At 38.4% G+C, this 50,670-nt stretch overlaps 1 pseudogene; it reads left to right on the top strand.

Moving 5' to 3' along the window:
- The first annotated feature begins 23,600 nt into the window (after positions 1–23,600).
- LOC103729760 lies at positions 23,601–25,539 on the top strand (annotated as a pseudogene).
- Positions 25,540–50,670: the final 25,131 nt, after the last annotated feature.

Genomic DNA, 50,670 nt, shown 5'->3' with positions numbered 1-50,670 from the left:
AAAACGGGAATGGAATATGTAAGAGATGTGTGACATCATGAAAAGACCAAATCTACGGATCATAGGAATAGAGGAAGAAGAATTTCAGGTTAATGGTGTTGACCAGATCTTAAACAGGTTTGTAGAAGAGAATTCCATGAAATTAAGGAGAGATATCCCCATACAAATACAGGAAGCACATAGAACACCAAATAGACAGGATCAGAAAAGAAACTCCCCAAAACATATCGTAGTGAAAATACTAAATGTACAGAACAAAGAGAGAATACTGAAGGTAGCAAAAGAAAAACAACAAGTCACATACAAAGGAAAGCCCATCAGAATTACAGCTGACTTATCAATGCAAAGTATGAAAGCCAGAAGAGCCTGGATCAAGGTATTTCCAGTTCTACATGACAATAGATGCCAGCCCAGAATACTTACCCAGTGAAAATGTCTTATTATAGTTGAGGGGGAAAGAAAAATCTTCCATGACATGAACAGCCTGAAAGAATACATGTCCACAAAACCAGCCCTTCAAAGAATACTGGAAGTAATACAGAGAGCAGAGAGAGAAACAATTATACCCCAGGAGCAACAAAGGAAAATAAAGGTATAATTGAGGAAACACAAAATTAGAGAACACAAACAGCAATTAAAATGACAGCAACCAATACACATCTTTCAATAATAACTTTAAATATCAATGGAATGAACTCCCCAGCCATAAGACACAGGCTAAGTGAATGGATTAAGAAACAAAATCCACCTCTTTGCTGTCTGCAAGAAACCCATCTCACCTTCAAGGACAGGCCCTACCTTAAGGTAAAAGGATGGAAAAGAATATTCCAAGTAAATAGCATGAAGAAATAAGCAGGGGTGGCAATTCTAAAATAGACTTCAAAGTCTAAAATAGACTTCAAAGTAAAACTAATCAGAAGAAATAAGGAGGGTCGCTTCATTCTAATCAAAGGAACAGTTAACCAAGAAGATATTACAGTCCTTAACATATATGTACCAAGCTCTGGTGCACCCAAATTCATAAAAAGAACACTACAGGACTTACGATACAGATTAACCCCAACTCAGTAACAGTAGGGGACTTCATTACCCCACTGTCTCCATTAGACAGATCAACACTGGACAAAGAATAAACAGACATCTGAATTAAATATCATACATCAAATGGACCTAACAGACATTTTTTGAATATTCCACCCAAGCACCAAAGAATACACTTTCTACTCAGTACCCCATGGAACTTTGTAAAAAATTGACCACATACTGGGCCACAAAACAAACTTCAATAAATACAAAAAATCTGAAATAATTCCATGCATTCTATTGGACCACAATGCACTAAAGCTCAAAATCAACACTGGACAAAGCCCTAGTCACTCACTGCACTAACTTGTGGTGATTGAAAAACACACTCCTTATCTTTCACCTTGCACAAAAGTCAACTTGGAAAATGGATCAAAGGCCTCAATGTGAAACTGGAAACTCTGAAACTATTAGAAGAAAACAATGGCAGTAACTTACAGGATATAGGATTATGAAATGATTTTCTAAATCAGACAGTTACTCAGGAATTAAGGTCAGCAATAAACAAGTGGGACCTCATGAAACTAAAAAGCTTCTGTAGAGCAAAAAACAATAAAAAATGAAGAGAAATCTCAAAGAATGGGAAAAAAATCTTCACAGTGACACATCTTACAGAGGTTTAACATCCAGAATATATAAAGAACTCAGAAAATAAAGAATCGTGAAACCAAATGACACAATTAAAAGATCTAAACAGAGAATTCTCAAAGGAAGAAATAAAGATGGCCAAGAAACATCTCAAAAAATGTTCAACATCATTAGTAATTAGGGAAATGCAAATTAAAACCACCCTAAGGTATCACATTACCCCAATCAGACTGGCTGGCTAAGATCAAGAGAACAAATGATACCAAGTGCTGGAGAGGATATGGAGAAAGGGGAATGCTCATTCACTGCTGGTGGGATTGCAAACTCATGCAACCTCTATGGAAAACAGCATGGAGAACTCTTGAAAAACTGAAAATGAACCTACCATATGACCCGGTTATACCATTCCTTTGCACAAACCCAAAGGACTTAAGGACTCATCCTATTGTAGAGACACTTGTACAACCATGTTTGTTGCTGCTCTTTTCACAATAGCTAAGAGACAGAGGCAACCCAAGTGCCCCTCAACTGATGAGCAGTTAATGAAAATGTGGTACATTTACACAATGCAGTTGTACTCAGCAAAGATGAAATATGAAATAATGAAATTTGTAGGTAAATGGATTGATCTAGAACCTGTTATACTAAGTGAAGTAACACAGACTCAGAAAAACAAATGACATATGTTGTCCCTCATATGTGGGTCCTAGTACCAAATCCTTTTAAATTCAAGGTCCTTTTATTAGATCATGCTATACAGCAGTCCCTTCTGCGTGAAATAACTACCATCATCATGACTTCAGCTGAGCCTGATTGCTAAACATCATCACAATTGGGCTTGTTGATGGTTGTGCTCATTCATTAAAAGAGGGCCAAGCAGGGTCATTGGACCTCATTGGAGTATCCAGCCACTCTTCCCAGACAGCTGTATGTAATTTGACCCTAATTACACATGGCCTCCTGGATTTGGCTAGGGCTAAATATACAATGTGGGGAAGGCTATGAAGAGAAGGCATGGCCCATGCTGGGCAAAGGCTTTCCAGTGTGTATACCCTCAGGTCATACATATACCTCAGCAACCCCTCAGGTATTTTGGTAAATAAACTGAATAAATTCATTGATTCCCCAGTAGAACTTCAATCAAACATTGGCTTGACAATAGAATCTTAAAAGGAAATAAGCAATGCTTAGCGTCCCCAGGAAAAGAAGTTGCTCAACAGATGGAAATTTTATTTGTTAATGCTATTATGTCTCATAATTATTTTTTAAAAAAGAAAATGAGGGTATTATTAAGGAAGAAAGGGGGAAAATGGGGGCACCTAAAGTGGGAAAACCATGATGGAGGGGTGAGACAATGCGAGAGATAAACGATGCCTAGCTAGTTTTGAAAATCAGAGGGAAACATATTATTCCTACAACCTACTGACAAATTATACATAGCAGATCAAGAACTATATGTCTAGGTAAGGTTTATCTGAGAACAATTGGTCTTTTCCCAAGATTTATCTACATGACACACAGTAATTATAAGTACCAGACTGGTGGAACTAACCTTCTTGGATGTTTAACAGACATACTTTGAGGCCTATACTAATTTGGTAAGAGGGACATAAAGGACAGTTTTTGCTCCTTGTCCTCCTAGGTTGACTAGTTCCAGGGGACTATGAGCATCTCTCAAAATGTCCTGTAATGACAGTGGGTAACCTGTCCTCGTGATCAAGGAAGCCAAGGAGACCCCACCAGATGGACTTGAACCAGTGTCCATTCTACAAAGAGGAGTGTCAACACAGAGGAATCATTTCCTCCATGCTTCCAAGCAAAGCCAACCATGGTCGAGTAGGGCCTTTGACTTTTTTTCACATAGGTGGAACTGGTAAAAGAAAGGAGCCAGGGCCTCCTCCCAAGCCCATGTGACCCCTGAGGAACAGATCCTCAAACGACCTTAAGAGTAAAAATAAATCGGTTTATCTGGGCCAACTGTATGGCCTTAAACACCCAAAAGGAAAGTATAACCAAAGATTAAAGGGGCCAATATAATTTCTTAAGAGTCCATATGCATAGCTAAAGGCTACGTAACAAGCAACAATGCCAGATAGGTGATACCTTCTTTTGAGTTGTTGGCCAGGGTGGCCAAAGGGATTCCCAGATAGTAACCCAGCATAGAACTGGGAAATTGAACACAGACCCCAATCTTATCTAGAGGAATATTGACAACTGATTATTGCTAGATGAGGAACAGCTGACCCTCCTTAAACAAAGACCTCTAGATAGGCTGACTAAATTTACCAGAAGGGCAAGTAGTGGGGAATGGCCAGGGGTGCCAACAACACAGCAGACAGTAGCAGGGATATCAGAGTATAAGGGCTCTAGTCGGGGGAGGGAGGCTATGGGAGGGCGCTATCTGGGAAGTGCGTGTATAGTTGAATGAGATGGTTTGGGATGTTCTGTGTGATATACACACACACACACAAAAAAAATCAACAAATTTTTAAAGGATGTATTATGTTTGAGGAGGAGGCATGGAGGTTTGTTTCATGTTGATTGGTAGAGGTTGTGGACAATACCGTTGAAGTCTGCCCTATGACTTTGTAGACATATACAGGTGCCAAGGATCAAAGTGCAACCGATTATGACTGGTAATAGTCAGATACATACAGATTGGAGATGCAAGTGCCAATACCTCAGTATTGGTAGCAGAAACAATGAGTCTGTCTGCAAGGAACAATATATTCTAAAATGAAATGGAGATTTTTTTTAAAGGTTAAAAACTCATCCAATTTTATATCTTACAGGGCTTATACTAAGTTCAATAATGTATAACTATACCAATTCAACTGTGAACCTAGAGACTTGCACCCACTTGTGAAAGAGATGTACTCTTGCTCTGGCCTCTGTTACTGAATATGTTAAAGCTGTAGTGAAAATCTTCTAATCATGTAGTTATTAAAAATTTAAAAAATACACACTGATTAAAAAATAATAATAATTCTTCAAAACATAAAAATTTGCTCATTAATAATTAGTAGATGTGAAAAGCATTATCATTGAAATCTAATTGGTGACTTTATATCCATTCTCAGAAGCCAAGGAGCTCAGAAACTAACCAACTGTGACTAACATATGTTAAAGCTGTAGTGAAAATCTTCTAATCATGTAGTTATTAAAAATTTAAAAAATACACACTGATTAAAAAATAATAATAATTCTTCAAAACATAAAAATTTGCTCATTAATAATTAGTAGATGTGAAAAGCATTATCATTGAAATCTAATTGGTGACTTTATATCCATTCTCAGAAGCCAAGGAGCTCAGAAACTAACCAACTGTGACTAACAATAATCTGATATATAGAGATTAGAAATGCATGTGCAAACGTCTTAATGTCAATTGCATTAAAAATGAAGTTTTCTGTATGAAACTCTGTATTTTAATAATGAAATGGAGATCTTTTTTAAAGTTTAAAACCTCAGTTAATTTTATGTCTTATAGGGTTTATACTGAGTACAATATTGTATAACTGTAATAATTCAACTGTACACCTGAAAATGTATAGCCAATTTTGTAAGAGATGCATCCTAGCTCAGAAACTTGTTATTGAATATGTCAATGCTGATGTAGTGAAATGCTTCTTTGAAGTGTGTGGTTATTGAATAAATAATTTAAAAAAGAAATGAGAATGTAAAAGACATTAAGAAGATATAGGAATGTAGATATTTTCCAAAATAGAAAAATTGAGAAAGCCTAAGCAAGTGATGAAGGTCTGTTTAGGTTTGTTATGATATATAAAAGGTGAGACAAAAATAATATAAACATAATCTTAAAATTTCTATGGTCATAGTTTAGTCAACTAGTTTAAGGAACAATATATAAATCTAGTCGAGGTTTATCTGAGAAGATTTGGTTTTTACCCAAGCCGTATCTACACAGCACATGGTAATTAAAAGGTAGAACTAACCTTATTGGATGTTTAACAGCCATAGTTTGAGGCCTATATTGATGTGCTGACAGGGACTTAAAGGACAGTTTTTAACCCTTTGCCCTCCAAGGTCGACTAAGTTCCAGGGGACTATGGAACATCTCTCAAAATGTCCTGTAACTGTGATGAGTCACCTATCCTCCTGTTCAGGGAGGACATCAAGGCCCCACGAGATGGACTTGAACCAGTGTCCAGTCTACAAAGAGGAGGGTCAACTCAGAGGAAACATCTCATTCATGCTTCCAAGTGAAGCCAGACCTGGTCGAGATGGAACTTTGACTTATCTTTACATAGATGGAACCCGTAAAAGAAAGGAGCCAGGAGCTCCTCCCAAGCCCATGTGACCCCTGAGGAACAGATCCTCAAATGACCTCAAGTATAAAAATAAATAGATTTATTTGGGCCAACTGTATGGTCTTAAACACCCAAAAGGAAAGTGTAACCAAAGAGTAAAGTCATCAGTATATTTCTTTGAGTTCAAAGGATTACATTTCCCAGGCATTAGGCTTAAGTCTGTATAAAAAGTTATTTAGACCATTATTTCTCATTGATGATTTTTTTCCTAACCAGAAAATGCTGCTCAGATTTAAGACTTCAAATCTTGGTCTCCGATACTGTAGTGCCAACCTGTGGCTAAGGGAGACAACCCAGTTTTTGTTCTAAAATGATGGATAAATTTTTTTTCGCCCCCTATCGAGAAGCTTTTGAGAGGGAACTGACATTGATTTTAATCACTCCAACAGCTATCAAAATACCTGAAAGCAAATCCTGAATCCATCACTTCGGAGTTCAGCCTTGGAAGACAAAAGAAAAATGAGGAGGAACCCAATAGAGGGATGCTTTTGGAAGCCCTGTCAAGAAATTCCAATGGACTCTCATTTGAAAATTGCCCTGTTCTGACTTTTTTCTAGTTCCCTGTCTAGAACTTGTAGTGCTAATTACCCTTGCCTTTACTTCTCCTTCACATCTCCTCTTCATGATTCAAGGACTTTTTTCCCGCTTAGAGATAAGAGTTATGCAATTTGGGAGTCTTTTAGATAGACCCACTGAAGGGGCACTCCAATTGCTTCACCCTGGGATCAGTTTGCATCCCTATTCCCTATTGGCAATTTGGGTAACCACCTCAGAGGATGGTATAATAAGAATAGGAGTTAGGAATTCGCTAGGCAGTTAGGGTAAAAAGATCCCCCCCAAAGCAGCCAGTTTCTTGGCTAAAAGTCAAAATGTCCTTGGGCCTCTTAGCAACATACTCTGTTCCAAAGGCCAAAAATGTCCAAAGTATTTGGGAGCTTGTATCTAATCCTTAAAATATTTTAGGATTATCTCTTCAGAGGAGAGAACATTAGAGTAGCCAAAAGACCCATAAAAACAAATAAAGAGGAAGAAAGGGCACATGGTGTTATCAGAAAAAAGTGATAGAGTGATATGGGAGGAGTTGGAGGGGAGGGAGTGGGCATGGATTTGATCATAACACCTTATACGCATGTATGAAATTCTCAGTAAATTATTTGTTTAAAAAAATTCTTACAAGTAGAATTGTTGAACGTTTGAGAAGAGTTAGTTTCCTAATTAAGTCTTTTGACTTTCTTTTAATTTGTTTTGTAGTTGAATAAGAAAGTGAAGATGGAGCCAGGGAGCATGAGAAACTTTCATTCTCTGGAGAACACACAGTGAAATGTGGACTAAAATTCAGAGCTTGCAGAGTTTTCAATAGAACCTAAAGAGAAAGGCTTTTATGACTTAATCTAACAAAGGATTGAAATGCTAGTAAACTATAAGTGTAGACAACAAAAATACAGGTTCCAAGGCCAAAGTTAAAACTTTGAGAAGCAGTGAACTGCTATGGATGCCCATGAGAAAGCTGTAACAATTCTCATTTCTTGACAACAGTAATAATCCTTTTGATATATGTCCAGCTGTCCAAAGCATCCATCCAGATGTGCACTACAACATTTGGCTCACTTGATAAGCTTCTTTCCATTAACTGCATAGTCCCTGCATGTAAATAAACCCCAGAATATTTCAACCATCTGTTGTTTTAGTACCTCTTGGGACTGGGAGCATGGATACCCCTGACATTGTGAGTACAGACAGCTTTATGGTCACATTAATTAGTGGCCATTAGCAATCTCCATTTACCTGTAGGTAAGCATTTCTCCTTGCCTGCAACCCCTCAAACCATGGAACCCCTAAATTATTGCTAGAAAATACTTTAAACACATTGATTTTATTTTCCCATAATAAGTGTCTTAGTGTAGACTTATTTACCCAAATGTGAAATTTAAAATGCAAGTAGTTTATTGGGAAATGGGAGATGGGCAGTTATGGTGGAAATGGCACAGAAAAGGAAAAATGTTCAAGAAAGACGTTTTCTTTAGTCCAGAGGCATTGTGGATAAATAGAAGTTAATTCCCTGGGAAACAGAAATAAACAAAAATACAAGCCTCAGAACCATGTCATCTTGAAATCAGACACTTAGAAACAGATGTACGATGAATTTCTGGGAAACAATGCCCATGACAAGATCAAGGGAGACCTAGCAGGAGTAGAAAGGGAGAATTGGAAGCAAGTCTGGCACAAGGAAAAGAAAGAGGGAAGGAGGACTGAGGAGGAGGAAACGTAGGACATTGCACAGTCCTGGGACAACCCCAGCCAGCAAATAGAGCATCTTCAAGCCACAGCAGCCCATTCGGGAAGGAGGGGTTGGCATACCCAGACATTTCGCAGGGGGCCAGCTGGGCAAAGACTGGCCTTGACTTGAGAATATGCTTTGTTCTTTGAACATGCTGGTCATTCCCTCTCATCTCATTCTGCTGGCTTATCTTATGTTTCAAGATCTCTAAAGTTAGAATTCCCAGGCCATTTATTCTTTTTTTGTGTGTATACTCTAATCCTGAATTTCTTAGGGGTATCATGACTTTAAATACCACTTAAAGTATATATTCATGTATATAAACATAAATTACATATTTTATATCTCTGCTCCAGACTTGGCCCCTAATCTTTATAGTTATACATCCAGTTGTCTATGTGGATATCTAACAGGCATTCCAAGTTGTACAAGTTCAAAATAGAGTCAGAACAAGACTCAAATGGCCACATAGTCCTTATTTATGTTTTTAATTATCTTTCATCCCTGTATGAATATAAGGCCTTTGGAAAGACAAAAAGACAGGAATTTTTCAAAGCTCTCTGTCTTCCAAAATAGCATATACTATTAAATGTATACATGGAGACATTATAAAGGATATTCCTTAGGCCTTGGAACAGGCAGACGCGAGATTGATGACAGATCCTGGGCTACAGCTATAACACAGTTTAGTGTTACGGAAGAGACACATCATAGCTGAATGTCTGACTCTCCTGTGAGTTGAGATAATGGTCACACATAATTTTTATTCAGCGAGGAAGAATAAAAATACTAATGCAAAATTCAGGGGTAGTAAAGAATTTAAAGCTTGAAAAAATCTACTTCCTTAAAAGAGATAATTAGCCTACCATTCTAGCAAAGTCTAATGAGCACAATTAAACCTAACAGCATGAATATACTGTGTTGAATGGTTTGTGTAAGTCATTGTGTTTAATCTTCACAACAACCATAAGGAAATTATGATAACGTGATCCATGATTTATAGCTGAAGAAATGTGGGCTGTAAGAAATTTCTAAGAGAATCTTCTGAGATGTATCTAGAAATTCAGGGAAGTACTCTGAAACCTTTTAAACAGTGCAAATGAAGCTACTAAGTCTATTCATAAGGGAAGTTTCTTTGAGGGAAGCCAAAAAATAGTACTTAGGTTATTTAATGTTAAAGTGAGACAAAGTAAGGGATGTAAGTCTTTGAGCAATTTTGTGTGGGCAGAGTTTGGGTGCACTAAATGTGGAGTTCACTGTCCTTTAGCCTGAATAATCACAGCCCATAATAAAGTTAGCAGATTCTACTGATCCTCCTTTCACATTCTCCTTTATCCTAACACCTTTCGTATACATTTCCTGATTTTTAATGGTCAGGTTTCCAGAAAGGGGGCCTGAGTGCCTCGTGAAGGTATTTGGTGATGGGGATTCTTTTAGTCCATTTGAGAGCTCAGGAAGGCCATTCTAGCCTAGCCCAGAAGTAAGAAATGACTGACAGACTTAGTTTCATGGTTTTGGAGTGGTAGAAGCATAAGAAAAAATCAGAGCCTTTGAACACAGGCAACCTACACACATGCTTGAATGATAATCTTTTTCCTTAACAGCAACAATTTACTCATATAACATATTTTTCAAACAGTGAGGAAAAATTGTCACCATACCACATCTTAGAATATCAGAGAGAACTAGTAGGGTGACCTCTGAATTAGGAACATATAGTCCATGTTTTAGTCATAGTTCAAATGTGACTAGTCTTTAAAGTTGAACAAATCATCTCCCATGTTTTCAACCCTTTATCTATACAGAGATGGTCTTCCTAGCTTTAACCATGTATGTTTTAATTATTTCCCTCAAAGAAATTACTTGAAGAGAGCATAAGGAAAGAACAGAGAATTACCCCACTCAATCTAATACATCTCTGCCAGAGACTTACTCTAAACTATTTTAATGTTTATTTTGATCTTCACTCTGGCATAGACATCTTATAATGATCTTGCTTAATTCTGTATTGCTCAGTTACATTTTAGGATTGTCCTCTGTTTCTCCACCCAGCCTGCTATTGTGTGCTCTCTATTACTCTTTCCATACACAACTCATACACTTTACATCTCATTCCTAGCTGTTTTCCTCTTTCTTCCATATCTCATCTTCGTATTTCTTAAGTATAGCTCTCCATAGCTTTAATAATTTCTAAAATCTGTTGTTCCTAACACTATCCTCACATTTCCCCCCAAGCTACTATTCTCATCTCCATTTTTGACATTGGTATAATCCCTATCTTCACCCACGCTACCTCCCTCCCACTCCTAATCTTAGAAACTTAAATTCTATTATACATTATTTTATCCTTGCTCATTTATTATCTAATAATTATTGAAGTTAATGGGACAACTGTTGCTAACTGGTTAGTATGACATTTGCATAACAGATGTATCTAGTGATTAAGGGGTTGCTCTTGCAGTTAATATTGCTCTCAGAATAATATGGATTTCACATTGAGTGCATGAAATTTTGGATTGAGTATCTAACTTTTTATTTGTTTGTTTTGAGTCAGGGTTTCCTTGTAGCCCCAGCTGGTCTGGAACTCACGATGAGGTTAAGGCTGGCCTCAGTTTCACAGAGATTCACCTGCTTTTGCTTCCTGAGTGCTGGGATTAAAGGTCTGTACCATCATGATTGATGAGGATTCAACTTTTGAACCGTTTATTTCAACTTTACCACAACCCAACTCCACTTGAATACTGTAAATACTTCAACTGAAAGAATATAGCTGATAAACATCTAAGCAATGAATAACCCCAGATAAAGTAATGTAAGAAACATGAAAAATGCAATATTGTACCTCCAACAATTACTAATCTCACCATGATGGCCTCCAGTGAGAGCGAATTATATAAAATCCCAGACAAAGAACTCAAGGAATTACAGGTATATTCAAAAGAAATCAAAGAAGACACAAATAAACTCCTGAACAAATTGCAAGAGCACACAAATAGCTGCATGAAATAAGAAAGTCAACACAAGATATGAAATAGGAATTCACAAAAGAGGTAGAAATAGTGAAGAAAAGGAAAATGGAAATACTGTAATTGAAAAACAGTAAGTTAAATAAAAATATCTATGGGAAGATTCACCAATAGAATGGATCAAGAAGATGGCAGAATATCTGAGTTTGAAGTCAAGGTGGAGGAATTGGAACTTTAAAAAAAGGGAAACATAAATTAATAAGAAGAATGTACAGCACTTTCTAGATATTCAGGACATCCTGCAAAGGCAATATTTAAGAGTTATGAGAATATGGTCATGCCCCTTCCCCTGACTCTTACAGTCTTTCTGCACCCCTCTTCTGCAATGGTCCCTGAGCCTTGGGTGGGTGGAGTTTAATATGGGAGTCCTGTCCAAGGACTCATACTCTGCAGACTCTTATTCTCTACCCTTTGGCCATTTGTCACCTTTTGTGTTCCTAGTCCTCTGTTGCATGAGGGAGCTTCATGGAAATAGAGTCCTATAGGCTCCTGGGACCTTGCTCATATGAACCTACAGCAATGGTGTCAGCATGCACAAGAACCGTGCAAACTCAAACAAACAAAATCCCAGTACAGAACTGTGGAAATGGGCGGCAGGCTCCAATCTTAGTTAAATAATTATTGGCAGCTGATTATTGCTGTGTGCGGAAGAGCTGATCTTCTTAAAGGGAGGGACTCTAGATAGGCTGCCTAGACCCCAGTGGATGAACTTGCACTGAGGGATGTCTAGGGACACTTAACTTGACACAATGGGCTTTAACATAAATGACAGAATACATGAATTCCAGTGGGGAGGGCTGTGGGAGGGTGCCAGTGGGGAAGGGGAGTATAAAGATGACTAAGATGTTCTGTGTGAAATACACAAAAATTCAATAAAAAAGAAAAGTATTGCATAAAAAGAAATATGAGAATAGAAATATTTCTTTTTAAAGGCATAGGAAATACTATCAACAAAATCAGAAGAAAAATTTCCAAAATAAAAGAAAAATGCCAGAAACAGGAGGCATTTAAAACACCAGATAAGACCAGAAAAGAACCCCCTCTTGTCATATTATAGTTAAACCATTAAATATACAGAAAAAATAATATTGAAAGGAGCAAGAGTGAAATACCAAGTCATATATGAGAATAGCAGCAGACTTCTCAACAGAAACTTTAGAAACCACATGGGCTTGGCCTGATATATTTCACATTCTGCAAGATAGTAACTGCTCAAACCAGACAACTATGCCTAGCAAAACCGTCTGTCATAATTGAAAGAGAAAGAAAAAAATTCCATGGTAAAAACAACTAAAGGAATTAATGATCACTAAGCTACTTATATAAAATGGATTTGGAGAAATCCTTTAGACTGAAGTTAAAAATAAACATATTCATGAAGCTTGAGGAAAGAATAGATCATGTTAGAAGTGTAGCTAAGCAAGATAGGAATAGGAAAACATCAAACACTACAAAATCAACAAAATGGCAGGAATTCATACATACCTTTCATAAGGGCCCATCTCTAGATAAAGAGCTACAGGTAGTCAATGGTTGCTAAGAGAGGGAGAGTCAGTTTTTTCCAGGAATGAACACCCTGATAGACTATACAACCCACCTGTCAGCTCTAAACACATGTACATACAAGCAACACTAAATACATTCAGTAGATTACATACATACATACATACATACATACATACATACATATGTAGCAACAGTAATTAAAGAAGAGTTCCTGTCTTTGGGCTGGTAATCAATCTTTCTATTAGCTGCTGCTTGCTTTATAACATTATTCTCCTTCCAAACCCATCAGAATCTACTAGCTGCTAGAGTACTGGGATTTCCATGGAGTTATCTGTAAAAAATTTGGATCATTGCAAGTTAGCAGTGACAAGTGGCCAGTGTTCCTCATACTGGACACATGCACTGAGCTTCAGCTACTCAGACAAACCCTAGTATTGTCCTTCCATTCCTTTTACCTGTGGTTGATATTACCTCTTCTCTGACCATCTCAGGAAGTACTCATTTTCAAACAAGTTGGAGCTCCAACTCACAGATTCATTTCAATGCTGCTGTGTTGCAATGTTTCAATGTTTGTGTGTTATGCACCCACAAATCTGAACCAGGACTCCTTGGTGGTGATGTCTAAAGAAATGTGGCATCCCACCTGAAGACTGGGTCAGGATTCTCTTCCAACTCAGGAGTGCAGTGGAGTTAAGTGAAGGCATTATATCCCATTGGCACTTCTTCTCTGGAGCTTTGATCATTCATCTGACATCCATTTACTATGAAGAAGGCAACACTGAACATGAGTTTATCCTCTGTACCAAACACATCATGCTCTTTATTGAGAAAGTACCCAAATGTCAGGAACAGCTGTCATTCCCCAGAATAAAAACATAGTCAAGACACTAAGTGACTGTTTCTTAAAATTGAAAGACTGGAGCCGGGTGTGGTGGCGCACACCTTTAATCCCAGCACTAGGGAGGCAGAGGCAGGCGGATCTCTGTGAGTTCAAGGCCAGCCTGGTCTACATAGTGAGTTCCAGGACAGCTGGGGCTACAGGGAGACCCTGTCTCAAAAAGACCAAAAAAAAAAAAAATTGAAAGACTGATGATAGGACTAAAGAAAAGTTATGATAAAAAATGTTAATGATACAAAGAAGAAAGGAAGAAGAGGAAGAATTTGCCTGGAACACAGTCATTCAGCAAGAGCTGAAAAACGAAACATGGTTAGTTGCTCAACAAAACAACAATAATTAGAACAGGAGTAATTCTATGCCTTTGAGGAGATGATCCAGCATCAGGGGCTGGATAAAGAGAGACCAAAAATTGTGCAAGAGTTTGGGAAGGAAGACCTCCACCCAGGTGGGTCACTGGTGTTTGGGAAAGCTGTCATGAAATGTGGTCCTCACCTCATCTGTGTCGTCCACACAAGCTTCAGACTGTAACAAAGAAGGCCAGCTAAGACATCAGTAGCAGACAGGCCTTTGAAATCTGGAGCTCTGAGCAACATGGAAAATGTTCTTACCATGGATATTGCCACATGGTAGTGCTCCAGAAGCTGTGTTGAGTTCCTCCAGTCTTCTAGTCCAACACAACTATGACACAGAAACATGATCTCTTCTGGAAAACTGGTAAGAAATGAATTTCTCATGCATGTTCTCATACCCAGACTAAATGCTGGCCCTGCTTATCACTATGAATGAAGAGGGGATTTTCTTCACGTTGGAGGAGGTGACTCTCCTCACACTGGGCTGGATTCATATTCATGCTGCTCAGACCGTGTTTTACTCCAGTGTGGTTCTGCACACTTTCTCATTATGCTAGATGTTGTTCGTTCCTGCAGTCAATAGCTATTGTCAGATCCCCTAGGGTCCAGGAAACTGGACTCTCTTAGCTAACTGGTGACAGACTGACTATAAGAGATTTCATTTCTTTTTCTTTTTCTCTTTTTTTTCAGTCAAGAAGTCTTCATCTTCAGAGCACAGACACCTATGTTCTGTGGCAGTAGTCACATGAATGTTAGAGTGTGACCATTACACACCTTCAGTGAGAGTCTCACTCCCTTCTGAGAGCTGTAAACCCAAGCCAGTTTACAATGGCCCTTGAATTTAAGCTGTCCAGAAAGCTTTGGTAACTTTTAAGGATAGAATAGTAGGGGCCACTGCCTGGAGAAGACAAACTTTTACATTCTGATTTGAAAAAAATCACTATTTTTTAAGACAAATCTTGAAAAAGAAATGTTTAAGAAACTCAAAAATTAGATTGAGAGAGCACTCCTCTGCCCTTCTTTCTAGATTGAATTGTTAACCTTTCCTCTTTCTGAACCTACCTACAAACTGTTCATTTTCTACCTTTGAACTAAGTAATGTCACCTAAGCAGAAGTTTGAAAACCATTTAGGGCCATTTGGTTTTCCTTTGGTTTGTTGTACTGTTAGTTGTGTTTGTTACAAAGAGCAAAGGGCAGATGTTGAGGCTCACAACCTGGGAAAAATGATTTTGTTAGAAGGTATGTTAGTTAATAGATAATTTAGGATGTTTTTCTTCTACAATAAACAGTTAACTTAGAAAAAAATCTTTGAATTTTCCCAAGTAAGATCTAACATTGTCTATTTTTTTTCATGGTGCATAATATGGAACCATTTGCTGCTATTGTTAATAAAATGTATTTTTAAATTGTTCTGTTCCTCTTTGGTTAGTTTTTTTTCTTTGTTGCAAATTCCTTTCTAAAATGGCCTCTAGATTATTTGAAGAGATAATCCTGTCATTTGCTGAATGTGACCTGTCAGATATCATTAACTTATATGTGTGAATTTGGATCCATGGGGTGACTTTTCACTTAAGCAATCACTGACTGATTATGACACAAAAGTTCACATTGAAACTAAAACTTCAGTTTATTACTTCTGGGTTATTTTCAGTCAGAAATTTGTTAGATTTTTGGAAAATGTTGGAAAAAAATCTTTTTTGTACACTGTACACATTTCAGGTCTACTTTCATGCTTTTAAAAATATGTACAAGTATTTGAACTTTTAGCCAGAGTTATATTATTTAAAGACAAAATATATATTTAAAAGCAAAATGGAGTAGAGTTTAGTAGACATGGGCTTTAGACTAAGATTTCTTGATTTTCTTTTTCTTTCTTTTGTTATTAATTTATAAAAGGAAGAGTTTATTTGACCTTATGGGTCCAGGGGAATTACAGTCCATCATGGTGGGGAGGCATGGTGGCTGGAGGTGGCTGGAGCAGAAGCAGAAGCAGAAGCAGAAGCTAAACTCTCCATCTTCAAGAAGGCACAGGAAGCAAGAAAGCAACTCCAGATCTGGCAAGGCTTAAGAACTCTCTAGCTGCAAACTCCCTGCCTCTGGATGGGTGGCTTTCATGGTGCCAAAAGGCAACAGGCAGATGACTGGGGAGAATAGTCCTCTAAAATTCTTCTCAACGACTGACCTAGTGTGTTGCAATACCAACACACCAAACAAGATGTTCCTGCTGGTGCAATAGTGGAGTGTCTAATGTATGTACAACCAGCAAATTTTCAATTGGATATAATGCCCGCTCCTAGGGGTGGAACACACCTCTGGTACTGTAGACCTGGCCAACCCCTGTAGCAGGGGAGAATATAGGCCCCAGTGGGAATTCCCCGCAATTTCTTTGTTAGATGGAAATGATGCACCTACTAAAGTACTGAACAGGATTGCTTGATTTTCAATCTTGGTTTTTCTATTTGGTGGTGTTAGGACTGTCTGTGTTTTCCAAGACATTTCTAAACCCCATTTTCATTTTCTTTTTAAAAAAATATTTTTATTGAATGTTGTGCATTTCATACAATACATCTTAATCGTATTTAGACCCCCCCTCTCCTATATGCACTCCCTTTACCCCCACAACCAGACATTTCATGCATTCTGTCCTATATGTTAAGGCCTATCAAGCCAACTTTGTGTCCCCAAATGTGATTCATTCCCTGGAGCCTGGCCAGCCTATCCAACATCACTCCCTTAAAGAACAACTCTCTCTCACCCAGCAGTGAGCAGCTGCCAATAGTTCCTTAGCTAAGATTGGTGTTTCTTACCCATTTCCCCAATTCTATGCTGGGTTTTTGTCTGGCCTGAGTTTGCATGGGTCTTGTGCATGCTGTCACTACTGCTGTAAGTTCATATAAGCAAGTTCCCAAGAGCCTGGAAAAATGTTTCCTTGTGGTCATGCACCACCCCTGGCTCTTACAATCTTTCTGCCCTCTCTTTTGCAATGGTCCCCAAGGTCTGGGTGGGTGAGGTTTAATATAGGGGTCCGATCCAGGGATATGCACTATGGAGTCTCTTATGCTCTACATTTTGTTCAGTTCTGGCTTTCTGTGTTCATCTCCCTCTGTTGCATAAGGAAGCTTTCCAGGTGAGAAGTGAGATATACATTAATATGCTCTCTATACCCTGTTCTATGTTCTGTGAGCCTTAGGTGTAGAGGTTCCATTGTAGATGTGTCACTTATGACTGGGCACCTCACAAACACATGTACTCTATTTAGACCAGTAGCGGGACTCTGAAATAGTCTCCATTTGTTGAAAAAAGAAGCTTCTTTGATGAGTGGTGAGAGGTAAATATAAGGATCTCTCTGTAAATAAAAGGATCAATTATTTAGCATATAGTAAAAAATTATATTTGTCTAGGGATGTGATAGACATCAGTTTGCTCTAGGATCTATGACCTTTCCAGTCACATGTATTTGACTATATTTACAGTACCACACATTAGTTCCTTCCCATCACGTGGGCTTTAACTCACTTAGATAACAGTTGATTATCCCCAGATTAAAAAATGCCACTAATATACCCAGAGATAGTTTATTGTGCTTGTCATTGTTGTGGTTATTAGGCTTTACAGCTGAGATTGGACCATTAATTGAGCTTGCATAGCATCTTCTGAAACTATGAGAGTTAGTTTTCAGGGAGGAGGCTTCCAGGTCAGCTCCAGCTCCATTGCTCCATTCTTATATCTAAAGTATGTCTTGTCTTTGGCAATAGGGTCTTCTACTCATCCTACTACAGAGATACTTGTGTATCCATGATTATTGCTGATTTTTTCACAATCTAAGAAATGGAAGCAACCTAAATGTTCCTCAACTGATGCATGGCCAACCAAAATGTGGTACATTTACACCATGACATTTTACTCAGTGGTAAAGAAGGGCAACAATATGAAATCCGAGGTAAATGGATGTAACTAGAAATTATTAAACTAAGTGAAGTAACACAAACTCAGAAAAACAAGCAATGTATGTTCTCTCTCATTTGCGGATCTTAGCTCCAAATCCTTTTAGGTAAGCATATATTCTGATATAAATGCAAGTCCCAGGAAAATGGAAAGGAAACATGGGAGTAAAGGGGAAGAAGGACTCCCAAAGAGGGGGATAGCATAAGACAGGTGTTACCAAGGGGTAAGTCAGGAAGCTGGGGGTGTTTATCCAGGAAGGGAGGAGGGAGGTTATACAAAGAGCCATGGAGGTAAAGGGGAAGAAAGTGTTCAAGAGATGGGGAGTAACAGAATTGGGGATAATTGGGGTACTTTAACTGGGGTGGGGAGAAGGGAGGGTGAGACAGGGAGAAGGAGAGGAGAGATAATTAAGTGGTGTGGAAAACCAGAGAGAAAAGTATTCGTTAAAAAGTCTACTGAAAAATATACATACAATATCTGTACATGAGTGCATGTGTATAACTGAAGGCTATATAACAAGAAACACAGTGACAGACAAGAGAAACTTCCCTTCAAGTTGTTGGTTAGCATAGTCCAAGAGACTCCCAAATTAACACAGGCTATCGCCATAGCCCTTGATATACTCACATTTTCCATCTCGCTAAAGAAACAGACTCTGAGCCTTGTGAAGGATAAATTAGATGTATGGGGAATGGAGTAGATATTCAGAAATTTATTATCACTGTGAATAAACAACTTACCAAGTTTCAAAAGAAATTTTAAAAATTATCACAAAATTCCTAGCCTAAAGCAATTTATGTTCCAAAGAAATAATCTGGCATATACTTTAAGTAAAATGGAATTTAACATTATTTAAAAATATAAACACCAAGAATTATGAGATTCAAAGGGGTAAAGAAGTACTTCCAACTTAGAATGTTAGGAAAGACTTCATCATGAATATCTGTCTCTCTCTCTCTTTCTCTCTCTCTCTCACATACATACACTCAAAGTACTTGTGGTAGGCAAACATTGTGCCACTGAGTTACATCTCAGGCTATGAATATGATGTCCTTAAAAGAGGATGTTTTACGTAGAGGAAGAAAGGTGAAGGGAAAGGAAGTAAGAGGCAGAGACATGGGAAGGGAAAGACAGGTTTTCTGACAGCAAGAACAGCTGGAATAGCGGATACTCTCATACAGCTGGGTATAGTGGGCAATGTGAACTGGGAGGTAAGAGTTGGAAAGTAGACTGGGCATAGGGCTTGGGTGACATGCAAACTTCTAAAAGCCATGTTGCAGTATTTGATCCTATAAGCACCATGAAAACATAGTTGATTGTAGGCAATATATATTTCCAGTAATCAGGGCATTGAAATAATAGTTGGCAAGTTGCACTGAAAACTGGAAATTGCATGTTTGATTGTAGTCTGTGCAAAGAGTCAGTATGAGCAAAGTGGGAAAGAAGGGGTTTGGAGTTAAGGAAAGGAAACAACTAGAGGGGTTTTAGAGAGCTGAGAGATGTGATGGTCATTGGGACAAGGATGACAGTGAAGTGAAGAGAAATCTTAAAGCTGACTTCAGGGGGTCATAATGCAGGGACACAGAGAAAAGTTGGACCTCATGTGTTGGTAGGAACAGATGGACAAAGGACTGAAAGATCTCATGCCTGTAGGAACCAGGCAAGTAATGGAGATGAATGTTCTGGGGCAGAGTTGAAATGTAATGGGGTCGGGGACTGCAGAGATAGCTCTGGTACTAAGGGAAACCATTTGACTATGTGTTTAGTCAGGCCTTATCAAGAAGAACAATTATTAGAACTTTTCAAAGATAAAGTATTCAAATTTAAAATAATCTTGCCTAATTTTTCTCCTTTAGATTTAATTATCTTTTGATACTGCATAGGTCAAACTAAATAATATGTGGAAGTTGAAGATTTCTAATTCTCCTGATTGCTTGTTATTTTTATGTATGCATTCATTTAAACTGCTGTTTATGTTTCTGTGTATTGTTTCAGTCAACTTAGAATGAGCATAATGCATATTTAACTGATTACTGTTCCTACAAATCTCAAGTCATGGCTCAGGCTCAATTGGTTTTCTCCCAGGAGCTGCTTCCACAAGATATTAGAATAAATTTCAAGAGTTCCTAAGAAGTGATCAGTATTAAAAGTGTCGACTATGAAGTAAATTATGGTTTCTCATGTTGGTAACATAGGTGTGTGTGTGTGTGTGTGTGTGTGTGTGTGTGCTGCTTATGCAGTTTCAGATATAGGGGAAAGTTTGGACAGTTGCAATTTGCTTTTAAAAATATTAATTTATTTGGTCTTGAATCTGGTGCTGGATCATCTGTTGAGTTGATGTTTTCTCTTAGCACTTTCATAGTGTTCTCCAAAGCTATGAGAGCTCATTTTCAGGGGAAGTGGCTTCTGGGTCAGTTGCAGCTCTATTTCTCCAAATCCTGGGTCCGACATATGTTCTGTCTTTGGCAGTAGAGTCTTACCTTCAAGTTCTGGAAGGCCATCAAGGGCTGTGGCAATAGCCTGAGTAATTTTGGGAGTCTCTTGGACCACCCTGGCCAGCAACTCAAAGGAAGGTATTTCCTGTCTGGTACTGTTTCTTGTTATGTAGCCTTTAGCTATACACATGAACTCTTAAAGAAATATACTGATCCCTTTAATCTTCGGTTATACTTTCCTTTTGGTGTTTAAGACCAACCATAGAGTTGGCCCAATTAAACCAATTTATTTTTACTCTTAAGGTCGTTTGAGGATCTGTTCCTCAGGGATCATATGGGCTTGGGAGGAGCATCAATGGCCAGTACAGCATACTCCATTGGTGCAGTAGTGGAACTTTTGTCTTGGGGCAATCAACAGCTACCTAATTTGATAAACAGCCTACTCAAAGGGAGGAAATTCAAGTGTGGAACTGTAATATAACCTAATACACATGGCTGGAGTGGTCATAGATCTTAGAGAAAACCCCAAAACTCTCACATTGCTAGACTAATGTGATTTTTTTTACTATGTACAAAATATGTATCCCTATATTTACAGACAAATATCCCAGTCACCACTCATCAAAGAATCTCATTTTGCAGCAGTCAGAGACTAATACCAAGTACCACAACTGGTCACACACGGACATTTTCTATGAATAGCCCAGGCCTCAGGGTCACATCTGCAGTGCAACCTCTACACCCAAGGCTCATGGAACATAGAACAGGCTCAGAACATAGAAGAGGACACTAAGGAATCAGTTCTCAGTAATGACGCTCCCTCATGCAGCAGAAGGCCAGGAATACAAAAGATCACAAATGGCCAAAGTGTAGAGATCAAGATTCTGCTAAATAATGGTCATTGGACAGGACTACTTTATTAAACTTCATTCACCCAAGGCTCAGGGACCATCGTGGAAGAGGGAGTGGAGATATTGTAAGAGCAAGGGAAGATGGGCATGACTATATGGAAACAGAGTCCTACAAGCTCCTGGGAACCTACTCATATGATTCTATAGTGTTGATGGATAGAAACAGGGATGACAGAGTATCCATTTGGGTGGGGGAGGCTATGGGAGGGTGCCATATGGGATGGGGATATAAAGATAATTAAGATTGTTTGGGATGTTCTGTATGAAAGACACAAAAAAATCAATTAAAATGAAAAAAAATTATCATTTTTATTTTATGTGTATGAGTGCATTGTCTGAATGTATATAAGGTATACCCATGTCTTAATGCCCATGGAGGTCAGAAGAAGGCATTGAATCCCCTGAAACTGAAGCTATGGATAGTTGTGAGATCTTGTATAGATGCTGGGAATAAAACCTGGGTCATCTGCTGAGCCATTTCTCCAGCCCCACAATTTATTTTGAGACAGAGTCTTGTTGTGAAGCTTAGGCTGGACTCAAACTAGTGGCATTCATTCTTCCTCAGCCTCCCAAGTACTAGAGTTGTCCAGATTCATCTTTAATAAAACAGGTAGAACTATTGGAACTTAAAATATTAATAGTAAAATGGAAGATGAAAAAAATCAACCTGTGGAAGAATGTAAAGGGACAGATCTGTTATTTATTTATTTGTTATTTACTGTGTGTGTGCATGTGTATGTGTGGAGGTTCATGTGTCTGTGTATATGAAATCATGATTTTATGCAGGTGCGCCTGCACATGAGTACACATGCATGCAGAGGTCAGAGAGCAATCTCAGGTGTCACTTCTCAGGTGCTTTTATCTTTTGTTCTTTTCACCTCTGTCCCTAGTGTAGAGTACTAACCCCAGGGCCTTGTGCATGGTAGACAAGTACTCTACATGGAGCCACATTTCTGTCTTCCACTTCTCGTTTCTTTTGGTCTTTTTGAGACAGGGTCTCCCTGTAGCCCCAGCTGTCCTGGAACTCACTATGTAGACCAGGCTGGCCTTGAACTCACAGAGATCCGCCTGCCTCTGCCTCCCGAGTGCTGGAATTAAAGACATGTGCCACCATGCCCGGCTGTCTTTCACTTTTTATTTAAGATAAGATCTCTCACTGGACTGTACTTTGCTAAGTAGGCTACAGTATCTGGCCAGCAGGTTTCCAGAGATCTGCCAGTCTTTACCTCAGTGTCACTGGGATTATAGGAGTGTGCTATACCATCAGATTGTTTTTTACCTGGGTTCTGGGGATCAAACTCAGATCCTCATGCTTAATAAGCAAGCGCTTTACCAACTGAGCCATCTTCTTTGCCTGCTTTAAAAAAATATTTTACTGTTTTTATTTTATTTTATGTGCATGAGTGTATTGCCTATATGTATGTAAATGCACCCATGTTGTGCAATGCCTACAGAGGTCAGAAGAGGGCATCATATTCCCTGAAACTGGAGTTATGGATGGTTATTAGGAACCATGTGGGTGCTGGGGACCAAACTCAGGTCCTCTGCAAGAGAGACCAGTGCTCTTAACCGATGAGCCATCTCTCCAGCTTCCCAGTATCTGCTTTTATGAATATTAACAAGCTGATTGATCAACCTTATCATAAAAACTTCTATACCTATAGCTTCTGCACGGAGGTGTAGTGACAATTACAAGGTTTATTTTGATCAATGCTTTTCAAGAAATACAAAGAAAAATGGAGATGTCATTGGCAAGAAGTTCAAGCTATTCTTTCAATATAATCATCACAAAAATAATCAACATAAACTTTATGTAAAATGTCTTTATACAGTAAGCTTTGATGCCATTGAAATAATAGACAAATATTTTATGGAAATATATTAAGATTGTAGAAAACAAATGTATACGTTTCATTACTGAAAGTTAATGGCAGAGAGCAGAGTGTGAGGCATAATTCTGAAGGTAAAATGGGATCAATTAATTCCTCTTGCAATTATTTCATCTTATCATGCTATTCATCTTACAGCTTGTTGCCTGGTAACTTGGCAGTTATGGGGGAGGATCATGGCACATCAACATTGAGGCCACAGGTGATTTAGCAGGTGATTCTTTTTCCCTTTCAGGATGAGTAGGTGTCAGGAGAGGATCTTGGGTCTAAGAGAAAAGACTGCGCATAAAAATGGACATAAAGGCCTAAGGGGAACGTGAGAGGGAGATAGACATTGAGAGAACAAAGAGGGAGAGAAAATGGCGCCCATGGATTATAGTACCTATAGCCAAACTGCAGTCCAGCAGGTCTACAGTGATTACACCACCCAGCCAACTCAAGGATATGCACAAAGTACCCAGGCATATGGGCAACAAGACAATCTATTGATGTCAGCTATACCCAGGCTCAGAGCACTGCCACCAATGGGCAGACTGCATATGCATCTTCTTATGGACAGCCTCCCACTGGTTATACTACTCCAACTATCTCTTTCAGACATACAGTCAGCCTGTCCAGGGGTATAGCTCTGGGTGCTTATGAAACCACCACCGTAACAGTCACCTCACCCAGGCCTCCTATGCAACACAGTCTGCTTATGGAACTTGGCCTTCTTACCCAGCCTACGGACAGCAGCCAGCAGCCACAGCACCTGCAAGACCACAGGATGGTAACAAGCCCACTGAGACTCGTCAACCTCAATCTAGCACAGGGGGTTATAACCACCGCAGCCTTGGATATGCTCAGAGCAACTGCAGTTATACCCAGGTACCTGGGAGCTACAGCATGCAGCCTGTCACCACACCTTCACCTATCCTCCTACCAGTTATTCTTCACAACCAACTAGTTATGATCAGAGTAGTTACTCTCAGAACACCTATGGGTAGCCGAGCAGCTATGGACAGTACAGTAGCTATAGTCAAGAAAACTGCTATGGGAAGCAGCCTCCCACTAGTTAACCCCTCAGACTGGATCCTACAGCCAGGCTCCAAGTCAATATAGCCAAGGGAGCAGCAGCTATGGGCAGCAGAGTTCATTCCGACAGGACCACCCGAGTAGCATGGGTGTTTATGGACAGGAGTCTGTAGGATTTTCTGGAGCAGTAGAGAACCAGAGCATGAGTGGCCCTGATGACTGGGGCAGGGAAAGATGGGAATTCGATCTTGGAAGCATCAGCAGAGGTGGGCAGGAGGAGGACATGGTGGAATGGGCAGCGCTGGAGAGTGAGGTGGCTTCAATAAGCCTGGTGGACCCATGGATGAAGGACAAGACTTTGATCTAGGCCTTCTTATAGACCCTGACAAAGATTCTGACAACAGTGCAATTTATGTACAAGGATTAAAGGACAATGTGATTCTCAATGATTTGGCAGACTTCTTTAAGTAGTGTGAGGTTGTTAAGATGAATAAGAGAGCTGGGCAACCCGTGATCCACATCTACCTGGATAAGGAAACAGGAAAGTCCAAAGATGATGCCATAGTGTCCTATGAAGATCCACCAACTGCCAAGGCTGCTGTGGAGTGGTTTGATGGGAAAGATTTTCAAGGAACAAGCTAAAGTCTCTCCTACCCAAAAGAAACCTCCAGTCAACAGTCTGTGGGGTGGCATGCCACCCCATGAGGGCAGAGGAACTCCACCACCACTCCAAGGAGGTCCTGGTGGCCCAGGAGGTCCTGGGGGAACCATGAGTCACATGGGAGGCTGTGGAGGAGACAAAGGAGGCTTCTCCCTAAGAGAGCCCCTGAAATTCTCCAGGAAACTCCTCTAGAGGAGGAAACTTCCAGCACTAAGCTGGAGACCGGCAGTGTCCCAATCCGGGTTGTTGAAATCAGAACTTCTCTTGGAGAACAGAATGCAACCAGTGTAAGGCCCCTAAGCCTGAGGGCTTCCTCCCACCAGCCTTCCCACCTCTGGTGGTGATTGTGACAGAGGTGGTCCTGGTGGCATGCTGGGAGTAAGGGCCTTATGGACTGCTGTGGTCAGGGTGGAATGTTCAGAGATGGCTGTGGTGGAGACAGAGGTGGCTTTTGAGCTGGCCATGGAATGGGCTGAGGTGGCTTTGGAGGAGGAAGATGAGGTGGTCCAGGGTGTCATGGACCTTTGATGGAACAAATGGGAGGAAGAAGAGGCAAATGTGGAGGACCTGGAAAAATGGATAAAGGCTAGCATTGTCAGGAACATAGAGGCTGGCCCTATTAGACACAGAGACCTGGCAGAACTGCATTGACTACCAGATTTATTTATTTATTTATTTGTTTATTATTTATTTATTCATTTATTTATTGGTCTTTTTGAGAGAGGGTCTCCCTGTAGCCCCAGCTGTCCTGGAACTCACTATGTAGACCAGGTTGGCCTTGAACTCACAGAGATCCGCCTGCCTCTGCCTCCCGAGTGCTGGTTAAAGGCGTGCACCACCACGCCCGGCTTATTTATTTAAGTTTTTAAGATTTTAGAATTTCAAAGAAAAAGAAATTCTCAGGGCAGGTGAGATGGTAACCTTGGCAGCTGCCTTGAGGTGGTGAATGGTGGGGAGAAGGAAAGAAAGCCATAGGGCCTGCACTGGAGGTCAGACACGTGGCTGACTGACAGCCACATGGCTGGGAGAAGGAAGCTTTAGAGAAAAAGTAAAGAAACACAAGATGCTAGGGGCAGCCCAAAGCCTTAAAGAAAGCATGTTTAGTAAGAAAGGCATGAAGAAGAAAAAGGGAAATTATGCTTCCCTGAAGAATTCAGGGAAGCGGGCAACTCACAGATTACATGGCTATAACTAGGAAGTTCTGTGCCAGTAGGCAGGAGTCCAGGCAGGAAAAAGCTGCTATCTCATTAATGTACTAGGTATTCTGCCCATCTGTTTAGCATAACCCTCCTTCCTAGGGGTGGTCCTATGACCAGATGATCGACCAGTTAAACTTACATAAAATGGAGGCGCTCGAGGTATTACATTCCCCACTGGCTCTGGGACATAAGTCAAATCTTTGGCTTGTTGTGATTTTGAGGCTCATATAGGGTCCTTAGAACCCTAATTTTGAAAGCATTTGGGTGCCTCTTGATCGATCTGGTTAGACAATTTAGGAGGCATGAGCGCACTGTAAAGCCTAGGAGGAGTATCACCAGAGACCCAGTAAAACTCAATTACACCTGAATTTCTGGCATAAAACCAGCAAACCTGACCTAAAGCCATGTATGAGCCATCTTCCTTTAGGAAGAGTAGGCTTATCCCCCTTCTGTTCTGTAGCACCATTTTAGCTGGAAAGTTAACCTGTCTCTCCAACTGCCTGATGGAGTCCTATAGATGTCTGATATCTCTGTCTATCTGAGAGCTTAGAAGCCTAAAATTTTTATTGCCTGTGGCTAGGGTGGCAGCAGCCAAGGCATCAGAACCTGCAATGCCTGCTTTCACAAGGATGGCAGCAGGACTTCTCTTGGCCCTTGAGAGACCTGGGTCAAAGTGAAGTCTTTCCTCCCTTTCTCTCTGCTATAGATATAAATGTGGGGGAGAACATGGACTAGTATACACACATCTCCATTGTGAGAGTCCCATTTTAGCTGTTCTGTAGTCATGTACTTAGTAAGACTGAGGTGCATGCCCACCAGGTGGTTTCAGGGGCTTGAAAGAGTAAACCCAGGTTTCCTTAGAACTTATGGGGCTGTGTATTTCTCCAATACTCCCCGCCCTTTTGAAGAGGTAACCTACAACTTTTAAGGATTAGACAAAAGCTCTCAAATATTTTGATATTTCTGGACTTTGGTGCATACCAGGCTGCTAAGAGGCCCAAAGACATTTTGACTTTTAGCCAAGAAAGAGACTACTTTTCTTTGGAGTCTTTTTACCATGACTGCCTAGCCAATTTTTACCTCATGTTTTTATTATACCATCCCCTGAAGAGGTTTCCCCAAATTTGCCAATGGGGAATTGGGATGCAGACCACTCTGGCTTCTTCCATGCTGAACAGGGTTGCAGGGTGTGCCAGTTGGGGTCTTGTCATGCTAACTACTCTTGCCTACTTCTCCTTCATGTCTCCCAGGTACTGGTCAAGGACTTTTTTTCTCCCTACAGTTAAGAGTTATACAAGTTGGGAGTCTTTCAGATTTATTTTTTAAACCAGAAAATGTTTTAAATTTATGATTACATATTTATAATATTGGCCACAGCATTATGATTATTCCTTGTCTGTAATTTAGTATTTTTCACCATTTGTGAAACAACATTAAAACAAGTTGAGTAGATAAAAAGAACAGATATAAAATGACAATACCATTTCCAAAAACTTACTATATCTATTGTGGAAGTTGTTTTAATTCAGACAACCTCATTTCCTTCAACTGTATAATGGAAATTATTCTAGCAACCATCTCTCAGAGTTGCCATGAATCTTACATGAGATAATGTATGTAAAAACATAAGAACACAAGATACAAATATTTTTCATATCAACAATACTGTCACTACTGTCACTAAAATGAACAGGGTTTGCTGTTGTTAGAAAAACTGAAACAATTTGTTGCAGAAATCTATATCCAAAGCTAATGAAAATGCTTTATAATTTTTGGTTGAAACAAAGACTGACTCATCAATGAAAGCACCAAAGAATTTACTGAATCTTATCCTTAGTACATACTCTTTGGGTGGCTGGGAGTGAGCAGGCTTAGGGATTGGCATGAACCAGGAGAGTCCAGGGCAGTGGTGTCATCACTCATGGGTGGTCCTGTCACCACAGCTGACTAGCTGGGCTGCAGCTTTTTAAGATTTTGAGATTCAGATTGCAAGTGTGAAATCATGGCTAACACGTTTCTTTAGTTGCATGCTCTCTGTTTGGGAAATCATGTTTAGCAGAAGGAAATTGAGATTCTATAAGAAATAGTAAATGGGTACTTCATAGCCCAGAAAACTATAAAAAACAAATTTTTCTCAACCCCAATAAATAGAAACAGCAAAAGTCCTTTATGTCAACTGTCAGAATTGTGTGAAAAAAAGACTGAATTATGCATAATGAGGTGATGAATTTGATTATGCAGAAGCCAGAAAACTATTACTGTAATATTTACTCAGCGCTTCTTATATGCCAGGACTTATGAGAAACACGGGAAGCAGATTGTACAATATACATAAATATGTGTGATATAGTACTGAATGGCAACTAATGGGCAAATTATAGATTTTCTGAATTAAATATTTTTATGGATAATTGTGGCTTTCATTTTATTTCTGTCTTAATCTTCACAATAACTATTTATTATGTTTACTGAATTAATCAGGAGTCTTTTGGTTGAAAATTATAGAAACCCAATTGTAACTGAATTAACAAACAAAACATGTTGGATTAACGGGTATTGAAAAGGCTGAAATGGTACTTGGGCTCCACAGAGCTGCTGCAGGAGCTGGATCCTGGGACAGTCATACCTAGGTTCAATGCGGCTGGATCTAGCAGTCTCTCTCTCTAGGCTCTATGTTGGTCTAGGTTTGGTAATCTCATCCCTCTCCCACTACACACAGACCTTCTTCACATGCTGTTGAGATGACCCCTGGCATCTGCAACCTTTCAGCCTCTGGTACTCCACCTTCAAATCAGGGAAGAAAGAACAGATGGTTGGATTTAAAAAAAAATCTTATTCTATTCATTTTGACTTCACCTCCAACTCTGAATGGGTAGGGAGGACAGAGAAATGGAATGGAGGAACATCACTGAAGTTAGAAGGAATAAGAGGGTTTTCCACGGCAAAGGAAGCTGGAAGATGTACCATCCTAAAGGATGGAGAGCTCTCTCTTCAACTCATCATATGGTGACAGCTGTCTTAGTGAACTCTCCCCAGCCACTCTTTCCTCAGATTCTTTACTTCCACTCCTTGGGAAATCAACATTACATGATGATTTTAAAAGGGTTTTTATTGGATTTATTTATTTTTATCTTTTGTGTATGAGTATTTTGCTTGCACATATGTAAGAGCATCAATATCATGCAATGCCACAGAGGATAGAAAATGACATTTGATCCCTTGGAACTGAAGTTATGGATGGTTGTTAGCTGCCATGTGGGTACTAGGAATCGAACCTGGATCCTCTATAAGAGCAGCCAGGATGCTCTTAACTGTTGAAACATCTCTCCAGCCCATATGATGATTTTTGTTTGAATAAGACACCACTCACAAGACTGGAGAGATGGATCAACCATTAAGACCACTGGCTGCTCTTGCAGAGGTCCTGGGTTCAATTCCAGGTGCCTACCTGGTGGTTAACAATCATCTATAACTCCAGTTCCAGGGGATCTGATGCTTTCCTTGGCCTCCATGGGCACTGCATGCATGTGGTGCACTTACATACATGAAGGTAAAACACTCATACTCATAAAATAAAAATAAATTTTAAAAGGATACCACTCACATCAGACTTAAAGATAGTCTTAATAGGCACAGACATTTGTAACCTCTACCGAGTCATGTCCCTAGGATTAGGTAGTTCCCAGCCTGTACCTCTGTATGAAGTACTAGATAATTCACATGTACCCTGAAAACAGGTAGGTCTTATATACACTAGGTAGGGATGTGACATGAGGAAAGTCAGAGAAGCAGTTACTCTAAGTGGATGAGCAGAAGATGTATTTCTACCAAAACATGCAAGTCTTTTTTCCCGTTTCTCCAATTTCCTTGTTTTTATGGGACTTTCACTTCTAGCACATAACACTTTACACCGTTCCTGTGCCTATGAGTGGACTGGATGTTCCTTAAGAGCCATCTTACAGAAAAATGCTGCAGCATGCAGGTATGAGTTCTGGTGTGGAGAGTGTGGTGTATGGTAGCCAGAATAGAGGTTGGTAAAGACAATTTAAGATCATTGGACTTGTTCCTGGAATTTCATGTAGACAGAGAAAACTGTTTCTTAGGTTTTATTTAATTCATGTTGTCATTAAGTCAATGAATTATTAATACAAATATGCCATATACTAGGTTAGACCTGGAGTTAAAATGATAAGCAAATCAGTTAAAATTCTTATAGTTATTGACTTTATATTCCAAAATAAAATACTATAAGACCCTTAAAATACAACAATTAAGTGTGCTAGATGTTATGAGAGAAAAATATAGATAATTTTGAACAGAAAGTATGCTGAACTTAATCATTCTGGTGGGCATCATTCAAGTTGTAATTTAATTCTGTCTCCATTTGGGATAGTCAACTGACATGTTGGCCTGATGCTTTCAATAGGTGCTCAGACATCAGGTCAAAATAAATTGCACAATTAAGGAAGTCACACAGAAACACCATCTTCTCCATTTCTTCCTTTAAATCTAACAAACACCAGCAGTATAGGGTTTTGTGTGTGTGTGTGTGTGTGTATGTGTGTGTGTGTGTGTGTGTGTGTGTGTGTGTATACGCATGCACAGGCTGGAAATATGTCTGGTGAAGAAAGCAGATATCTCTTGTCTTTGTTCTAGTAGGTGTAGATTGATAGATTCATATAGATAATTTTTCATGGATAGCATAAAACTTTCAATTAAGATCTTAATAATCATTTAATGCACTGAATTTTAAAATTAAGTTCTTTGTATTTTTCTTGATCAATAAAACAACTCCAAGGGTGAGAGCCACCAATGGCTTATTTGACAGAAGAATGAGTGTACACGTTACAGATGGAAGCATGTTTGCTGCTGACTTTACTGATGAGAATCTCTGGCCAGGGACAGACACATGGTGGGGTGGATGGATGGGTGGATTTCGGTGGTTAAGATCACCATTTTCAGCACAGGCATTCAGGATGCCAAGAACCTGACAGGATGACAGATAGAGAGAAAGAAAGCCAAACTGGTTAGAGGTGGCCTTCAATTCATGGTTGACAGCCAAAAATAATTTGTGGTTAACAGAGCATGCAAACTCACACTGCACACGCATGCTCATTGTGCAAATGTTCTGAGTGACATAATCTCCAGAGAGCTCAGGCTAGCTTGGATTTTCAATCACTGCCTGGTTGGTATGCCAATATCTCTTTTTAAGTTCTTTAAAGTATTTACCTAATTTAAAATGCTAGTCATTTATTTGATATTTAGGTTTCTTCTAGACTTAAGACCTCTGCAATGACTGTTTGCAACACCCAGAATACTCTTTCTTTAGATTGTTCCATGTCTGAACTCTTTTTGACAAGTTATACTCAGCTTAAATGTCAACTTATCAGAAGCCTTTACTGAACTCCATTTAAAGAAGTTTGACAGTAGGTTTATTGCACCTTGTGTTAATTTCTTATCTAGCATATATAAATTTTTGGAATCATCTTCAGTTTTTAAAAGACAGGTTTTTTAAAAATTTATTTCTGAGAATTCCATACCTGAGCACTGTTTTTAAATTATTTCCATTCCTTCCAGCTCCCCTCCATCTTCTCGTATGTCCCCCAACTCTCCTTTAATTTTTTGCCTTCTTTGATTTTTTTCTATAATGCATTACTTTTTAATGTCATATGCAATAGTTACCCCGTTGCAATACATTATGCATTGTTCCTTCTTTTTTGTTCTTTTTTACTGAATTTTTTTGATTTTCATACAATATAATTTGATGGTATTGATGGTGATTAGATTCCCTCTGGTAATTTTACCTCCCCTTGTTACCCCTGCCTCTATTATTTATATTATATATAATATAGCATATGGAGTCTAATTTGTGTTTCCAAACATCCTTCAGTGTGGGTACATTCCCTGGAACCTGGTTAATCTACCAAAAGTCCCATACCTAAAAGAGACTGTCTTTACCCCTTCCAGCAACCATCTGTTGTCACAATTTCCTTAGGTGAGGTTGGAAATTCTTACTCACTTCCTCATGTCTAAGTTGGGATTTTGACTGGTTTGAACTTGCATGGGACTTGTGCATGCTGTCACCAGTGCTGTGAGTTCATATGAGTAATTGAACAGCTGTCTGGAAAACTCTTTTTCCTTATGGTCATCCACCGAGACTGGTTCATACAATCTTTCTGCCCCCTCTTCAGCAATGATCCCTGAGCCTTGGGACTAGAAGGTTGATATATGTATCTTATTCGGGGATAAGTATTCTCTAGCCTCTTATCCTCTGCAAGTTGGGCAATTGTGTGTTTCTGTGTTAATCACTATCCGTTGCACAAGGGAACTTCTAATCACCTTGTCCCAAAGCGATTATTTAAGAGCTTGAAAAATCTATGGATTTTATGTTATTTTACATTTCCATGCAGTTCTCTTCCCCTGTAAAGTTATTTCTTATGCATATAAAATCCTAGGTCAATGTAGCAGGCTAACACTACCCCCTCTACTGTGTGTGTTTTTGCTATCTCTCTCTTTCTCTCCTGTTTTCATCTTTCTTTTTACCCCCTTTTTGTTATTGTTATATCTTCCAAAATCTAGAACTGATCTTGCCTACAGTATCTGAATAAAATCCAAAATATGTATCCCCATTTTTTGTTTGTTTCTATTATTCCCACTCTATCGATGTCTTTTTCCTCTACTTCCCAACTAGAAAGCTAATCCTAATTTTTAGTCTCACCATGATTATTTTCTTCTTCTTCCTTTCCTTTCTGTTCATACCCACTATAAATAACATTGGTGCATACAGTACTGTCAGGGTTTGTTTACTCCCTAAATTAACTGATGTTAACTAGTGTCCATGTTATTGTCATCTGCTACCATTATCAGAGTGGGTTAGCTGTTGGACATTGACTGCTACTGCAGACAGTATTCATCCTGTAGGAGCAGATTGGAGATAAGATGAAACCAGAGAAACAAGAAAATCTGTCTCTTCCAAAATTACCAATCCATAGTAATGGCTCTGATGAAAATATCTTAGATTAAATTTGTTACACACAATTCAAAAGAATAATCATAAGTATGTTCAAACTACTGAAAGAGGACATGAATATTTTCTAAGAGACCACAACAAATTGAATAAAATAAGTCAATTCATGATATGTAAACAGAATTCAATAAAGAGACAGAAATATAGTAGAAAACCCAAACCAAAATGATGAAGGAAATGGAAAACAAAATAGGTCAAATAAAAAACTTAGTGTAAAGTCTCATTAACAGAATGGATCATGTGGAAAATAGAATGTCAGGGTTTGAAGAAAAACACAGGAACTGAATCAAAGTCAAGGTCAATGATGAATTTTTAAAAAGTATGAGAAGGAAATAGTAAGAAATTTGGAATACAAAGAAAAGGAAAAAAAGGAAACTTATAGGAATAGAAAGAAAAAGAAGAATTTCATGTAAAACTCATGGAAGATATTTTTAATAAAATCAGAGAAGAAACTATTTCAAATTCAAGGATGAGAAACCCACCCAAATTCAAGAGGCACACAGAACACCAAATGGACAGGGCCAGTACAGAAACTCTTCACATCATAGTATAGTGAAAGCACTGAGTTTACAAAATGAAGAAAGCGTACTGAAATTTGCAAGAGAAAAGGGACAGGTCACATACAAAGGCAGGCCCATCAGAATAGCTGCTGACTTTTCAACTTAAAAGCAAGAAGGGGTTGGGAAGATGCATTTTAAATTCTGAAAGATCACAATTCCCAATCCAAACTAACATACCCAACAAAACCATCTGTTTAAATTAACAGTGAAAGAAATAATTTCCATGTAAAAAGCAGGCTAAAGGAGTTTATTATCATCAAGCCAGCCCTACAGAGCATACTGGAGGAAATACTTCAGATTTAAGAGAAAGATAAAAACATACTTAGAAGGCTGCAGGAGGAAGAAATAATAATTGCTAAGATACTTGTTAAGTAACAAAAGAACTAAGAGATCTCCAAACAAAATGGTATAGATCAATACACACCTTTCAATAATAATTCTGAATATTATTTTTCTCAATTACCCTACCCAAACCACAGGCTAGTAGACTGGATTATAAAACATAATACTTCTTTAGGCTACCTCTAAGAAATACATCCACCATTAAAGAGAAACACTCTCTTAGGGTGAAAGGTGGGAAAAAATATGCCAAGGAAATGGAATCAAGAAACAAGCAATCATTGCAATTGTAATATCTGACAAGATAGACTTAAAATATTCCTATTGACAAGAGCAGAAGAGGATCATTTCATACTGATCAAGGGAAAAATCAAATAGGAGGAAGTTATAATTCTAAACACATACATACCAAGCACAAGTTCATCCAATTTCTTAAGGCAAAGATTACTAGATTTAACCTCACAGATTAACTCCAACATAGTAGTAGTGGGTGACTTCAATATCCAACCTTCATGATTACACAGATCAACTGAGCAAGGATAAGGAAAATTGGAATTAAATGACATCATGGATCAAATCACCCTAACAGATATCAAAATATCATCACATCCAAATACCAAAGAATACACATTTTTCCCAGGAGCCCATGAACCTTTCTGTAAAATAGATGACAATATAGGACACAAAGCAAACCCCAACAATTGAAATTAAAATAATATCCTGTATTGTATTGGATCACAATGAGATAAAGCCAGAAATTAATAGAAAAGAAGCTACAGAAAATACACAAATTTATGGGCATTAAACTAGACACTGTTGGATGATGACTGGTCCACTGAAGAACTCATGATAGAAGTAAAAATAACCACATAGAATTAAATTAAGATGAAAACATAGCAGTATACCAAAACTTATAGAATACAACGAAGGAAATTTATATTAAAAATCAGAGCAATCTCAAATAGACAACCTGATGATATACATTATCACACTGGAAAAACAAGAACAAGACAGTGTCCAAAATAGTAGACAAGGAGAAATAACAAAAACAAGTGCAGAAATTAACGAGATAGAAACAAAAAAATTGCAAATAATCAGTAAAGCAAAGACGTGGTTACTTGAGAAGATAAATAAGATTAACAAACTCTTCATCAATGAACCAAAAGAAAGGAGGCGACCACAATTAATAAAATTAGAGGTGAAAAGGCATACATTATAACAGAAATTCAGAAAATCATAGTAGCATACTTTAAAATTTTTATGTTTCACTAAAATGGAAAATCTAAAAGACCTAGATCAATTTATAAATGCATATAACCTACCAAAGTTAAACCATGATGATGTAAATAACTTAAACAGATATGTAGTAAAATGGTATAGAATCAGTAATTAAAAAAAAAAAAAAACCTGCCAGCTATTTTTAGCCCAGGAATAGCTGGATTTAGCTATCAGAATCCTATCAGACCTTCAAAGTAAAAGTAGCAACAATATTCTCAAATTAGCCTATCATTGCCCTACTAAAGGCCCAACGGGGTGGGGGGGGAGAGGGAGAGGGAGGGAGAGGGAGAGGGAGAGAGCGAGAGAGAGCAAGAGCTAGAGTGAGAGAGACAGAGAGAGTGAGAGCTAGAGCAAGACAGAGAGAGAGAGAGAGAGAGAGAGAGAGAGAGAGAGAGAGAGAAAAGATGAAACAAGCTATGGGTCAATTATCCTGAACACTTAGATTAGAAAATTATCAATCAAATATTTGCAAACTGAATTCAAGAACACATAAAAAAGATGCATTCATTCAAGACATGCAGGATCATCCGACATATGCAAATCAATTATACATACATACATACATATATATATATGCACACACATACACACACACACACACACACACACACACATTCCAAACAGAAGTCACAAGATAATTTCAATAGTCGCAGAAAAGTTCTTCAATAAAAATCCAACATCCCCTCATGAAGAAAGCTCTGGAGAGACTAGAGATACAGAGAGAATACATCAACATAATAAAGGTTACATACAGCCAACCTATGGCCAGCATTATGTTAGATGGAGAAAAACTTTATTCTCACTAAGATTAAGAAGAAGAAAAGGATGTCTACTCTCACTGCTCCTATTCAGTGTAGTGCTTGAAGTCTTAGCTAGAGCATGAGAAGAGAAAGCAATAAAAGGGACACAAACAGGAAAGAAGATTTTTAGAGTAATCCTATTTGTAGATGATATGTTTCTATAAATGAGACACCCGAAAGACTCCACAAAGAAATCTTTAGAGATGACACTTTCAGCAAAGTGGAAGTCACAAAATTAATTTACATAAATCAGTAGCCTTCTCATATACCAAAGCTAGACACACCGATAAGGAAATCCGTGAAATAATCCCATTCACAAAAGCCAAAAAAATACCTTGGAAAAAATATGACCCAGGAAGTGAAAGACCTAAACAATGAAAGTTTGAAGACACTGAATAAATGGAAGAAGACACCAAAAGATGGAAAGACCTCCTATGCTCACGGAGTGTAGAAATCGACAGATTCAGTGCAATCCTCCTCAAAATTCCAATGTAATTCTCACATAAATTGAAAAAAACAATTTTTTTTTTTTTTTTTTTGAGACAGGGTGTCCCTGTAGCCCCAGCTGTCCTGGAACTCGCTATGGAGACCAGGCTGGCCTTGAACTCATAGAGATCCACGTGCCTCTGCCTCCTGAGTGCTGGGATTAAAGGCATGTGCCACCACACCTGGCTGAAAAAAACAATTTTAAAATTCATATTGAAGCACAATATGCCTTGTATAGTCAAAACAATCCTGAACACTAAAAACACTGTTGCAAGTATCACCGTTACTGATTTTAACTCATATGAAGGAGCCATAGCAATAAAGACAACATGGTGCTCCCATGAAAGCAGAGACATTGATCAATGGACTAGAACTGAGAACCCAGATATAAGTTCATATACCTTCATCAATGACTTTTGACCAAGAGGCCAAAAAATACACACTGGAGAAAAAACAGCAGCATCTTTGACAAATATTGTTGGGAAAACTCAGTACCTGTATGTAGAAGAATGAAGCTTGCTCATTATCATTCACTCTACAGGAAACTCGGTTCCAAACAGATCAAGGACCTCAGTGCTAGGCTTGAAACTCTGAAACTTATGGGAGTGCGCTTCAGGGTATAGGATCCCCAAGGTCTTTCTGAGTGGGATCATGGTTAACGACAATAAGACCAACAATCACAAGTTGGACCTCATTAAGTTCAAAATCTCCTGTCCTGCAAAGAAAACTGTTCATTGAGTAAAGAGGTAGATGTCAGAAAGGTAGAAAACCTTTTCCAGCTGTACATGTGACAGAGGATTAGAGAAGATATGAAGAACTAAAAAGCTAAACATCATGAACACAATCCAATTTAAAGATGGACTATGGAAGTGAACAGAGAGTTCTGAAGATAAGAAATACGAATGGCTAAGGAAATGTTTTTTTTAAAATATGAAGTATTCTTAACCATTAGGGAAATGTAAATTAAAACTACTTTGAGATTTCTTCTTACCCTAGTCAGAATGGCTGAGAAGAAGAAAACAAACGCTAACAAATGCTGGTGTGGATGTGGAGAAAGGCAAACCCTTATTCGTTGCTGATGGGAGTGAAAACTGGTACCGCTGCTGTGGAAATCAGTGTACAGGTCCCTCAAAGGTTAGAAACAGGTCTACCACATGACCCATCTGTACCATTCCTGAGAATATACCGAAAGGACTCTGTATCCTACTAGAGATACTTGCTTATCCATGTTCATTGATACTGTATTCAAATTAGCTAGGAAATAGAAACAGCCTAGATGTCTATCAACTGATGAATAGCTAATACACATGTGGTACATATACACAGTAGAATTTTACCCAGTTGTAAAGAAAAATGAAATTATGAAAATTTCAGATAAATAAATGGAACTGAAGAAATTATAGAGTGAGGCCACCCAGGCCCAGAGAGAAAAGCACTGCACATTTTCTCTCCTATATGGATCCTAGCTTCAATTATTTAGATTGGTATGTTTAATTTGGAGAACTTAAAGAACTCAGGGCACTAGAAAAAGACCATGGGAGGGAGACGATCTTAAGGGAGAGAGTGACTGTAGAGCACAGATAGTATGAAGTGTGTGGGAAAGAGGAATGATGGGGTGAAAGGTTAACTGGAGAGGGGAATGGGTGTAGAAGGCAGAGGAGGGAGTACAGAGAAGGATAATTAACTCTAAGGATGTTTGAAAAAGCCATATGGAAACCCACTTTTTTATAAGCTCACAAAAAGTCATAATAAAATAAAAAGAGCTTGAATGGAGGTTTCCTACTTAGGGGGTAATGGTTTGTCCAGGGGTCTTAGAGTATTAAACAAAATCTTGGTGCCAGTCGTGAGACACCTCCCTTCAAGTGGTTGGTCAAGGAGTCCCAGAGACTCTCAAAGCAACACAGACACTGCTATTTATCTGTTCGTGATTGCCAACCAGAGCTTGCTGGTAAGACCTTGTTGCTGAAGACCATACACTTTGGTAACAGGATATGGAGAAATTAAGGTAGTACGGACCTAGAAGTTCCTCACTCCACAGGCTTCTGGGGGAAAAAAGGTCATCGGCATTCTTAACCCTGCTGTAAGCTCTGGGAGCTACAGTAAGCAACTGATCTGGCAAGATAGGTTCATTGGTCCTATAGACGCATGAATCTTGTAAGGGAAACCAACTGCTTTCTATTGAACTTAAGGTCAGTTCCGGATATAACTCATGCCTGATTCTGTATCTTTGGCCAAGAACCCATGGATGGGGTGATCATAGCCCTTAGAAGAGAACTTACTTCTATTATGTTCTAAATGGGCATAATATCAGACTTCCTTATAAACATGTTTTATATCCATAGATAGTGCAGTTCTTAGTCCCCAACAGAGAAACTTCTTTTTGCAGTGGATGGTGTTTCATTCAGAAACTCACAACTGATCAAAGTGTGGAGAATGAGAGACTATGGGATGTTCAGTCCTAAATGGAACCTCTGTATTACTTCCTTTCCCAAGACTCATTGTGGAAGAGGGGGAAGACTGCTTTTAAGAGTCAGTTTGTGGACGATGCTATCAGTGTCTTCTGCACATGATGTAGCTAATGCACTCATGAACTCTCTGCAGCTGGGCTTACCTGCACAAGATTGGGTTCATCAACATTTCACCATGGAAGGGCTAAGGGTTCATGAGACCCTACCCCTTCCTGAGAAACTGTTGGTGTCTGGGAAAAGGAGTGTTACATTTCAGTGGTGTAATTACTGATAAGCTGCCCATGCTCCAGTAAATAACCTCCCACCCATGCTCATATAGGCCATCCTATTTGAACTCAGTGAGTCACACACACATACACACATGCACATGCACACACAAGTACACACAAGCACATGCACACTCACACATACACATACATGCAGGCAAATGCATACTCACCCATGTACACACACATGTACATGCAGGCACATGCATACACACACACACATACACACACACACACACACAACCTGAAAATAGGAAGGAAACTTGCTGGGGAGGAGAGTTTCAGCAAGAGAATAAGGGCAGGGGGGATGGAGCCTAGGTGTTAGTAGGTGGCTTAAAAGGGATTAAAATTCACTATATATACATATATATGTATATATGTAGGAGACCATCGAAGAATAATAAATCAATAAATTTAAAAAGAAGCAGAAAGAAAAAATGTGAAGAAAAAAGAAGTGAAAAAGGAAGTACAAGGGATCCTTTGAGCGTATGAGCCTTTAAAAACTACTTCATTATTTTTATTTTGCTTGTATGAGTGTATCGCCTGCATGTATGTGAGCACGCCTGTGTTGTGTAATGCCACGGAAGTCAGAAGAGCTTCAGATTCCCCTGGAACTGGAGTTAAGGACGGTTCCTAGCCACCATGTGGGTGCTGGGAATCGAACCTGGGTCCTCTGCAAGAACAGTCAGTGCTCTTAACTGCTGAGCCATCTCTCCAGCCCCATAGTATACGATCCTTTTAAGATCATATATTCTATCTTAAAATGATTAGATGAAATGCCTTCTCCTATCTAATCTTTGGAAATGTTGCCTACCTGTGTTCTCAGATATAATAATATTTATCAAAGGGATGAATAAATCAATAAGAATCAACAGATGGATAAAGAAGAGAAGATCAAGAGGTTGGGATTAGATTTAGACAACTGTTGGGGTCTGAATTATGGAGGAGGAAATTGGGGATGTGTGACTACATGGAGACTTTGACTTGCAAGGCAGATAGGATTTATTTTTCACAGAGTAGAAACCACTGTTTCTTTATGCTAATATCACTGTCTCTTGTTTCCATGGGCTGCTCCTGAGATCCCATGCCTGCAATGTCCTGTTCATTATTTCCATGTGTTCACAGTATTATCACTGAGTATAAAACCAAATGCCATCACTTCAGTGAACCATTTTACTGCTTCTCTTTAACTAGGTAATTCCTACTGCCTCTACAGTCTGCTGGTGCTCTACTGTTCCTTCACCTGTGGCACTTAGCCATTGTACATCACCATGCTTCTGTCTCTGTGTTTTCTTCTATTTTAGACTCTCATCTTTTTGATGGCAGGCCTCATTAATGCTTTATATGAGAAGGTAATCTTGGGTAATTTATTTAATAAATCTTTCCTGAATTTGCGTCACATGTTAGGTGCGGCACTAGTTTTAGAGATACAATTGTGAGCAACTGACACACAGAAGACAAATAGTACCTTGTCCCATAGAGGTTAATAATAGAGCACAGCATAAGTGGCTTGTATTTGTTGATTACTTCAGCAAATTTGACAACACAATGATCTTAGAATATGGAAGCAGTTATGGACATAGGTTTCGACTCTATAGATTGAGTACATTCTTGGCCTTGTCAGTTACTAAATGGGTAATAGATTCTCTTGATGTTTCTGACTGGGACTTCAGGGGTTATACCAGAATTCATTATGCTCATTCATCTGTGAGTTGATTGGATGGTTCTTCTGATATGGGTCAAGCTATTACTTGGGCTAATTCTTATGTTGGGGTTAAGCTGTTGAATTACCTGGAAGTTGGATTAGTCTAAGATAAACTTACCCGGGACATAAGGTCTGTCATGCTTCACAGAAAGCCTGGTCTTCTTTGTATATGGTCCAGGTGCCCTAAACAGTTGCTGGAAGCTCAGAATTAGCACAATGCCACATTTCTGCTATTTACTGAAAGAATTCACAAGGCCAGATTCATGGGGAGTGGAAATAGATTGTATTTTCATGGGAATTGCTGCAAAATCTTATTGTATAGGGTATGAATACTGTAGTCATGAAAAAATGTTTGCTACTTTTGTGTTTTATCTGCTATAATCTTATAGCAATGAGAGATAAATAATACTTGTCCCATTTTTATAGATGGATTGTGACAAAGACTTGGAAAAAGGCAGAGATAATTACCTAGTTCTTACCAAATACTTGTTAAATGTTGCAAGTTTATTATTGTTTCACTTATTTTCATGATCAACGGTATGGAGATATTATAATTCCAATTGTATACATGGAGAAATTTAAAGCTTTAGTTATTCATCTCATGCTGTCAAGCTTGGAACCTGTATTCAAGCCAGTTTGTTTAACTTCCAAGCTTGTAGCAGAGACTTCCTTTATGGGAGTTTTGTTGTTGTTTATTTTGTTTGTGTTAATGTGTGTATTTTTGTTGTTACTATTGCTTTTGTTTTGTGGTGGACTGTATTTCCTAGCTTCTCTTACTACTGGATATAACTATGTGATTAGACAGCACCTAGGTCTGCCAGGAGGAGCTCTGTACTGATCTGTAAAGGCCTCCTGTGTAGGATTTCATACCTCCTGTCCTTTCCCTTTGCACAGCTCTACCTTGACCTTGGAAGTTAGGTGATGAAGATTAAAGATCTACAGGTTGGGGGAGGATGACTTTCCAAACCTCTATGCAGAAAACAAATTCCTGCAGATAAGAGTTCCTGGGCCTGGAGAGATGGCTCAGCGATTAAGAGCACTGGCTGTTTTTGAAGAGGACATGGGTTTGATTCCCAGCACCCATATGGCAGCTAACAACTGGTATTCAATGCCCCCTTCTGACTTCTATGGACATTGGATGACATGGGTGCACTTACACACATGCAGACAATACACTCATACACAAAAAATAAAAATAATATTTTTAAAAAAATGAATTCCCGGTTTGGGATTTTAGTAAGCCAGAATTAAACTTATAATGTGAAATAGCCAATGTGTTATAGTAATGAAATGTAATACAATTTAATTGCAACAAACTAGTACCAGCGGTGACAAACTTTACTAGCTGTAACAAATAAGTGATTATCATTAGCTATTCCTAAGTATTATAAACTAACTCACACTGAGGCTAAGTTTTTAAACATTACACTATACAGTTAGAATGGTTATAACTCTAACAGGCAACACTTGTGTATGCATTAGATATTCTTGTCATTTGCTGAAGAAATGAGAAGTTTGCAGAACTAAGTAAAAGTTTTCTAGTTACTTAGTATCATGTACCATTTGTACTTTATCTGTCTGTGATTTTCCCACTTTCCTATCACTCAGAGCAATGTGTTTCCCTTGGGCAAAATCAGATTGACTATAGGGTTCATACATATTTCACCTGGGCCAGAAGATCAGATTCTATAAAGTATTAATTTTAGAATCTATTTTATCTACATCAACAAAGTAAAATTATATTTTCAAGCAAAACAAGAAAATGGCATTCTAGATGGAAAATATTTCTTTTAGGACCTCTACGTCCAAATATTCTTAAAGGATTGCAAAAGTAGCTTTAAATCACTTTTTCATGTAAGAATAAAGAGAGGAGCTTAAAATTAAAAGAATGAAAACTAGAAAGGTAGAAAAAAACTAGTGAAACGTGATACAAACCAGATGCCTTGAAATGTCTGTGACCCTCCCTGTGGCTGGAAAGAGAAGTCCAAATGATTGGTAGCAGTGGAGAAGCTTCCAAACATAAGTGGAGATTTTATTCTATGACAGTTACATGAAGCCTCTACCACTGACACCCTTTAAAGAATTTTTCCTCTGTTTCATAGATAGGCTGATTATGTAAACATAGAGCCATGGAATATGAGTTCTACTTACAGTCCTTAAAAGGAGAATAATTAGCATACAATAACATGGAGTAGACAAAGAAAATGTGGCTTGTACACACAATGGAATTCTTTTCATCCATACGGAAGAATGAAGTTATGCTGTTTGCAGGAAAGTGGATAAAACAGGAGATAATCACATTCAGGTAATTCAGTCTCTGAAAAACAAATACCACGTTTTCTCTCCCGTGTCCTCGACTTTACAGATGAGTACAGTTCTGTATGGATAGAAATAGAAAAGCAAAATTGTCTAAAGGGACAAAGGGGACTAGTAGGAAGTGGGGCATGAAAGGTTTTGGGAGAATATCTTCAAAGCATGTTATATGTGCCCTCAAAAATCACACCCCGGTACTCAGGAGGTTGAAGCAGGAGCATATGAGTTTGAGACCAGCCTGGCCTACATGGTAAGTCCCAGGCAAGCTTAGACTATATTGGGGAGATTATATCTCCAAAAGAAAAGTCTCCAGACATTACTTGGGGTCCCTTTGGGTCAAAATTGATTCTGGTTGACAGCCACTGGCGCTTACATAAATGCACATAAATGAGTGAAAGGCTAGTGTTGCCTAGGTAATGACATTATCGGCAATTTTCTCAAATATTTTATTGAGAGAATTCTCAAATATAAAAATGAAAAAATAAACAGGTCTTGGCCCATGACCACTCCATTCTTAACACCTTACTTATTTAAACTATTGCTATCTGTCCGTCTTTACACTATCAGTCCATCTTTCCTGTTACCAATTCCTGTTATTTTTGAGACATTTAAAAGTAAATTACAGGCACCAGTTTCTTTGCCCTAAATACTTTAGCTTTGCACCATTAAACCGAGTTCACCATGTCTTTATGGCGACAGAAGGCACCTGCCCTGATGATACCTTCTTGATTTTGACCCCATGAGAACCATGCCAGACCTCTGACCTGCCAGAACTGTATGACAATAAACCTGTTGTTTAAAAAACATCGCCTCATGCAACCTGTATAATAAAATGAAAAATCTAAAATAATAATAATAATCTCTGAGAAATAGAACCTTACTTTCCAAAAAATTTCCATTTCTATTCAGAAATCTTGCTTTAAAAGAAAGAATAATAATATAGGCAACTTTTAATGAATACTTATTTTGTGGCAAGCACTTAAACTTTAGCTAGAAAGTGGCAAATAAAATCATGCTGAAATAAGGTATTAGGTGAAAGCAAATCTTTTTGTTTTAAGATATTAGAGAGGCTTTGGACAGAGGAAAACAATCATTAACTCCCACTTTTGGGTTGAGTTTTGTTTCTGACATGGGCAAACACATGAAACTCTTTGATGCTCACTCTGTACCTTTGAGTGAGGGTTTGTGACATAAAATACAGATTTTCAAAGCCATAAAACAGTATACCCATACTGAAATTATTGTCTTACATTTATACACACCGAAACACAGACACACGAATAATTTTTTTTCATTTATATTAGATTCTGGTAGGAACAAATAGTGTAATGAAGTTTTGAGAAAATTTTAGAGTATTTTTGCAGCTGTTTCATATTTGGCCAAACATTCTGCACATCACTGATATTCCTTCATTGTCCAAGAAATGAGAAAAATCCTCACCTCAAAAACAGCATCTCAGCAAGAAACCATATCTATAACAAAGTAAGGAACAACATCCAAACATCGGTAGATGATGGTTTCACAGTGGAAAACAGTAAACGAGTATATTTCATTACTTCCAGTAAGTCATTAGATGCTTAGGAGAAATGTCTTATGCCAATTTTACTTGCCATTAAATATTCATATTTACTAATGGAAATAGTCCTCACAAATTAGGCAAATTGAGCAACTTACAAATTTATGCCTCAAAAAGAGAAGTTCTAGAACTCCCAGGGAGCAGGCTAATGCTAAAATCATTAACACTCCATTGATTTTATAATTAAAAAGCTAGAAAGTAAATATAGTGTGTGTTTAAAATGTTGTGATATCTGTTTATTTTGATGCTTAAATCACAAGCCTTTTGGCTGCAGATGTCCATTAACTCTGAAGGATGCTCCTGTGGTGTCATTGGAGGATGCTCTTTCAGGTCTCTGGGGATGAAACTCTTCCATTGTGTCACCTATAAGGAAGAAAATGCCAATGACATACTCTTGCAATTTATGAGGCATTGGTGGGGGCGGAGCATGATAAGTTCCAGAAAACGGGAAGATCTGAGATTGGCATTTCTTTTATGTATTAAAATTCTTTAATAAACTATTAAAATTTATTTCTCACAGTTCTAGAGGCTGGCAAACCTATAATCTCCACAGCTGAGATCTGGCGAGGGCTTACTTCCTGGTCCATTGACAACTATCTTGTTACAAACCCAGATATCCGATTACAGATGTAATTCCTATTCTTGAAGGGACAGGACAAATCAGAATTTTGGAGAACTTTGAGAAAGTAACTTATTCTCAGTTATTCAGCATTAACTCAGAAAATATTTATTGAGCACTTACTGTATGCCTGGCACAGTGCTCTGAACACAGCAGTGAGCAAGGAAAATGTGGTTCTTGAACTCAGAGGATTTAGAAGGAAATGAATCATTGTTAACATCACACCGAGTAAAGGGATGACAGGAAGCTATGAAAAACAGGAGGCAACCTCGGCATCGGAGGCAGTCTTCTATGACTTCTCCCAGGTTGGGAAGGATAAACAGGATATGTGAATTTCCAAGCATCATTAGCAATGTGTACGCTGGCCAAGAAATTAGGAGCATGGTGCATTTCACGGTGCAGACGAGAACTCACAGTTTCCCTTTAAAGCCCATGTCTCCTTTATTTGGCAAAGCCTCCCTTTAAGAGTATCTCCAGTATACTTTAGATAGCAGCTTTTTTTCTATGGGTATCAGCACATTATTTTTCTAGGAAACTAGTATTCACTTCTCCATGTTTTTTCAATCCATATTGTTTAGCTGTAGTTAGCCATGCTACAAGCCCAGAGGCACATTGCAAGTTTAAACCTGTTCATACTGACTGACTTTGTGAAGGGCATGCGGCAAGTATTGTGTGAACCAGGTCCAATCAGGGATTGTTTGTTCCAGTATACAAGTATTCTTTCTTTGTTTTCTTTGCTGGTAAAATCACTGAGAGGATACGATGTAGAGTTTCTCTGGTGGCCATAAGGGGGATGTTGCTTGAGAATGAATAAATAGGGAATTGCAGAGATTATAGATAAGAATGCTAAAGTTTTTAAAAAATATTTTATTATTTTTATTTTACATGTATACGTGTATTGCCTGCATGTAGGTACATGTACCCATATGGTGCAATGTCCGCAGAGGACAGAAGAGGCCGTCAGATCCCCTGGAACTGGAGTTATGGACAGTTGTTAGCTGCCATGTGGGTGCTGGGATTTGACCCAGGTCTTTTGTAAGAAGAGTGTTCTTAACTGCTGAGCCATCTGTCCAGCCCCAAGAATGCTAAAGTTTTGAATAGACCTTCTGTGCCTTAGATCAAAATACACAGCCTTGGTGCTCCTCTTCTGTGATCTCTGTAGTTTCTTTCACCCTAAAACCTCTTTAAGATGGAATTTCTGCCACTTCAAAGGAAAATAGTTCTAGCTAAAGTCTTAAACAGCACATTGTCATTTAACACAGTTTTACAGAATGCTTTCCTGAATTGCATTTCCAGAAAACTTTGTTAGGTGGAAGTTCTAATGTATTTAAATATATATTTCGTCTTGTGAGCTATTTTTCATTGTTCATTAATTAAGGCATTTGCTCATTTATTCTGCAAACGCTTACTGCGGATAAATATCTGGCTTATTAGGTACCACTCTGCTTTAATGTTCTGTTTCCTCAATTGTTTTCTTGATGGGTTTCCTCATTCATCTGTGATTATTTGGATGGCAGACTACTCCTTTTCAACCCCAACACAGTAAAGATTTTAGAAATAAAAATAGAACTGAGAGCTTTATGTTTGAAAAGTTCTTGTACATTTTTAACTTGTGTAAGTTCCATGCTCTTTAAGAAGAGACATTAATTCTCCCAAACTCCTCTTTTCCTGCCATATGTGTTTGTCTGTGTGTCTCAATGTATCGTATATAAATATACATATATACATATATATCCTATATTAATTTTCTCCATAGTTTTCTGACAATAATTTTGAGCAGTTTCAAATTGATTCCCTCTCAAAATTGCAACTAGAATAAATAACTAGGCAGAATAAATGGGCAGTTGAAGAATAAACTCACATTTAGACCTTCCCTAGTGCTTCTAAATCCATCAGGGTGATTACTTAAACTGAAAATTCCTGGGCTCCTTTTGTTCGCACATAGTAAATTGGAGTCTTTTGTAGTATAAAATTTATGTTTTAACCATCTCTTTTGGAGAATTACATGCACAGTAAAGCTTTAGAATTTTGTGGTTGCTTAGGAAAAAAGATCCACCAAGTATAGTGTGGCTTAGAGAAGGCATGGACAGGCTTTGAGACCTGAGTCATCGGCACTTACATGTGATTTATTGATTTGCATCGACCTGAGAGTAAAGAATTATTTTTAATTACTATAAATGTTTCACATGGCAGAAATATTTTCTAACCACTATTCACATATTAATGTCTGAGCACAATGTTATTTGTCATAAGCAAACACTATAGATTATAACAACTGTTTATTAAATTTAATTATAGATTGTGAACTTTGTGTAATGAGGGAATACTGAACCAATTTTAAGTTGAAAAGCTGAACCAATATTGCATTTTTAAAACAACCACAAAAATTTTTCTTCTAGACTCTTTTTAAAATATATTTCATTTAATATCTTGAAACATATTGGTCAAACACTTTTCCCTCCCATGTCCTCTACACTCCCTCTCAATTTCATGATCTCTTGATTACTATTGTTATATATACATATATTTATAAATATATATATATATGTATATACATACATACACTGCACTGAGTCCATTTAGTGGTGCTGTGTATATCTGTTTTTAGGGCTGTCCACTTGGGATTAGATAACTTCTCAGGGAGCCAATCCCTGGAGAAAAATGATTCTCCCCTCCTCAGCATCCATTAATTGCCTGTAGTTCTTCTTCTGGTGGGACCCCTTGAAATTTTCCCCATCTACCTTGGCATGTCAACTGGTTTTGTCATGCAGATATAGTTAGACTACCAACTGTGGAGATTTCATTGATGTCAGTGCATTAACTAACAGTAGGTGTCTTGTTCCACTAGAATACCATGACTTGGAGAAGGAGACTGAAAGATGCCCAGACCTCTGGTTACTTAAGATACTTCTTTTCCAAGTTTCATAAACCAGACTGAAATTTTATTGTTTCCTAATACTTTCTGGGTCCTGGTAACTGTTTCTACACAGTTTATACTTGGCTAAAACATGAAAGCCTAATAGTGTAACTACAGAAAGTTTTCTTTCTACAGAACTATTAGATCACTCAAATGTTGGCCTCTGATTCTGACTGGCTAACTTTTATTAACTTCATCATTAGTTCAACTGATCAAGGTTCTGCAATCACCAGGTCTATTCATTTATTGGATAGTGCATATGTTACTGCATGGTTTATAAACCACAGTCCTGTTATTTTTAGTCAAATGTCCTACATAATAAATGTATGAGTTACTCTATCAATTGCTGTTACCAGACTCTACTTTCTTGTAGAAAATAGTGTCACAAACAGCACAAGGTGACTATGACTTTGGCTAAATTACTACTTGAATCTTCAGCATTCATACTGTGATTTACCTCATTAGAAAGATGCATTAAGTATTCACAATGACTCCGAAATAACGTTAGGGACAGGAAATCTTTCAGGATGGGCCAGCTGTGATCTCAGCCATCTTTGAATTCCATCAGACAATGTTGTAATTCTGATCAGTAACACTCAGGAAGACAACTGGATCAGGCCATGCAGGTGTGAGCAACTGTTCACCACTGGAGAGCATGGGTTCTGGAGGAACAAGCACTCACACTGAAGAGCTGTTCAGTGAACTGCAAGACCTGCTAATTGGCTGTCATTATGGCTAATGAAGGTCTGGTAAACGTCCCCTTATTGCCCAGATTTTTGTGTGGTGAGATCTCCATTGATACATACAGTTCAAGGACTAGTGACTAGGGGAGTCAGCTCAGTCTTTTTAATGATAGGGAAGAGAGAACTGGTATAATGTTAAGGCTGTGAGAACACTGCATGGAGTTGAATGTAAGGTAATGTTTCAATTTACAAACATTACACTGTACTCACCCCATGGACATTCCCCACTGAACCTCTAGATTCTCCATTCCTGGGGAGGTGAATCAGCATTTGATAATGGCTCTTGGCAACTCTGACTGGACTTGGAATGACATTTTGTGTTCATGCAGTGTTTAGGTTAAGACCTTTTTTTCCTCCATCAACATCAGAATGAAGTTGATGCAGACTTTTCCTTTAGTGGAAACAGGAACTCTTTCTGTTGTTCTTTTTGAATTCATTTATGAATTAAAATGACTTCTGAAAACCCGGCTATGACTGTGCTCCTGGTAATTGCAGTAAAATCAACAAAATTAACAAAAACACGCTCACAGCATGTTTTACACTATGCAAAGCATCATGCACATATTTATGTCTGATCTTTGAGGCCATCCCACTGGATGACTGTTATTAACCTCGTTTTACAGAAAAGAAAATCAAGGCTCAGTTAAATACTTACATAAGGTCACATGGCTTGGAAGAGAGAGTAGTAAATCCAAACCTGGTTCTACATAGTTGAACATCCTGTTTCTTTCTCATGGTACTAAATGCCTCTCAGAGTGAGGGCCATGACATTATTTGCTTGTGAAGTTTTCCTCTCAGCTGTCTTTATTTTCCTCCAATAATAAATCTAATGAAAAGCAATAATAGCAAGAACAATTGTGCTAGCACAGTTTAGTGCTGATAGCATGTGCCTGACAGGTCTAGATTCCAATCTCAAGTCTACTCCTTAGGAACTAACTTTCACCAAATGATTTAAATAATATAAGACATAGTTCCCACACATTAAAGAAATCTTTTGGGAGCTATCAGTTTTATTTAAAGAAGAAACACAATTTTAATCTATCCCAGAGAATAAATCTGTTTTTCACTTATGTCACCCTTTTTTCTAAATGATGTTTTTGCTCAGTTCACAATTTTATCTGAGCAGTCAGTTTCTCTCAGAACCAAATATATTTTCTCTTCTAGCTGCCCTTGTTGTAGCAATGACCTCCACTGCCAGCCAAGTTTACAGTCAACTGATCAGTTCTTTTTTCTTGAATTTCTTTGAAGATTCTTTTTAAACTGTAATGTTCTGTTCATTACAGTTGTCTAAGCTTTTTTCATTTATGTATTTCATGTTAATGATTTTTACATTTGTGAATGTATATCTTTCATAAATTTTTTCTTAATTGAATTTTGCAAATTTCATACACTATATTTATATTTTAATCACATCCAGAGTCCCTCCTGTATATGCACCCTCATTTCTAATCCCCACCA

The sequence above is a fragment of the Nannospalax galili genome, unplaced genomic scaffold (assembly GCF_000622305.1).
Source record: "Nannospalax galili isolate Female #2095 unplaced genomic scaffold, S.galili_v1.0 scaffold1553, whole genome shotgun sequence".
Lineage (NCBI taxonomy): Eukaryota > Metazoa > Chordata > Mammalia > Rodentia > Spalacidae > Nannospalax > Nannospalax galili.
Note: the sequence above shows the minus strand (reverse complement) of the source record. Positions and strands in the feature narration are given on the sequence as shown.